General features: G+C 36.2%; 6 protein-coding genes and 1 pseudogene across 15 annotated transcripts; 4 read left to right on the top strand and 3 right to left on the bottom strand.

Annotated features, from left to right (window-relative positions):
* The first annotated feature begins 2450 nt into the window (after positions 1-2450).
* Positions 2451-8079, top strand: LOC104102577 (agamous-like MADS-box protein MADS2). Of its 4 annotated transcripts, none has more exons than XM_070195713.1 (8): positions 2451-2918; positions 5620-5698; positions 6237-6301; positions 6376-6475; positions 6639-6680; positions 6777-6803; positions 7019-7155; positions 7707-8079. In XM_070195713.1, exons 1-8 carry the CDS (start codon positions 2734-2736, stop codon positions 7792-7794), a joined length of 723 nt encoding a protein of 240 aa, XP_070051814.1. In that variant the 5' UTR covers positions 2451-2733; the 3' UTR covers positions 7795-8079. The 4 variants fall into 4 exon arrangements, with proteins under 4 accessions (XP_070051814.1, XP_009608617.1, XP_009608616.1 ...); XM_009610322.4 differs by having other exon boundaries at positions 7704-8079; XM_009610321.4 differs by having other exon boundaries at positions 6777-6818.
* A 21678-nt stretch (positions 8080-29757) lies between these two features.
* On the top strand, positions 29758-34746 carry LOC104102576 (agamous-like MADS-box protein FUL-L). 2 transcript variants are annotated; one of them, XM_009610319.4, is made up of 8 exons: positions 29758-30334; positions 32390-32468; positions 32930-32994; positions 33204-33303; positions 33629-33670; positions 33835-33876; positions 33985-34109; positions 34380-34746. In XM_009610319.4, exons 1-8 carry the CDS (start codon positions 30150-30152, stop codon positions 34489-34491), a joined length of 750 nt encoding a protein of 249 aa, XP_009608614.1. In that variant the 5' UTR covers positions 29758-30149; the 3' UTR covers positions 34492-34746. The 2 variants fall into 2 exon arrangements, with proteins under 2 accessions (XP_009608614.1, XP_009608611.1); XM_009610316.4 differs by having other exon boundaries at positions 29987-30334; positions 33835-33885.
* A 2352-nt stretch (positions 34747-37098) lies between these two features.
* LOC104102572 (ultraviolet-B receptor UVR8) lies at positions 37099-42663 on the bottom strand. The gene is made up of 8 exons (XM_009610310.4): positions 42090-42663; positions 40792-40985; positions 40597-40644; positions 40038-40110; positions 39651-39822; positions 37916-38347; positions 37636-37827; positions 37099-37365 (listed from the first exon to the last, which is right to left on the bottom strand). Exons 1-8 carry the CDS (start codon positions 42343-42345, stop codon positions 37329-37331), a joined length of 1404 nt encoding a protein of 467 aa, XP_009608605.1. The 5' UTR covers positions 42346-42663; the 3' UTR covers positions 37099-37328.
* A 977-nt stretch (positions 42664-43640) lies between these two features.
* Positions 43641-47295, top strand: LOC104102573 (uncharacterized). Of its 3 annotated transcripts, none has more exons than XM_009610312.4 (8): positions 43641-43781; positions 44925-45072; positions 45150-45269; positions 45370-45413; positions 45509-45634; positions 46279-46363; positions 46735-46791; positions 46882-47295. In XM_009610312.4, exons 2-8 carry the CDS (start codon positions 44941-44943, stop codon positions 46966-46968), a joined length of 651 nt encoding a protein of 216 aa, XP_009608607.1. In that variant the 5' UTR covers positions 43641-43781; positions 44925-44940; the 3' UTR covers positions 46969-47295. The 3 variants fall into 3 exon arrangements, with proteins under 3 accessions (XP_009608607.1, XP_009608606.1, XP_033513682.1); XM_009610311.4 differs by having other exon boundaries at positions 43685-43839; XM_033657791.2 differs by lacking the exon at positions 43641-43781 and adding an exon at positions 44361-44800.
* On the bottom strand, positions 46881-50668 carry LOC104102575 (uncharacterized). The gene is made up of 4 exons (XM_009610314.4): positions 50111-50668; positions 49592-49648; positions 48746-48939; positions 46881-48483 (listed from the first exon to the last, which is right to left on the bottom strand). The coding sequence occupies exons 1-4, from the start codon at positions 50346-50348 to the stop codon at positions 48340-48342; spliced, it is 633 nt and encodes a 210-aa protein (XP_009608609.1). The 5' UTR covers positions 50349-50668; the 3' UTR covers positions 46881-48339.
* Positions 50669-55583: 4915 nt separating this feature from the next.
* LOC104102571 (uncharacterized) lies at positions 55584-64575 on the top strand. Of its 4 annotated transcripts, none has more exons than XM_070195710.1 (5): positions 55584-55835; positions 56787-57594; positions 57667-57718; positions 60060-61981; positions 62061-64575. In XM_070195710.1, the coding sequence occupies exon 5, from the start codon at positions 62135-62137 to the stop codon at positions 63278-63280; it is 1146 nt and encodes a 381-aa protein (XP_070051811.1). In that variant the 5' UTR covers positions 55584-55835; positions 56787-57594; positions 57667-57718; positions 60060-61981; positions 62061-62134; the 3' UTR covers positions 63281-64575. The 4 variants fall into 3 exon arrangements, with proteins under 4 accessions (XP_070051811.1, XP_070051813.1, XP_070051812.1 ...); XM_070195711.1 differs by having other exon boundaries at positions 60060-64575; XM_009610309.4 differs by lacking the exon at positions 62061-64575 and having other exon boundaries at positions 60060-60516.
* A 534-nt stretch (positions 64576-65109) lies between these two features.
* On the bottom strand, positions 65110-65887 carry LOC104102578 (granule-bound starch synthase 2, chloroplastic/amyloplastic-like; annotated as a pseudogene).
* Between the last annotated feature and the right edge of the window lie 5007 nt (positions 65888-70894).

Below are 70894 nucleotides of genomic sequence, written 5' to 3'. Positions count from 1 at the left end.
ACTCTCCTCAACTCACCTTCTCCAAAATCCTCATGCTTCATGTACTCCCACCCCACCCCCACCCCCACCCCTCGAGGACTCTATTTTCTTCAAGAATTTAATTATTCTTTTCAAAATTCACACAAACCCAAAGGAACTAACGTGCTAATTTACTTTTTCATACAAGAACAATATTGAAATTTGAGTTCGATAACTAAAAAGAAAATATTTTTTTTTGTTGAAAAATAAATTATCATATCTACAGCATGAAAAGAAATTACTCATTTTGTTGACTGAAAGAAAATAATTTTTATACATCATGAAAAAAAAATATTTGTTATACATCATAAAAACAAAATACTCAGTTTGTTGAAATGAAAGAAAGTATTTTTTTTCTACATCAAGAAAAGAAAGTACTCGTTTTGTTGAAATGAAAAAAATTATTTTTTCTACATCATGAAAAGAAAGTACTCATTTTGTTGGAAAAAGTACTTTTTCTATTTTAGGAAAAGAAAATACTTAGTTTGTTGAAATGAAAGAAAATACTTTTTCTACATCATGAAAAGAAAATACTCGTTTTGTTGAAATAAAAGAAAATACTTTTTCTACATCATGAAAAAAATATACTTCTTTTATTGAAGTAAAAAAAGTATTATATTTACAACATGAAAAGAAAATACTCTTAATAATATTTCTATTTAAGTTAGGTGGTGGGCGAGGTAGGGGTGGATGGGGTGTGGGGGAGGTAGGGGATTGGGTGGTTGGGGGTGTGATGGATGGGGTGGGTGGGGTTGGTGGGAATGGGGAATAGGAGGGTGGAGAATGTTGAAAAAGAGTTTTGAAAAATATTTTAACTTCTTTTGACAGGAAAAATATTTTTCACCAATGGGAGAAAAATGAGTTCATGAAAAAAATATTTTTCAAAACATTTAAGCCAACCAAATTAAACATGGGAAAATTAAAAAATATTTTTCAAAAAATAATTTTCTTCATACCAAACACACCCCTAGTCTCATTATATTTTTACTTCCTTTTTTCCAAGTGTTCTGAGGTGTTGTTATTTTACTAAAAGTGATTACGTTTAATTATGTTAATTAAAAGTGCCACGTAACAGAAAATTTCAGCATAAACGAGTTTCTCTTTTTTTTCTTTTCCAGTTTACAAAAAGCAGAGATGTCATGTCTTTTGTTCAAAAGGTGCCACGATAATATAATTATGCCACTAAAATAAACATAATTATAAGAATCCAATTGGTCCACTTTTAACTTCTCATATTCTTGTTGTGATTGAAAATAAAGCGTCATGCAAAAGCTAATAATTGCAAATCTTGGACGGCGATAAATCAGATACAAAGAAAATTTACTAAAATATGCATAAAAATATTGTTTGGCCAATTTGCCTACATATAAAAAAAACATAAGATCCTATTGAGAGAAAATTTTCCCCTAAACAAAATTCTCTAAACGACTATACTGTGGATGCTACTGTATGTGTTTTTCTGTGAAGGAGAGATCCTCAATTTATAGAGGTCACAGCCAAGAAAGGAATCTGTCGAATATGAAAGAGATCTATATTTTTCTTTTAGGAAAAGTAAAAGTAATTATGGTAATACTTTGACTTTCCTTTAAAAGAAAAGTAAAACTCAAATATGATAAGAAAATTAGGGCAAAAATAATTTTTTCTCTCATTATCCAAAAAACAAAAAGGAGGAAGAAATACTCTTTCTGTTGCAAAATCAGTAATCTTTCATCCCTTTCTAATAGGCAAAGAAAATATATCTTTGACTAAATTATGTCGTCACATTTTTCATTTAGTAAAATTCTAAGATTTATTCGCAAAAGGTAAATTGAATTACATCCAAATCAATATTAAGGATATCAACAAAATTCGCTTTTGACAAATGAGTGCAGATTAAGTTATTGGATGAAAATGTTAAGCTAAATATATCAAATAATATAGCAATTCACCTTTATCACATAGTAATTATTCGCTTATCTCTGATTTAAAGTGTCACCAACAAACTCAATAGTGCATCCTGAAAATCAATATTTCATGGGTTTTTATATTAGTAACTTTTTATTTTTAAACAATCAAGAAGTACGAAATTTAATTTAAAAGCGAAGAAGAGTTTATCTATCCGAAAATTGTGGGGCAGAATTGAGAATTGGTGTGCATGATTTCTATGTAACAACCACTAGTCAATCGACGCGTGTTCAACTAATTAATACACTTCTTTGTTTTTTTCTCTGATGGACCACACAATTGAGAAACCAAAGCAGTAACACTTAACTAGACGCGTGTCGCTTAAACTGCGAATATCCATCCGGCGTGGTCACCACGCTTTAAAACTCGCGTGCGAGACATCCCTTTAATGCATTGGCTAAATTCATGAAACTTCAAAGGGGAAACAAGACCAACCCTAAGGCTCTGAGGTATCTAAATTTGGAGTGCATAAGCAAATCCTAAGGTTAAAACAAAGAATCCTAAAACAAGAAGAAGATAAAGTGAAGAACAACAACCCATGTTCACTTTTTCTTTTGTTTCTCTCTCTACATTGAACATATAGACTTAAGAAAGAAAGGCTCTCTCTTAAAAATCCTTTTCTTTTTCTCTCTAGCTAGGGTTTGCAGTTCCTTTTGTTCACTTCTTTCACAATTTTGGTTGAGGCAGTAGGACTGAAAAGAGGATCAATTGTTACCCAAGAGAAGAAAGTGGAAAATAAAGCAAAATTAAAAAAATATATATAATAAGGGGATGGGTAGAGGAAGAGTGGAGCTGAAGAGGATAGAGAACAAGATAAATAGGCAGGTTACTTTTGCAAAGAGGAGAAATGGATTGCTCAAGAAAGCTTATGAACTCTCTGTGCTTTGTGAAGCTGAGGTTGCTCTTATTGTTTTCTCTAATCGTGGCAAGCTTTATGAATTCTGCAGCTCCAACAAGTACATATTTTTTCCATCTCTTTCTCTTATTTGTAAAATCTATCTTTGCTTTTGTTTTGGCTATCATTTTCTTCTTGTTTCACCTTTATTTTGATTTTTATAGCTCTATATTAGTCTGTGTTTTTCTTGGATCTTGTCCAATGCAAAATTAGGTTTTTAGTTGTACATCTAATATAGTTCCCACCAATTTGACCCCAAAAAAAGTGAGTGAGTAGGAGATCATTTGATAATATGTTATGCAAGATCTGTTTCCTTTGATGGATTATCAGCGATCAGTACTACTTGAAGAGGAATTTTCTTTCATTCCTTTTTAGGTTTAAATTAAAATAACATGAAAATCCTAGTAATATTTAAATAATGATAAATTAAATATGGATCATATATATATATATATATATATATATATATATATATATATACCAACAATCTCTTGTTTGAAGTTAAGAGAAAAGGGTAATATGGCTGAGTAGCCGTACCGGCAGATCTGGAGGTGTTTTATTAGTATGTAATTACAACGATGTGTACCTTTTAAAATACCTTGGAGTAACTAGATAAAACACTGTCCGTTCCTGCATTGTTGGATTACATGATAAAAAGTCTTTGATCTTTTTAATGATGCATGGCAAAACTCTACCAAAGGCTTCACCTTTTAGCAAATTAGTCTACAAGATCCATCTTTTTATCACTTTTTTCTGTGTGATCGTACGCATTTGTAATATAGGTCATGCAATTGCCCATCGTATATTGCTCTTCAATTAAAAGAGAAAAGGATTTAAGATGTTTATTGGGTAATTGGCTGTAGCATATGTAACTAGCGTTTAGTCATAGATTCCTAAATTTGTTTTAAAAATTTTGATTTAGGTGAAGTTTGATTTGAGGATGAAAATCTGTTTGGACATAAATTTTCAAAACATAGGTCACTTTATTTTTAAAAAAACATGAAATGTGACTTATACGCATAAGTTCTAAAAACTATTAAAAATACTCAACAATACCAAACAAACAAACTTGTTAATCTTATACATGCAGAACCTTCATCGATGCCATTCATTATCATTATCATAAATCATAGTCCTGAAAATAGATAAGTTTGGTACAAAATTATTATTTGTATAATTAACTACATAATACACTATCCTAAAATCATAACGTGATATTTTGATATCAACTGCTAATAACACAATTACTAGCTACTATAATTCATCAAATTACAATAATATTATAAGATTCATCATTCCAAAAGAAAATGATAGTAGTAATTAGCTGGTGGTTAGTTAGGTTATAATAGATGGTGGCTTTTTTTAAAAAATATAAAAGTTTGGGGTAATTTTTGAAATTGTTAAAAATCCAACAGTGATATTTTGGGTCTAGAGCTGGTTTTGGGATTTTGAAATTTTGTTTTTAAAATTTGCCAAAACATGGATAAAATCTATAAACAAACATATTTTGCCAAAATAATTTTGAAAAAGACTTGGCAAAATCTACGGTCAAACGGGGCGTAGTACCACGATGTAGCTGATTTAACTTGGCTCGGGAGCTAATTAAAGAAGTCCACTTGTAGTTTACATTTTGTAATTGAGGCGTCAATTGTCCTCACTTAGACTTTCAGAAGCTGGAACAAGGGATCCTGGGATATGCTCACCTTAAAATTTGGCAACCCCTTAACCAAACCTCTATAAGCTTATTTGGGGCCAGTGTATAGAATAGTTATTCTCAGGAATGTTATTTAGAGATTAGGCAGTATTTATTTTGTCTTGAACTTTTAAATTAAAAATTTTAACTTTAGGACAATTCAGGACATTTTTGTCCTGAAAAATTAAAATTCAGGAGGCACTGACTAATTCCTAAGTAGCAACCATTTAGAATGGTTGTCTGATGTCATTTCTATGCTTAATTGGCATGTCTAGTGCTACACTGCTACTTCTTAAAAAGTTGTGTCTAGTCCAACTTGTACGGATCTCGATTATTTCATCAAATATATGTTACCTTTCATATGCACAATTAGTGTCGGTAATTCTACCCAAAGCATGTCTATTGCTACCTTGATGACTTCCATGTTCTTGGCATGCATGTATTTTGGCACCTCATAATCATAAGTGGAACAAATCTCCATTTAGGTGTCATTTGAAATGCTAAGTCAAGTGAAGAGAAGTAGTGGCTCCTTTAATGAAGGCAAATACATCGATTAGTGACGGCAAACATAACATTAGAGTAAAAACTTTAGTGTTTTAGTATAATTATCTAAAATCATGAAAATGATTTGAGTGAAATTATGTTCCTAGTCGAATCTTATGACACATATATATTCCATCCACTAAATGCTTGTATTGCAATTCCCAAAAATTGGGTTCATAGAAGCACTTTTTATTATCTATTATTGCAAGCTAAGGGGGAAAGCTGACATCATTGTTCTTGATTAATTAAAGTATGATGTCTGTGACAAATTAAAACAAAACAGTCCTTAAGTGAGGCATTGAAATGCAAATTTTGGGTAGAATGTATGTGCCAAAAGAAATAACAGAGACTATCTTTCATATCTACCAATTTTTCCAGATTTCCAGTAATAATAACCTATGATAGATGGGACATATTAAGGATGATTATTACATAAACATTCGCTAAGGTTTGGACTCGTAACACATACATCTCTTGTGGTACACTAACAATTAACTTTTCCTCTTATTTTTCCTATGCATATCAGTATGCTCAAAACCCTTGATAGGTACCAAAAGTGCAGCTATGGTACATTGGAAGTCAACCGATCAATCAAAGACAATGAGGTAACTAAAGCTACTTGACTTCATTCCGCCATCCCTTAGAACAAAGGAATGAAAAATGTACTATTTTGCCACGGTATATAACTAGTGTAATTTGATTGCTTTCTAACATGAATGCTGCTAATTTGATCAGAATTTTTCCTTGTAGTTTTTTCGCAAAAAAGCAAGAAAGATTTAACTTTTTGAGGAGTTGAAAACCCACACTTTATGTGTAAGAAATAAATAAATAGTGAGCTCGATCAGAGGCGTATGTAGTGTTATAGTATCGGGTTCATCTGAACTAAGTACTTTCGACACGGAGTTAAATTTAGTGTAAAAATTTCACTAAAATTGCAACATATAGTGGGTCTGAACCCATAACTTTAAAAATATAATAGGTTCAATACTAAGAACCATAAAGGCCGAACCCATAGAATTAAAGTCATGGATCCGTCTCTGAGCTCGATGCTTGCACAATAAAACCTTTTGGTATTACAAAATACGATTCATCTGTTGAATTGACCTCTTTCAAGTTTTTGATATATCATCTCGTCCATTGCAGCAAAACAGCTATAGGGAATACTTAAAACTCAAAGCCAAATATGAGTCACTGCAGCGATATCAAAGGTAAACCTGCATCTAGCTAATCTTAACCATGTTACCTAAATTATGTGACTTATACTTGACATTTTCTTTGACAGACACCTTCTTGGAGAAGACTTGGGGCCTCTGAATATAGATGATCTTGATCATCTTGAAGTTCAGTTAGATAATTCCCTCAAACACATTAGGTCCACCAGGGTAAGCTTAGTGATATAAACATATACAAATTCACCATTATAAAAAAATTGCGACGGCTGATCGGCCAGAATTTTAAAATATTTTTTCATTTTTCGATGGCTGGCCATACTAACATTTACAAATCTCATCTTATTTCTTATTGTATCTTCTGGCTGCTTTGTAGACACAACTGATGCTTGACCAGCTTACTGATCTTCAATCTAAGGTAATTCACATTAATTGGTTGGGAAATGTTCTTAGATCAATATAATATCTCATGTATTCAACAGTAATTCACATAAGCTTCTCATTAAATGTACAGGAGAAATTGTGGCTTGAGGCTAATAAGGTACTTGAAAGAAAGGTAGGGTGGGTAGCCAATACATGTGATTGTAACTCTCTTATATATTGATTCTTGTTTGGTGTTGTTAGAAATATATCATTCCTGATTTTATCGATCATCAATTTTATTCACCTATGTGAATATGTGCCTTAATTATCAGTGGAAACTTATTATTTGTCTTATGGATGTTCCAAATTGTGTTAAATTTGCCTATGTTTTAGCTGGAAGAAATATATGCTGAAAACAACCTGCAGCAACCATGGGGAGGTGGTGAGCAAAGTATCACTTATGGTCAGCAACATGCTCAATCTCAGGGTTTCTTCCAACCTCTAGACTGCAACTCTATTTTGCAAATTGGGTAAAGTCGACCTACTTCTAAATTGTCATTATGTTACTTTTATTTGCATTTGCAACTGATGGTTAAATGACGAGTAAGGCTTGCTCTAGTGTGAAACACCTCAACAAACAACCCAGAGGCGTATCTAGGATAACTCGTGGGTTCAACATTTAACGTTCTTAATATTGAACTCATTATATTCTTAAAGTTATGGGTTCTATCTGCTAGTTATTGCGATTTCAATGAATTTTTGTACATAAATTTATGCTTCGCGCCCAAAGTTATGGGCCCAATTAAACCAGTTGCTACGGAGCTATATCCGCCTCTGGTACGAAACTTATGGGAGTAAGTGCTAGCAAAAACTATTTATCCCAGTGTGATGAGGGTGATTAAAATCAAGAAATTTATCACTTATAATCTAGTAGTATTGATGGGAATCTTTCACACAATTGGTGTGGTGCAAATATTTCTCACTGTCCCTTTTCCTTCCCCTTCTCTAATTCCCGTATGTAACGGAAAAAATTAAAAAGTGATAGCCTAAAACTAAATTTCTTTATTTTTATTTATAGCAGGTACGATCCAATAACTACTTCAAGCCAAATAACAGCAGTAACAAATGCCCAAAACGTCAATGGCATGGTGCCTGGTTGGATGCTGTGAATGTCCCCTAAAAAAGTCCAACTTTGACTTATCTTCAGCATTGCATAAAAGCATAGTATATTACTATAATAAAGGAAAACTGCAGTTATCTATTCGAGGACTGTAAATTCATACTTTTTCAGTTTTTCTTTCTTCTAATATTTGAGAAGTATTTCATACTTTGAAATACTAAGGTGAATGTTGTAAACCCATTTTGAGAGATACTCGAAGTCTCGAACTATGTTGCTTTGAAATGTTTTACTGATATCATAAGGTGGATGTTGCTGAATACATTTCATTTATTCACATTATTTTTGTTATGACAGTTTTAAGATTATCTTTTGTGTGAATTCAGTTTCTTTTGATTCATAAAGTATGGTCAAAGTCATCCAAAGTAATTATCCAAATCTCTGCTAGAGTAATTGATTATATATGACAACTTTCAAATTTCATACAACTGCAGTCCTAAGCAACATAAACAGAAAAGAAGCAAATAGACATTGACGATTTATATTACTTATTATTTTTATCAATCCGCACGATTTCTTTCTGTAATTTAAATAAATTCTTTTGAGTTCTGGTCGAAATGACCTATTCATATAAAATGTTGAAATGATTTAGCCAAGAATTTTCTGGCTTTTAGCTTTCCTACACAAAAACAATTTATCTCAGTTTACAAAAGTCCAAACTGTCAACTCTTACCCAAGATCGAAGACAAACACTAGTAACACATTAACACAAATACACATTCCGATTAGCTGCAGTTAGGGCTTTTCTGGAGAAACTCTCTTACATTAGTCTTCTTACAGTGGTCTAGGAAAGAATACTCTTGGGCCAGTTTCCTCCTAGTTTGAGTCAGTTCATTATATTCTTGAAAGGGCTTTGTCATGCTTATATTGGGATTAAATTTGGATAGGGAGATTTGAGATTTGGGATTTTCATTTTTGTGTGGTCGAGATGACCTTTTCATATATAGCGGTTGAAATAATTTATCCTAGAATTTCCTTGCTTTTTAAAAGCTTATCCTACCAAAAGAAAAAAAAGGAAGAGAAAATTTAGTTAAATAGCCACCTAACCAACTGTTTAAATTAAAAATAGCAGGTGGATGTATAATATGTATATAATTTATATATGATATGTGCATAATCATGTATAATCTATATATACCAAGTAGGAAATGTAAATAATTAATTTAACCGGCTATTTGTGTAAAGATTTCACAAAAAAAAGAAGGAAATATTACATAGATGTCGCTAAAAATGAAAACCCCAAAAAATAAGGTCCTTTCTCTCCAAGAATCACACGCAAAGATCTCCTTTCATATTTTAAAGCCTGATTAGCAACATTAGATGCAAGACGAAGAGGAAATTTCATGGATGAGGTAGCAAATAAGGTGATGAAATACAACAAAATATATATACAAGATTCCAAAAATTTAAGCAAAAAGGAACAAATATGCATAAGATTCCTGTTTACCCTCAAAATTGGATAACAATTGAATTTGTAAGTGGTTTTAAGGATACATGGATTAACTTGATACAAAGTGATAAATTAAGTTGCAATTGAAATAAACAATGATAAAGTAAATTCAAACCACACGAATTGGACAATTTCAATCTCGGAAGGTCAGCCATCCTCGAGCCAGATGCACTTTGATCGGTATCACGATACAGAAGAACAAGAGGTTAAAGAGAAAAATAATAATGTATTGCTTTGAAATGCGTATTACAATGTGTTAAATGAATCACCAGACCCCCTTTTATATAGTAGAGGAGTTCTACTTTAGGTACAATTCTATAAAAGGTAAAAAAATCTCTTGACTTGCCGATCGCCAGTTCCTCATTGATACGTGTCGAGATTCTCGCCGAAATATCCGACCCGTCACGGATATTTCGATCTTCTGTTATGCTAACAATATTTTTTCGAGCTCGTTCGGGGCTAGGATCGATTGCGGAATCACGACCTCGATATTCTCGAAGGCGGGCGTTCCAACCCTGGGTTCTAGCACGGTGGGACTTGGGGTCGATCTTCCATCCTTTATTGCCATATTTCGAACCTAACCTACCATGTCGTGGGCGAGCTCGATTTCGATCGTATAGAGTTCCTATGTTCGCACTCTAAGATGTATATCCCTTATAGGATAGTTTTGCTCCCCTCATATATATATATATATATATATATATATATATATATATATATATATATATATATATATGCAACTCACAACTGTAGTAGGACCTTTTTGGGATCTTACAAGCTATAAAGAATTGAACTCGTACAATTCTAACATAGATTTTTGGGAGGTAAGATATTATGTTCCTCTCCTTCATGTTTTTCATTTTTGGTTATTAATATACAGGTTGGGGTGAAACCTCAATACCCGCACCATAAGGGTGTAGTATTAATTTATTTTTTAAATAAGAAGCAAAAAGAAATATTTTTCAATGGGTATGGTTAAAATTAATTGAAAACATATAGATGAGTCAATATACAAAATTTGAGGAAGATTGGAGATGATTTGAACTGATTTGGTATCAAAATTCGTAGTTAAAATCGAGTTTAAAAAATTCTTCTGCGACACATGTATCAAACATGTATCACGCGTGTATCTCACACACATGTATACATGGATATACATGTGATACACATTTGATACAAATAGGATACATATGTGATACACATATCATTTTTTCATGTTCATCTTGTCCTTCAAATTTTCAATTCAAACCACCCCAAAACTCTACCAAATCATCTCAAAATTGAGATTCAAGCTCCTTAAGATATACCCAATCTATTCTACTAACACCCACTCAAAAGAAAATAAAAATTTGACCATTTGTTTTTGCTACAAATAGCTAATTGGCTAATATTGATAATGTTTGGCTAATATTAGTAATATTTTATGACTTGGCTAATTTTTATAATAAGCTACTTATAAGTGGACATAGCTGGTAGTTTCCAAAAAAAAAAGATCTTTACACAAATAGCCGGTCATATTCATTGTTTACTTTTATTAGCCATATACATAGATTATACACAACTATACACATATAATACATAAATTATGTATATATTATACCTCCGCCGACTATTTTTAGTTTAAGTGGTTAGATGGACGGCTATTTGGGTTAATTGTTCATAAAAAATTCTCAATTAAAAAGAAGCCCAACTGATTGGATAATATGGCCACGAAACCACACCCATTTGTACAGACAGCCCACCGGAATTTCCAGAAAGGCTTTCTGATGCATCATTTTCTTCTCCAAACATTAACAACGACAAATGGAGAAATTGATCTACTCTACCTGTTTCTGAATTCAAATCTGAGGAGTATATTTTACTTCTCCATTATTTTTTCAATAGCAGGAATTTTGGTTGAGGGAAATTTTAAAGTCCCATTTTACATAATTAAAAATCTCAGTTCGGATTTACATTGTTATTTGAAGAATAGTTGTAAACATAATTTGTTTTTTTTTTGTCTGCTGGGAGAACTTGGGTTATATGTTGACCATTTTCTAGGAGAATAGAATAGGTAAAATAGTATTGAAAGTAAAAGCGAGACTCATAATAAATTTTGTTGGATTATTATATTAAATTTTTTATACTTTTCAAACATCAAAATTTATTTTTAACTAACCCAGAACAAGAGAAGAATAAATATGATGAGAGGGAGAAGGATACAAGTTATAAAGTTTCATAGAGGAGAGTAGTTTAGGTATCCACGAGACCTTCTGGTAAAGAAGAAATATAGAATAATAAATATAATTAAATATCCCTATTATTCTTTTTTATTTCATTATTTAATTTAAATTATTCTTCTGGGCTTTTAGTGTCACCACTTACAAAAAAGAAAAAAGATACTGCTCGATCTGCAAAGTATACACTCTTTAGTGATACTATAAATTAACCAACTGAAGTTATATTTTTTCCATTTGTAGTACAGAATATTATTCTCCGCCAACTAATACTCCAAGATTTAGTTCTGATTGGCGATTGCCCAAGAAAGGGATCTGGGGTTCATTTTTTCTCTTAATTTTTAATGTCAGCCGCCATGGCCACTCACATTTTTAATTATAGAATCAGAAGACAGTTGTTAGGAATATATGGTTCTTTCTACAAAAAATCATACTTTCTTTTGTTGTTAACAAAAATAGTTATGTGTTTTTGTGGCGCATCGAAAGCATCAGATAGCTTCATATGATTAGGGTATGTAACAATTGTTAATTTGCATCTTTTTCAATTTTCTATCCAATAAAATGTATGGTCTGGCAAACCTCCATGTTACCCTTTTTTTAACCTAACAACAATGATATGATTAAAAAGAAGAAGAGAATTTCACTACGAGCTCCGATTATGCATCTATCATTGTTAACTATTAGTACTTATTTTAATCAAGTGGCTACAAAATTCATATAGAATTGAGCATAATTGTTATCTTGTTCGTCGGACTCCTTTTATTTTCTGGTAATAAATAAATGAATGCGTACATGAATGTCAAATGTGCTTAGAGAATGCAAAGAATTTTCCAAACTTGGTAGTTGTTCATTTTTTTTTCTTTTATTTTTCTTTTTGGCTAAAGGAAGCCAAATAGCCAATTATTCATTCTATTATTATCGTACAATGGATAAGAAAAGACACGAAAAGAGGAAAACAGAGACTAAGGGAACACTGACTTTCATTAGAAATAAGAAACATGAGGAAACTTGTCATCATTGATGCTTGTTTACCCAAAAAAATGGAGAGTTAAATTTATACGTAGTTCTAAGAATACGTGGTATAAATTAGTATAAATTGGGAAAGATAAATAAACGTGTATTGAAATTAGTTATAAAAGAAATGAGTGCAAATCAGATGAACTAATTAGCCTAAACCTTCAAGTTTAATCACCTCCAAATCGAGTGAAGAACGATTGATAGAAGAAACAATTTGACTAAAATACCAAAAGCCACCCCAAAAATAGTATTAGCTCTGTTTTCTGTATATATTGGAATGAATTTGTGTATGAATCAATGTCCTCTTACAAGTTACAAATAATAACCACTCTTGATATAGTTGGGGGTCCCACTTTGGGTATAATTTAAAAATACATAATGTAGATCCCATTATAGATTAATTAATTAACTTTTCTTTGATTTTCGCCGAGATTCTCTCCCCAAATGCGGCTATAACGGATCTTTTGTCCCTTGGCTCGATCTTGATCTTGACCGGTCTCGGTATGGGTCGGTCCCTGGATCTCGAGCTCGATATTGACTAGAGCTCGATATTATAATGACGAACTTCGGTTCATCATGCTCCAATCTTGATTAATCACACAAAGGGCAAACTCGGTTTTGACCGTATACAGATAGTCCCCTCGTTTCTCGGAAAGAAGGTGGCGAGAAACGATATGATTTTTCAACCTCCGACTAGACGAATACTGACGTCTGCGACGAGCCCGATTGTGACGTATGTGACAAACGTCCCGTCGGTCTAGTTACCAAGGCATTAAATGCGCGTCAGTCGATGGTCGGCCACTGCCAATTTTGAACTGTCGCTGTGAAATCAATAAATAGCCTTTTTCTTCATTATTTCAAACTTTTACCTTTAAATCTTTTTCATTCCAATCTTCACAGTCCTTCGCCTTTTCCAAAGCTTCCTATTTTCAGGTTTTGGAAATTCTTTGCGTGTTCTTCTCAGAACACCTAATACTTTAATCTCCCTTCTTCTTTGTTCACAGAAATTTAGATGGCCAACACATCTAAAATCGTTCCGCAAAAAGAGGTTGCTTCTTCATCACGACCCGCCGATGGTGAGGATGCGGCGGAGCCTTGCCCTGAGGAATTCGTTCCGGTAGGATGTTCAACTGTCAGTGATTTTAAAGTTGAAAAACCTTCTTCGGTACTGGGTCGATGTGAGCCGATGTCGAGGTACTAGTGTACAATCACCGAGAAAATTCTCGAAAAAGTCAAACAAGAATGCAACTGGGACGATAAGCACGTGGTAGTCCCATCGCATGATGAATCAATTACTACCCACGTGGAAGGGTTCCTAAGTGTTTATACTTATCCTTTCACATTGGGTCTTTTAGACCATGTCATCGTTGCCTTTTGCAAGAGATCACGACGTGACCCTTGGCCAGATCCATCCTTCTTTTTGGAGAATAGTGATTCTTCTCCAATTTTTCTCGAGCAAAATCGAGGGGTGTCTTTTCACCCTCGACCACCTTATGCGCCTTTATAGTCCCCGACTTTATCAAGCTTGCTCGCTAAGCCACCAAAGCACCGTTCTCGAGCATAGACAAGACTCGTGATCGAGGTTGGATGGGCCAATTTGTTCGAGTCAAAACCCCAGTCCTAATCCCTACCGATGACATACCATTTCCTGAGAAATGAAATATGAATCGTGAGCACTTATTTCCCTTCGTTCGTTTTAATTTTGTAACTGCCTTTCATTTTCTTGATCCATTTTTTCTTTCTTGTCACAGTTGTGGCTCAGATGCCTGAGCCGATTCTGGATCTTAAGCAATGGGTTGAAGGTCTGGTGCTGCAGAGACCGTACTCCGAGCGCGCTTGGGTGGAATTATTAAATGGTCGATGGGAGACTCGTAGTCATGGTAAGTCTCTTTCTTAATTTGTTTGTCATTTGCTCTTTTTTACTTACTTAACCCCATTTTTCCTTTTGTAGGACTTGGGAAGGACGTTGCCATGAGGCCCCCATCTGGTGATGAGGAGGTTCCTGTCCTGAAGCAGGTTAAAGAAAAGAAGAGAAAAGATGTACCGAGTTCCCCGATCTTCGAAAAGAAAAAACCGGCGAAGAAATCTCGCAAGCCAAAGGGGGCCCCCGGTGTTATGCTTTTCGAATCAATCTGCCGATTAAGGGACGAGTCCGAAGAAGGAGAATAGGAATTAGCCAGTGTACGGGCTAATATTGTGATACAATAATCTTACGAATCGGCGAAAGTGAATAAGGGAACCCTGGCCATAATCTCGGAACAAGAAAAAACCGAGACTATTCCGTCTTGAGCTGAGATGGTTGAAGGGGAGACCGAGGGTAGGACTTCTCGGGCAGCAGAAGATATCTCGAGGGATGAGCTCGGGGTAGTTGATATTGGCGTATACCCTCAGATTTCGGATGTTATAATCCGTGAGGCCAGCGTGTTGGAAGGTCGATCCTACGAGGGAATTCAGGAGCCGACCGATATCCACGATTTTTTGGATGGGCTCAAGTTAGCTGCCTCGAGGGAGGTTATCAGGTTCGGTGGATTACTGATACCAAAGAAACATCATGGTCGGGCTCTACCAGGTATTCATCAGTTCCAAAACTGGTGGACCGATTCCCGGCCCCGAGTATTGATCTTGATCGTAGGCGGAAGGTAGTGCTCTCTGTCCTGGAGAATACCCGAATTTTCTCTCCTTTCGTGGGTATTGCTTTACCTTCGGTACCTAGTGACTGAAGAGGATCAAACAGTGATGAATGCGATAGGACCCGCCTGCCTTTTCAACGAGGCCCAGCTTGCTCTGAATCGGGTAACTTCGATGGCATCTATGTTATTTCTTTTATACTTGTTGTAGATAATTCTAACATTTTTCCCATGTTTGTAAGCTTCGGTATTGCATCACGAGGCTTTCCTTCGAATCCGAGAGGAGCATGAGGCCGAGGTTCGGGACCTCTCTGAGAAGAGTGATTCTTATAAACTTCTTAGCGAGAAACTCCGAGCAGATTTGGCAGCGGCTCGGGATGAGCACGAGGAGATGGCCGAGCAGGTATTCCGAATTCTTCACGATAGTGAAGATGAATTGGAGATAACCACTAACAATACAATTCTGCAGGTTCGGCAGAGGCTTGAACAGATCGGACGACTTAATTTGCAGGTGGATGAGCTAATAGCTGAAGGGGAAAAATTCAAAGAAAATATGGATATCCTCGCCTCCAAAAAGGAGGTCGTTCAAGCGCAATTGGATTCGGCTGAGGCCCAGCTTTAGGCTGCAAAAGAAAATGCCTCGGTGCAGATCGAGAGGGTTAAAGAGCTTCAGAGTCGGTTAGATTTTGCCACTTCCGATAAGGCAAGCTTGGCTAATGAACTAGAAGTGGTAAGATCTGAGGTGACTGAGGCTAATAAAAGAGGTGATGCTAAAGTGGCCCAGTTCATGACCGATGTTGAGGTTAACCAGGCCAAGGCCAAGAGCATGGTCGAACATGCTAAATGGCAGGCTCGGAGAGAAGCTCTCGAGAAGGTCAGTACTCAGGGCTTCGATGTTGAGGCCGTAATTGAAAATGCCAAGGCGGAGTAAAACAGGGCTCGAAGGCTGGCCTTTCTTAAGGAACACTCTGATAGCTCGAGTGAATCTGAAGGTGGGGAAGATTCTGAGGACGCGGCCTCCGATGAAGACCAAGCCATTTAGTAGTTTTTGTTATTTCTATCGAGGCTGCTTCGGCCTTTGTAAATAACTTCCTTCGGGCCGTGTTGCCTTTGTAAAATATTTTGTTGTATATATAAGACTTTTCCCTTCTATGGCTTCTGAATCATTTGCCTTTTTTTTTAACTTATACAAAGGTCAAAAAGTGCCTTAGCATGGATTAGTTATTCGAATGTCCAAGATTGAGATAGTAAGAACCGAAAGCAAGTACTGCACTCGACATTTTCTTATAGGTAGTCCCCGAGTGAATGTTTGAACTCGAACCGAGGTGGCTTTTAGGCTTAATAAATAGATGTCAAGTGAAATGATTTTCTCGAACTCGAAGCAAAGTAGACCTTAGGCTTTACAGTCGAGTGAGAATGATTTCTCGAACTCGAATTAAGGTAGCCCTTGGGCTTTGTAGTCGAGTGAGAATGATTTCTCGAACTCGAATTAAGGTAGCCCTTGGGCTTTACAGTCGAGTGAGAATGATTTCTTAAACTCGAATTACGGTAGCCCTTAGGCTTTGTAGTCGAGTGAGAATGATTTCTCGAACTCGAATTAAGGTAGCCCATAGTCTTTGTAGTTGAGTGAGAATGATTTCTCGAACTCGAATTAAGGTAGCCCTTTGGCTTTGTAGTCGAGTGAGAATGATTTCTCGAACTCAAATTAAGGTAGCCCTTAGGCTTTATATAATTCGATCTCGTTTATTTTTCGGATGGCAGTCCCCGATTTATGGGGTAATCATTCGAAATCCGGTTATGGTCGACCCTTAAGCTTGTGTAGTCGAGTGAGAATGATTTCTCAAACTCGAATTAAGGTAGCCCTTGGGCTTTACAGTCGAGTGAGAATGATTTCTTGAACTCGAATTAAGGTATAGCCCTTAGGCTATATAGTTGAGTGAGAATGATTTCTCGAACTCGAATTAAGGTAGCCCTTAGGCTTTGTAGTCGAATGAGAATGATTTCTCGAACTTGAATTAAGGTAGCTATTAGGCTTTATAGTCGAGTGAGAATGATTTCTCGAACTCGAATTAAGGTAGCCCTTGGGCTTTACAGTCGAGTGAGAATGATTTCTCGAACTCGAATTAAGGTAGCCCTTAGGCTTTTGTAGTCGAGTGAGAATGATTTCTCGAACTCGAATTAAGGTAGCCCATAGTCTTTGTAGTTGAGTGAGAATGATTTCTCGAACTCGAATTAAGGTAGCCCTTAGGCTTTGTAGTCGAGTGAGAATAATTTTTCGAACTCAAATTAAGGTAGCCCTTAGGCTTTATATAATTCGTTCTCGTTTATTTTTTGGATGGCAGTCCCCGATTTATGGGGTAATCATTCGAACTCCGGTTATGGTCAACCCTTAAGCCTGTGTAGTCGAGTGAGAATGATTTCTCGAACTCGAATTAAGGTAGCCCTTGGGCTTTACAGTCGAGTGAGAATGATTTCTCGAACTCGAATTAAGGTAGTCCTTAGGCTTTGTAGTTGAGTGAGAATAATTTCTCGAACTCGAATTAAGGTAGCCTTTAGGCTTTGTAGTCGAGTGAGAATGATTTCTCAAACTCGAATTAAGGTAGCCCTTGGGCTTTACAGTCGAGTGAGAATGATTTCCCGAACTCGAATTAAGGTAGCCCTTAGGCTTTTGTAGTCGAGTGAGAATTCGATCGAACTTGAAGAAACGTAGCCCTTAGGCTTTATATAATTCGATCTTGTTGATTTTTCGGATGGCAGTCCTCGATTTATGGGGTAATCATTCGAACTCCGATTATGGTCGGCCCATAAGCCTGTTTGCATAATAGATCGAGAATATGGAGTAGAAGAACCTTTCCGAGGTATGAGATATCGGTAAAGAAGAAATTTCTTTTTTATAGGTCATTATACATGCATACATGTTTTGTGCCACGGCTCGAGGAAACTATGCGGGCATGGTCCGTTTAGCCATTTGGCCCTAACAAATTTTTCCTATCGAGACCCTGTTGCCATGAAGTAACAATCTTTCCCTTACTTTGATATTCGAGGGCAATGCCCCCCAGTATTCGAGGTTGATTGTAAAGAGGCCTCGGATACTGTTGAATTATTCTGAGTTAGCACGATCAATGGTACCTCATTAAAAACCTCACCGGAAAAACCCATTTGGGACAAAACCGGTCTAAGGGACCAATTTGGGACAATGCGTGCTTTCAGACCTAAAGGCTTCATGTTGAAGAATCCATCCTTGGTTCTGCTCGAACACCTACAAAGGTTAGTTTTGAAATACAAATGAACATGGGAGGGTCATACCTTAGCAATAGTATCATTTTAGGTGTGATACGTTCCAATTGCTCGGTAGTTATTTGCCGTTTATCATACCGAGCTTGTAGGATCCTTTTCCGATAATTTTGAGAACTTGATACGGTCCTTCCCAGTTCAGACCCAGTATCCCTTCATTCGGATTTCGAGGATTGATGGTGACTTTTCTTAGCACCAAGTCCCCAATGTTAAAATGTTGAATATTGGTTCTTCGATTGTAGTACCTTTCGATTCGCTGTTTTTGGGAGGCCAATCGGATGAGAACGGCTTCTCGTCTTTCATCCAACAATTCTAGGCTCGTATTCATGGTCTCGTTATTTGACTCCTCTGTTGCATATCGAAACCTGGTGCTAGGCTTTCCGACCTCGACATGGATAAGAGCTTCAGCGCCATAAACTAACAAGAATGGTGTTGCTCAGGTACTAGATTTTGATGTTATGCGGTATGCCCATAGGACCTCGGGTAGTATTTCTCTCCACTTTCCTTTGGCGTTGGTCAATCTCTTTTTCAGATTTTGGATGATGGTTTTGTTGGTTGATTCAGCTTATCTGTTCCCGCTGGGATGATAAGGTGTTAATAGGATCCTTTTGATTCTGTGATCCTCGAGAAATTTAGTTACTTTGTTGCCGATGAATTATTTTCCATTATCACATACAATCTCGGATGGCATCCCGAATCGACATTTGATGTGGTGCCAAATGAAGTCTATAACTTCTTTTTTCCCTAACTTTCTCAAAAGCCTGTGATTCAACCCATTTAGAGAAATAATCAGTCATCAACAAAATAAATTGAGCTTTACCTAGGGCCGATGGGAGGGGGCCAACGATGTCCATTCCATATTTCATGAAAGGCCATAGAGATAGGACCGAGTAGAGTAGTTCCCCGGGTTGATGAATCATGGGCGCATGCCTTTGGCATTCGTCGCATTTTCGAACGAACTCCCTTGCATCCTTGCCCATATCGGTCCAATAATACCCAGCTATGATTACTTTGTGGACCAGCGAATCGGCACCAGAATGATTTCCACAAGTGCCCTCGTGAATTTCCCGTAGGATGTAATCGGTATCTCCCGGTCCCAAATATATTGCCAATGGTCCATCTAACGTCCTTCTAAACAGTGTTCCGTCTTCGGACATGGTGAACCGTGTTGCCTTTGTACGCACAACTCTCGATTCCTTTGGATCCGATGAAAGCTTCCCATTCTTAAAGTACTCTATGTATTTATTTCTCCAATCCCAGGTTAAACTTGTGGAGTTTATCTCGGCATGACCTTCTTCGATTATCGATCTCATGAGTTGTATGACAGTCCCCGAGTTGAGTTCATCATCTTCGACCGATGAACCTAAGTTTGCGAGAGCGTCAGCCTCGCAGTTCTGTTATCGAGGTACATGTAGCAATGTTCATTCCTTAAATCGATATAGAGTCACCTGTAGTTTATCCAAGTACCCCTGCATTCAATCTTCTCAGACTTCAAAAGTCCCATTAACTTGATTTACCATGAGGAGGGAATCGCACTTAGCCTCCATGACTTCCTCTCCCAAGCTTCTAGCTAGTTCGAGACCTGCAATCATGGCTTCATACTCGGCCTCATTGTTAGTCAATTTTGTAGTTCTGATAGACTGTCTAACTACATTACCTGTGGGTGATTTTAGTACAATGCCTAGTCCAGACCCCTTCGCGTTCGAGGCACCATCCGTAAAGAGGGTCCAGACTCCCGAAGAGGTACCCGATTATATTAGTAGTTCTTTTTCAATCTCGGGTACGAAGGCCGATGCAAAGTCAGCCACAAAGTCCGCCAAGATTTGAGATTTGATGGCGGTTTGAGGTAGATGCTCAATATCATACCCACTGATTTCTATGGCCCATTTGGCCAATCGACCCGAAAGCTCGGGTTTGTGCAAAATATTTCGAAGAGGATAAGTTGTTACAACATATATCGGATGACACTGGAAATATAGTTTTAGTTTCCTAGAGGTTCTTATTAAAGCAAGCGCTAATTTTTCTAAGTGTGGATATCTAGTTTCGGCCTCGCCTAAGGTCCGACTGACACAATAAATAGGGAATTGCGTACCTTGTTCTTCTAGAACCAGGACTCCACTTACCGCTATCTCCGAGACAACCAAGTACAGGTAAAGTTGTTCGTCCATTTTTGGGGTATGAAGCAGCAGCGGGCTCGATAAATACCGCTTTAGTTCCTCCAAAGCCTGCTAGCATTTCGAAGTCCATGCAAAGTTGCTCTTCTTCTTAAGTAGTGAGAAAAATCGGTGGCTTCTATCTAAGGATCTCGAAATGAATCGTCCTAGGGCGACTATTCGTCCCATTAGCCTCTGCACGGCCTTCACATTATCCACTATCATGATATCCTCGATAGCTTTGATTTTATCAGGGTTGATCTCGATTCCCCGATTGGACACCATGAAACCAAGAAACTTGCCCGAGCCAACTCCGAATGCATATTTTTTGGGGTTGAGCTTCATATTGTACTCCCTTAGTATATCGAAAGTTTCCTGCAAATGCTTTAAATGGTCCTCTGCTCGCAAGGTCTTAACTAACATGTCATCAGTATAAACTTCCATTGATTTTCCTATTTGTTTTTCAAACATTCGGTTTACTAGGCGTTGATAAGTTGCACCAGTATTGTTTAGACCGAATGGCATTACGTTATTACACTAAGTACTGTACCTAGTGATAAACGAGGTCTTTTCCTGATCCTCCGGGTTCATATGTATCTGGTTATACTCGAAGTAGGCATAGAGAAAATTGAGAGTCTCGTGGCCGGCCGTGGCATCGATCATACGATCGATATTAGGCAAAGTAAAAGAATCATTGGGGCATGCTCTATTCAGGTCTTTATAATCTATACACATTCTAAGTTTGTTTCCCTTCTTAGGGACTACCACTACGTTTGCTAGCCATTCGGGGTATTTTACTTCTCGAATGAATCCTATTTTAAGAAGTTTGGTTACCTCGTCCTTGATGAAGGCATGTTTGACCGTGGACTAGGTCCTTCTTCTTTGCTTCACTGGATGGAATTTCTGATCCAAACTTAATCTATGAGTGGTTATTTTCGATGGGATCCCAGTCATGTCAAGATGGGACCAATCGAAACAATTCATGTCAGCTATAAGAAATTGAATAAACTTTTTTCTGACCTCGGGATTTAATCATGTGCCCGGGTATACCTTTCGCATGGGCAGATGTTCGATTAGCGTGATTTGCTCCAGTTCTTTGACCGTTGATTTGGTAGCGTCAGAATCATCGGGGACCATGAAGGATCGAGGGATCCCATAATCATCATCTTCGTCAGTCCTTTGATTCTCTAATTGGGTCGAGGCTGACGTTTGTGATTACTATTTGGTGTCCCGTTTCTCCTTCGAATCTGATCCCTTTGTCGATGATAATGATGATATCGGAATCACTTCATCAACGACAAACATTTCTTTTGAAGCTGGTTGCTCCCCGTAGACTGTTTTGATTCCCTCTGGTGTTGGGAATTTTAGAACCTGGTGAAGGGTCGAGGGTACTGCTGTCATGTTGTGGATCCACGGCCTCCCGAACATTGCGTTATATCTCATGTCATGCTCGATCACCTGGAACTTCGTTTCTTGGATAGTACCCGCCATGTTTACTGGAAAAATGATCTCGCCCTTAGCAGATTCACATGCCATATTGAATCCATTTAGTGCCAGGGTTGCGGGCACGATCTGGTCCTGTAGACCGAGTTGTTCTACGACTCTTGATCGAATGATGTTGGACGAACTACCTGGATTAATTAACACACGCTTAACTTGAGTTTTATTCATAAGCACAGATATTATCAGTGCATTGTTATGGGGCTGCATGATTCATTTTGCGTCTTCGTCACTAAAGGACAAGGTTCCTTTAGGTATGTAATCCCGAGTTCGAGATCGCTTCTCTCTTATGATCGACATCTTAGTGCATTTAAGCACCGGCCCCGGGGGGGCATCGATCCCTCCTATGATCGTGTGGATGATGTGTTGTGGCTCTTCTTGTTCGTTTTGTCTATTGAACTCTCTGTTTTTGAAATGGTTCTTGGCCGGTCACTTAAAAACTCTCGAAGGTGCCCTTCATTGAATAACTAGGCTACCTCTTCTCTCAACTGCCTGCAATCTTCCGTTCTGTGGCCACGAGTGCCATGATACTTGCACATTTGATTGGGATTTCTTTGGGCTGGATCGGACTACAAAGGTCGAGGCCATTTAGTATCTTTGATGCGTCTGATAGCCGATACGATGGCGGATGCATCAATGTTGAAGTTATATTCTAATAACCGCAGTGCTTCCTTAGGTTCGGTATGCCTGTCGAATCCACTCTTGTTCATCAGCCCTCGAGACCCTTGGCCTCGATCACTTCTCCTTTCACCCCGTACGGGGTTATGTCCCAGTTCGCTACCCCTACGATCCTCACTATACGGCCGATATCGGTCCCTATTCGACCTTGGTTCTTGGTCGGTGTCCCTTTTAACCCAACTGGTCGTCTTCGACTCTAATCTTCAATTGATATTGATTGTGTACATCGGCCCAGGTAACAGATGGGTACTCGATCAAGTTTTGCTTTAACCGTCGTGAAGCCATCGAGCTTCGTTCGTTTAGTCCTTGGGTGTAAGCTTGAACGGCCCAATCGTCCATGACCTGTGATAGATCCATTCGTTCCATTTGAAAAATAGAAACAAACTCTCTTAGTATCTCGTTATCTTTTTGCCTTACCTTGAAAAGGTTCGACTTCCTGGTTTTGACCTTTATGGCTCAGGCATGTGCTTTTACGAAAGAATCTGCAAGCATAGCAAAAGAATCGATAGAGTTAGGCGGTAAATTATGATACCATATCATCGCTCCCTTTTGACAGAGTTTCACCAAACTTCTTTAATAATACGGATTCGATTTTGTCATCTTCCAGATCGTTCCCTTTGATGGCACATGTGTAAGAGGTGATATGTTCGTTAGAGTCGGTCGTTCCATTATATTTAGGATTTTCGGGCATGCGGAACTTCTTGGGAATCGGATTTAGAGCCGCGCTCGGGGGGAAAGAATTTTGTATGAATTTTTTGGAATCCAAGCCCTTCAATATTGGTGGTGCCCCCGGGATTTAATCAACCCCGGAGTTATAAGTTTCCATTTTTTTGTCGTTTGCTTCAATCCCCCTTTCTCCTGACTCTATTTGTTTTGTCAGTTCCTCGAGAATCTTAATAATTTTGGGATTAGTCCCCGACTCTTATTCGTTTGACCTTACTACAGCTGACCCCATTTTATGGGTGACTTCTTTGGGTGGACCGGGCTCGAGCCTGCTCGATGCCTGGGTTTGGCTTTGCAACTGAGCTATTGCTACCTATTGAGCTTGCAACATTTCGAAAATCATACGCAGGCTGATTCCGTCTTCTCCAGCATTTTGGGTATTTCGAACTGTAGATCGAGTTCCATCATGAATGCTGTTTTTGGAGTCGGAACGTTGGTTCGCCTCAATGGCCACATGTGAATTAACGTCAATTGGATCTATGACTCGAGTTCCAACGGGGTCGACGAGTGGCCTTTCATCCCCGGACGTCAGGTTGTTATTCTCATCTTAAAGGCCAGCTTCGTTATCGATAGGTAGGGCCATTAATTGAGAGTTTATCGTTTTTAACTTGAAATCAAAGACATTTCCAAGAGCAAGTGTAAAATAGTGTGTTTCATAGAGATTCGTATCAAATAATAACTGTTATCCTTAGCCCCATGGTGGGCGCCAAACTGTTTACCCGAAAATGGATAGAGTTGAATTTATACGTAGTTTTAAGGATACGTGGTATAAATTGGTACAAATCGGGAAAGGTAAATAAATGTGTATTGAAATTAGTTATAAAAGAAATGAATGCTAACCAGATGAACTAATTAGCCTAAGCCTTCAAGTTTAATCACCTCCAAATCGGGTGAAGAACGATTGATAAAAGAAATAATTTGACTAAAATACCAAAAAACACCCCAAAAATAGTATTGGAATGAATGTGCGTATGAATCAATGTCCTCCTACAAATGATAACCACTCTTGATAGAGTAGGGGATCCCATTTTAGGTATAATTTAAAAATACATAGTAGGGATCCCATGATAGATTAATTAATTAACTTTTCCTTGATTTCCGTCGGGATTCTCTCCCCAAATCCGGCTATAACGACTCTTTTGTCCCTTGGCTCGATCTCGATCTTGTCCGGTCTCGGTATGGTTTGATCCCTGGATCTCGAGCTCGATATTGATCGATATTTGGGTCTCGAGCTCGATATTATAATAACGAACCTCGGTTCATCATACTCCAATCTTGATTAATTACACGAAGGGCAAACTCATTTTTGACCGTATACAATACTCTTATTTATCAATAAATTCCAGAAGCCATTTTGGGGAAGAAAATTGAATGGAAAATAGAAAATTATGGAAGAGATAATGTATATGGACAATCTATCATCTTTTTTTTTTTTTTTTTTTTTCGAAAAAATAGTGCGGTTGAGGTCATAAAGAAAGAGAAAGTGGTTTCCATAATTAGAAGAGCTATGAGATACTCATGTTTTGCCTGATTTAACCAATCAATACAATATAGGGGAAATGCTAATAATACATGCACATGAGGTTTTCATTTTCTAAAGCAGCTTTGTATAATTGGTTAAATAAGTTATATGTACAATATTAGAAAATAATTATATTATCAGAATGGTTTAATCGAATATGACAAATACTTTACTACGATCTTTGTTAAAGTTATTATTTAGACTTACTATAAACCTGAATTATGAAGGTTTATCTGAAGTGATTAATTACCCTGATAAAAAGTTTTGGTGTTTATAAATAATGTTAAGTACTATTTTAAAAAAAAAACTAATTGCACTTTTAACTCATACCAATGGGATTCGAGTGATCTCTAGATCACCAAATTGTCCTTGCAGGAGTTAACAAGGCCAAATATACTAATACGATATTTTTACTCGCCCTTTTCTAAAGAAAAAAGTTACTAATAATTAATTCACCACTAATTAAAAATAAGAAAAAAGTACATTGATTTAGATTGTCTTCTCATCTTAAGAACAAGGGATACAATGTCTTCTATCAAAGCAACAGAGTAAAGTAGGGATCTGAGATTTGAATGTATTACAGAATTAACGGAATAATGTCTCTTCTAAATCAGTATACAGACACTATTATAAAACAAAAAAACTCTATCACTCCTAATGCTTCGTCGTCCTTTCGCATATAATTTATTTATTTTATATTACTTTTTTATAATTTAAATAGCTCTTTTTGGTTTTATGTCATGGTCCCCCCACTTAAACGAAAATTTGGAGGATTTGGAAAACTAGTTGTTACTGTACTATATAAGTATTTTAACAAATGTGTCTGTTTGCATATCATGGTCCCCAATGATTCTAAATTTATTTTTGTAACCAGGGGCGGATGTAGCATATAATCGACGGATTCAATTGAACTCATAACTTTCGACATGAAGTAAAAATTTATTAAAATTACAGAAATAATAGAGATTAACCCATAACTTTAAAAATATAATTGATTCAATACTAAATTTTTTAAAAGTTGAACTCATAAAATTTAAATTCTGAATTCGCCTATGTTTGTAACGCGTGGAGTATCTTAGTAGGAAACAATTTGTTCCTAGGACTCGAAGAAACTTAATTAGTACATATTTTTACAGCTAATTAATTAAATCCAAAGAAAATTTTATCTCGGTTACAGGAATACAAAAAGTGACCCATGTTAGCCTTATTTCCTACAGAAAATATGGACCACCAAAGCTTATAAGCACTTCCCTCTTCTTTTTTGATGAGCAGGCGTGCCAACTGTTCTCTTTTTTCGTCGTTATATTTTGTACTTGACTGATGATTACAAGCAAAAAAACAAAACAAATTGCTGACTTATTTAATATTACATAATTGCTTATTGCTAATAATATACACTATATACTGTGAGTCTGTGATATCTCCTTTGCTTCAACTATTGATATGTTTATTTGTTTCGCTATATTCTTGTTAGTGATGGACTCATAATTTTTAAATTATTGAAGTTCATTTGCTTCTAATATAGAGCTTCAATTAATTATAAAAGGGCACTCAGTAAATCTATTGTTCATAATCAGGGGTGATTCAGACCCCGAGTCACTAAATCCCAGTGTTGGTTAAATAAAAATCAAGGCCTCAAAAATTACTATCAATGACAAATACAACCAGTATGTCAGTATCTATCAGCCTCCGAATAATTATTAATAAATTTATATGTCTCTCCCTTTCTCTCAATAACTAGTACAATCAATTTACTTTTCACTCTTAGCTAGATATTTTAGGCTCCTTAATTTCTTGCTAAGGATTCGTTTTTCATTTCCTTAATTTCATGTTTTCTGATATTAGACCAAATTTTGGATCTTTGTTGCCTGTTTGATTGTACATCAAAAGAAAGGTTATGAGTTTGCAATTCCTCTGATCTTCGTTGTCCTGTTTGGTTAAGATTAAATTAAAATTGAAATGTTGTAATTTGTGAAATTTATCATTTTCTGTTAGTATCTTAAGCTATCTTTAAGCTTCTTATTAAAGTTTGACTTCAAAATTCAAATCATGTCCATAAAATATCATTTTGACCCACTTCAAAGGAAATGCTGCAAAATACCTCCAAGTGGAGAGATTTCTGAACAAGGTTTGGAGCATTGAGAAAGCTTACGAGTTAGAAAATTTTAGAATTTTAAGGAATTTATTTTGAAATTTTTTCCTTAATTAATTCCATATATACCATAAAATCCATTAATTAGAATACTAATTTCTAGCGAGAACTTGAGACACCTTCCTTCAAGTTTAGTTTATAACATTAACGTCCCTTGTAATTTAAGATATTATACTTACTTCCTTTATTTTGATTTTCATGTAACAATTGTTTTTCATAATTATTAGTAATGCAAAAATTGTAGCAAACTGACCAACCTTTTATCATTCTTTATTATACAGCACTCCTTATTTAAGTAATTGATTTAATAAATACTCCTTTTCTTTACTATAATGAACACATTCGTCTTTAACGTGCTTGCTGAAGTAATTATACCATTTTGTTTTACAATTCTTCCTCGGACCATTCCACTTACCATATTCTTTTTTATAACAGAAAACGAAAACTCGATTATATCTCCCTCCAGCATTTTGCCCATTGAAGTTGAAATGAAACTAAAATGAACTGGAAAGAACTCCCTTTTCTGCCCCATTAAGAAAATTTACCAACAATGTATTAACAAACTATAATTATATAAGTTATTCTGACTGAAGTTGTGATAATTTTTCCTGATTCCATGTTACATTTTTCTCCCTGTAAAATAAAGTGTTGCTTAAGTGTTTTTCTTTGATATGGAAGATCCTGTAGTTTTTCTTTTCATACAATGATCTAATTGTTTAACATTTATTTATTATCAGAATTCAGCCTTCCGAATAATACTTGTACTACTTTTCCCTCCAAAGGAAATAACCGCTAGATCAGTCAACAACACATAACACTAGAATTCACTAAATCCAATCTTTTACTATCTAACAAGATAATGCCATCCTATGTTATTTATTTCTGATTGCATAAATAGTTTCTAATTATGCAAAGAAGTTTTGGCACAATTAGCTTATCTTAAAATCATTCTAAGTCGATTTTTAATTTTTTGCACTGACAATGTATATAAGATACAGTCAGATCACTTACTTATAAGTATTAATTGGTTACATAGTAAAAATGTTATGCCATCACAGGTCAAAATTCACTGTAAGTGTAAAAGCTTCCATATTGTTAATGTATTTAACCTAAATTCTTATAAGTCATGCATGGAAAAATGAGTTTAAATTATACACATTGATGTAGAAAACGTTTAAACTGCCAATACAGTTTAATTGGGTATATAACATATATATTTTTTAAATTATCATATCAAAATTGTTACCAAGAGTTATCTGTTACCATAAGTTAAGTTAACTTACTAACGTTAGAAAATTCTTAAGAAAACTTGCAGTTGCTACCCTTTGGGTGCGCACTGAATAACCTGCTCACTGTGTAAAAGCTCACAAACTGCACATGAGATATAAACCGCATTAATTAGGCAAACATAATGCGACAAGCTCTTGACTGAGGAGACTGCTGGTAAGGAAATCAATCCCAAGTTGTTGGTAAGGAGAATCAATCTCAGATCACTCAACCAACACTACTAGAAATCCGGTAAAAACCGACCAATATTGGTCGGTAATGGCCAAAAACCGACCAAAACGCGACCATTTACGTGTGGACAGTATTTTTGTGGTCGGAAAGACATGCCGACCAAAGTTGGTCGGTCAATTAAATTCAAAAAAAAAAATATTGCAAAAAAAACCCGACCAAAGTTGGTCGGTATTTTAATTATGTAATAAAAAGATTTACCATCTTGGAATCGAACCGGGGTCTGTACTGTGGCAAGATACTATTCTACCACTAGACCATTGGTGCATTTTGTTTTAAGACTGTCTTTTATTTGATTTATACTCTTTAATTGTATTTTCGCACGAAAATAACCGACCAAAGTTGGTCGATTTTAGTAAAAAGTAAAATTACCGACCAAAGTTGGTCGGTTTTTTTAAATGACCGGCCGAATTAACCGACCAATTTTGATCGATTTTTTTAATATTAATTTTTATTTATTTTAATTGAAAAACCGACCAAAGTTGGTCGGTTTCTTGAAAAATAAATTTTGCGGGACTCAAAAATAATCGGTTTTTTGGTCGATTTTTTGACCGACCAAACTTTGATCGATTTTTGCCGAATTTCTAGTAGTGCAACCCTGCGGGCAATGTGAAAGACTTGTGGCAAAACTCGAAACCTACTTAGATTTGTGGATCAAAGAAAAAAGAGAGGGAAGAATGGCCACGATATAATGTACAGGTCATAAGTATGTGAGACTTGGATCCCGTATTTTAGTACATAGGGAAAAGAGTAAAAGCTGTGTATGCTATGACCTGGGACCTTAACGGAGAACGATACATACTAAATGTGAGAAGGACGAAAAAGCGCCCGTCAACGCAAGTATACAAAAAACTGCACATAGAAGTAGTCAGTGACTAAGAATGGCCCCAATTCTTACTGTACATATATAGAGGAAGTACTAAGAAATGACCCCCCCAATTACTGTATTTGTCTTGTGGTTTGTACCAAAAACCTGTGGCCCTAAACGAGACATTAACTACCAGGCACTGCACTGTATCCTATCCAATCACTACTCGACAACACAACAACCCCCAAACCACTCTTGTTTTCACTTTATCTTTTGTTGCCCTTTCATTTCATTCAATTCAGACACCCCCCAACCCCTACACCTTTGTCCTCGTGTTTCTTCTCCATATACTTCCTAATTTAATTTCACTAATCCAAACACAACTCTTTTCATCATTTACATGGTAAGGGACAACCTTAATTGGTCCTCTCTTTTTCCAACCTTAGTATCCGCCAAATTCTTTAAATGCACCAAGATGGCAGCCGACATGATTCAATAATACTTAGGAATACAATTAGTTATAACCTTTGAATAATTATCAATCACCCATAACCTTGATTCTCTACCACTTTCTTTCTTGAGGAATAAACTCCTTTTTGATTTAGGGTTTTTCTTCTTCACTTTTGTTGCTTCCAAATAAATATAATTTTTTGTTTGTTTGTTTTGACCATCACCATATTTGAAATTCTTCCATGGGAAGAGGTAGGGTTCAGCTGAAGCGGATCGAGAACAAGATCAGCAGGCAAGTCACCTTCTCAAAGAGGCGTTCTGGATTGTTGAAGAAAGCAAATGAGATCTCCGTTTTGTGTGATGCTGATGTTGCCTTGATTGTTTTCTCCACCAAAGGCAAGCTCTTTGAGTACTCATCTGAGTCCAGGTATTCCTTAACTTTTATCTTGTACCGAATATTAAATCAAACTCAAAGATACCAAAGAGAAACGGGAGATTAAAGAAAATAATCTAATTCTGGTTATACACTAAAAATTGGTAGTATGATATATATTTCCTAAACTAATTACCGACTCGAACCGTTGATGCAGTCATGCACTAATTTCAAAAGTTTTCTCTATGTTCAGTTAAACTCATTATTTTCTTTCTCATATAATCATTATACCCTTTTATCATTATGTGCGATTTATACCAATTTCACTAGAGTACTAAAGTTTAAGTGATTGATGACTTCGTTTTGAGCGATCGCCATGTATCTTATACGTAATAATGAAAAGTGACGGAGTTCTTAATCTACAAAGCATTGAAGCTTATTTATGTCAGACGAACCAACTAGAAAGGTAAAACAAAAAGACAGTATGATGTTACCTTAATTCCTAACCACATAAATATGTTACTTCTTCTATGCTTCAAACTTTTTGCAGGTTGTCATGTTGGTACTTTCGTTCTTAGACAATTTTTGACATTATTACGTTGCACTTATAAATCACATGCACCAAGAAAAGAGATTTAGAAGTACAACTATATATTGTCAGATGTAATTAACCATCAATGTTCCTGTGTTATACACTGATATTCAACCCCAGTACTGTTTACTCTTTAGTCTGTTTGTCTCTGAAAGAACTGAGAAGTTGTAGCTTGTTGGGGAGCTTTTGATTATTTGGAAATTCAAATCGGAATAAAGGGAGAAAAAAGTCAGACTAAAGAAAAAGTTGACGAAGAGCGTTTCACCTTTAATGTTAAGAGAGTGTTGAATTTAGGCGAGACCAAGACAATCTCTGTCTGAAATGGAGATCCTAGAGCCTTGTGCCTCTTTGTCAGTTCATTCATTATTAATACGAGGAACTCTCTCAGTGACGCGTGGGATCATATATAATCTTATGTGCAGTTTAAGTTCAACACATAGTATAAAAAATTACATTATTAAATTACCTGAAAAATAAAATCATATGTAAATATTACTCCTAATAACAAATGAGATTAGTAATTTCAAAAAAAAGGTAGATAATTTGCAATAATTTGTTAAAATACAATGATAGTGTAAGAGTTTTTGTACTATTATCATATATATAAGTTTAATCTTAACCTAGTTAAAACTAACTGTGACAGGAGATCGTTTCTATACATATTGTTTTGTATTGCACGAAGCAAAATATAAAAACCTCTTCATTTGTCATCGCTAAACCATGTCGTATCACTTTGCGAGTACCAAGTATCTTTGTGACAAAGATAGGAAAGTCTTTTTTCCTTGCCTTCAATGGTACCTAGCAACAACATAAGGAGAATCAAATTTCCTTTAAGAAAATTAAACGAATTACCCAAACATGTTTAGAGCTCTCCTCAACCTACCAGAACTAGAAGATTCTATCTGATTGCCTCTCGAAAGCAAGGAGTCATTCGATAACATTGCTTCCCATTTCAACAACAACAATAATAAAAAATCCAATTTAATCCCACAAGTGGATTCTAAGAAGGATATATAGTGTATACGCAGACCTTAACCTACGTTGAGAAGGTAGAGAAGATGCTTCCGATAGATAATCGACTCAAGGAAAGATGAAAAAACAAGTAGTAGCAACCGGTAGTAAATATCAACAATGTAGCAAGAAATCCGAAGCGAAAGAAACATAAGGTAGTAATAAAAATCTAAATATAAGAACATACAATTCTAATACTAATACTAATACTACTGGTATGGATAAGAAAAATGCACAACTACACACTAACCTTTTATCCTAATTCTCGTCCTCCACTCCTTTCTATTTTGTCTCAGTGATATCTCAAGGCAACTATCTACAGTTAAATTCAATCTTATGTAGAAAAAAAGAAAAGATTTTAAGATTGAGAATGTGTAGGGAAGGGCATTCCTTTTGATAGTTTCTCCTCCAGTGGCCTGGTTTATTCTAAACTTTAATTTTTGTACTCCATCTTTTTTTCTACTTTCTTATGTTCTTTGTTGATCTTCAAAGTGTTTTCTGTGTAGCATGGAAAATATTCTGGAAAGATATGAAAGCTACTCATATGCAGAGAGAAAGTTGAATGCAAATGACTCTGATCCCATGGTAATCCGCAAATACTTCATAATTTTGCTTAACTTTTTTCTTTTTCTTGATTTGTCCGTTGAGTTTTGTCATTGTTGGCAATAAAAAAAGTGGTACCATGAGCTAGCCCTGATTCTGAAACCCTCATTTGGAAGTTAGAGAAAGAGTACTTGTAAATACTAATTGGCACATTTTAAACTTCATGAAATATATATTAGTTTATTTAAAGTTATATTTCAAGTGAAATACTGTTTTGCAATCACAAACTTTCAACTTTCACAAACTTTCTTCCCAGCAAAGTTCGTCATGTTTAGAACACAGTATCAACTTCCACAATATAATTTTTTCTACTACAGCTTCAAATACTCTTCTTTTAAGTTCTATTGAGATATTGTCTAAACGCCTACTGAGATCCGCTCTCTTTATTTATTTTCTAGTCTTGGTTTTCCTTATATATTGACTCTATTGATGCATTATTGTAGGAAAATTGGACTCTGGAGTACCCGAAGCTCATGTCAAGGATTGAACTTATACAAAGAAACATAAGGTACTACTTCTTTTAAGATCAAGCACAAGTATTCATATATAGTGTTACACGACCAGATTCTACTGAATTTATAATTATGAGTTTGGTATACAAAACCAAGAATAACATAGTTTAAAACTTCACATGAGTAGCAAGTTTAAAACTTCACATGAGTAACATTAATTCTTGCTGTAGTCATATAAAATCTGTGTTTACTTCAAAATTTGTAGGCATTATACGGGCCAGGATCTGGACCCTCTTAGTTTGAGAGAGCTACAGAGTTTAGAGCAACAGATTGATACAGCATTGAAGCGAATACGAAGCAGGAAGGTGAGCATTATACACCAACAATAGCATAGTTTAAAACTTCAAATGAGTAGCATTAGTTCCGGCTGCTTATTAATTACGTACTAGGATTAAACTTATATACTGACACTGAATTTATTTTTTACATTTTCCGTATATATAACATGTTTTAGCACACGTCTTATTTTCCAGATTATTAATTTTAGTTTTTAATAACGATTACATGTTTCTTTTAAAGTAACATGACAGTGTAAATATTCTACACTGTCAACGAATGGAAATAAATTTTTTTATTGTTATAATATTGGCATAAGCTAGTTCTCAACAAGTATGTCGCTTGAATATGCAGAACCAACTGATGCACGAGTCCATTTCTGAGCTGCAGAAAAAGGTAATGATACTCCGTCTAGTTATACTTATTATAATTCTGCTACCATAGAATATTTTTAAAAAAATAACATTTGTACTGTCACTTTTGTATCTGCTATATCTATAATGCAAATAAATCTTCCACTATGAGCTGAGGGTTTTGACTAGTTTTGCACATTATGGCAGGAGAAAGCACTGCAAGAACAAAACAATTCGATGACTAAGAAGGTACACCACGTACGACCTGTTTCCTAACATCTTAAGATTGATGTTACATGTCGAAATTCAACTCGGTAGTATCCTTGTGTGCTCATTAAACATTTGAACTGAAAACAGCTGAAAGACAAAGAGAAGATGCAAAGTGGGCAAACACAACCCAATTCAGGCCAAAACTCAGCAACCTTTATGCTACCTCAGCAGCCTCCACCACAATCTCACCAACTTCCTAACCTAACAATTGGGTACTCTCTCTCTCTCTCTCTCACACACACACACATGTGACAATGTTCATCGACAATATATGGTATTATTAGTAACTTGAAAAATAATGCTACAATTTATTAACTAACACTTATAGTTGTGAAGTTGGTTATAAGATATTAGAATATATAAATAAAATCCTACAGTTTTGTGTTAAAACATGTACTACTACATAAAGTTTGGTGAAACCATTGTGAAATTCTTTAAATATCAAAAACTGATAAATAATCAAAGTTTATAAATAATGTCAGTGGACCATTTGAAGCAACAAGGGTAAGGAACACAGATGGAGGTCAAGCTCGCTATGGTTCTAATTCCCTGGTGCCGCCATGGATGATCCGCCATGTCAACACAGAAGGGTGAAAACAAGATGTAATATTGGCTGTGTTGTAGATGTACTCGATCGCTCACACGACAGTACGTAGGCATTGCTTCTGCAACAGCTAGATTAATATAGTTGTCCATGTCTATCTGTATATGTTCCAAACAATGAATTCATTTTCCAGCTTGTATGGTATGGATCATTATCGCCATGAATGATAAATGTAGCCTTATCTCAGCCGCTTTTTTAGAGCATATGATATACGTAATAAAACTCTCATCCTTCATTTTTTTCCCTTTCTTGAGTTTCCTTATTTGTCAATTAAGAAGGTTAAACTGGCAGTGTATCTGAAATATATTCCTTTAGCACAGAAAGATTAAGAAATTAAGGTTAGACCATAAGGTAATAAGCTTTTAGTTATACTCAGTAAATATTTATTTACATTCTTTTGTTGATCACCTTACTGTCTTGTTGTTTTTATATGTCTTTTTTGTACTGTCTCTTTTTGTCTATAGTGCTTATGCTTTTCTGAGCCGAGGGTCTATTGGAAACAGCCTCTCTATTCTCACAAGGTAGGGGTAAGGTCTGCGTACACACTACTCTTCTAGATGTAGAATAATACTAGCTATGTTGTTGTTGCAAATGATTTCTAAGTTTGTATAATTTTGGCAATTGTTTTTACATCTCTGTCGGGTAAATATTAACCTCAATAGGTCCTCAAGTAATTAAAATAGGGACCTAGTCCGAGGAACAAAAGAAGTATCGATTGAGAAACCAGCATACTTTCATTTTTCTCATCTCCTTAGACGATCCAATTTTCAGCTCCTTTTTGCCATGTTGAAAAGATGGGCTGAGCTTAATTTGACCTAGATATACTATAATAGAAACCTATTTATCAGCTTTATTTAGATTCTTTATTAGTTACTTTATATATTTATATTTACAAGTTATATACAAAATCATAAAAAAGAAGAAAATTCAAGATCTCTTAAATTTAGCCTATCAGTTACATGACACTCACCCTCATTTCCAATAATCCCTACATTTAAGATTATGTTCTTTTTCCAAAGAATTTTAAAAATATTTTCTCTATTAATAATCACCCAAAATCTCTCTTAATTTCTTATACCCATTGTTACCCCCAAAATTATAGATTTTTTTCCTTTTCCCTTTTCCAAAGCTTTTCAAACCCAATTTTCCTTTTTCTTACTAATCACCCAAAATTTCTCTCTTTTATTGATACAATGCAAACGAAATTCAGAATACTGCTCTAGAATCAAGTTGTGGGTAAATTTTGAATCTTGTTTTCTTTCTTTCTAAAATCTTTATTGTATGTGACTTGTATATGATACATCAATACCCAAAACAATACTTGATATAATACTAATACAATTATAGTACGATTATATTAGATTTTAGTGTAGAGTTGTGATTGAAACTTGAAGAAGATGAAGATCATAATTGTATCACAATTTTTCAGAAATGTATCACGATTGTATTATAATTGTATATGTATCATAATTGTTGATGGAATTGTATTATAAATGTATGATAATTGTATATTCATTGTATATTGTTACGAGCAGTTGTGAGTTCGTGACGAATTTCACAATTTGTATCACAAATATATGATAATTATATATTAATTTATTAGTATTGTATCGGGTATTATTTTGGGTATTAATGTACCATATATATAGATACAATTGTGATACAAATATGATACAATTGTGTTTTATGCATTGATGTATCTGATACAATTCAAATACAATTATGATATAGTTATCATACAATTCCTGAATATTTCTTTATTTTCAGTGTTGTCCAATCTCCCAGCAAAAGAACGATACAATTGATGATTTTTTAATAATATAAAGTTGTCGGGAATGATGGGAAGAGAGAAGATGAAAATTCTGGGAGTAAATTAAGGGATTTTGATGTAAAAAAAAAAGGAGGAGAGAGAAGAGGAGAGGGAAAAAGAAAAAAAGAAAATGATGTAATTGAATCTCTTAATTGAAGGTACTAATAATGGAGTGTGAGCCTTTTAAGGAGCAATCTACATAATTGGTAAGAAAAACCTATATACTTATTAAAAACTACAAAACATAGAGAAGATAGGTAATTAAGTTTCTAATATAGTATAATTAGCTAAAAATCCCAAATTGAAGTCGTCATAACAGTGACAAAAGGCGTTACAGAGTGAGCAGGAATTATTAATGTTAGTATAATTAGCTAAAAATCCCAAATTGAAGTCGTCATAACAGTGACAAAAGGCGTTACAGAGCGAGCAGAAATTATTAATGTTATTAGTATATATATATATATATATATATATATATATATATATATATATATATAAAACCCGTAATTGAACAAAAATATAGCAAGTAAAACATTCAGGTTGAACACTAATTTTGCTAATGAGATATTGTTTGCTAGCTTCCAAAGTGCCAAAAGTATTAACACCAACAAATGATTTCCATTCAAAAGTACTCCAGTTATCTGAGAAAGAACAAACATGAAACTTTTATAATCCAAAAAGATAATTCCAAATAGAACAAATTGATTCAAATTAACATATTCACGAGATGGAAACTCGAGCATCACATCGCACTAACGTAAAAAAAGGGGGCGAACTGAAGACGGAATTTTCTCAAAAATATTAACTAATTTAGAGTTGGGTTAAATGTACACGTTTATTACCGTATACAATTTATTTCCAATTAAAACCTGCCAATCTAATAATGAAGCACCACACTACGACGAGATAATACATGTGATGAAGAAATAATGGGCGTTCTCACTATTGAATTACACGAATTCAAGATTCAACCCCAACTGGGGAGTACGTGATATTACTTTGACACTATCAATGGCTTCACGTACCATACTCGTCATCATTGTAGTAATGCTCCCTGTAAATGCAAACAAAGAGATGAAAAAAGTTACGACAATGAGAATTCAGATAGCCGACCCCCACTTTCTTGGGGTTGACCCAGTAATTGTTGTAAAAAGAGCTGAGACAATGATGCAGCATAAACAAGGAGAAAAAGAAGATGCCCGACAAAGAGGACGAGGAAGGCAAGGAAGCTTTATAATAAGACGAGGTTTTAAACCTTGAAAGAACCAGCAACTGTTTTAAATAGAATGATTCAACAGCATATATGCTTCACTAGTATTTCTACCTCAATCTTTCACAAAGTCGTGCTAAAGCATCAGCTCCTGTTCTCGAGGCAATATCTTCAACCTCCAAAGCATTGGATACATTCACAGTTTCTGCAAGCTGAAACTCGCACAACTCCTTCAGCGAACATGCATCTGTCAACACTGCTGAATGTCCACCACCAGCAGCCATTTTGCGGACCTCCCCAACACACCTGAAAAAGCCAGTGCTTGAATTAGAAATGACATTGTATCAAACAAATTTCAAGACCTAGTTAAGCAATAGGCTCTCATGAAACATACCAATCAACTGGTGACGGATACCAGGCATATGTCGACTTCTCATTAGCCGCTTGACCGTAGCAATTGTAACCCCATCCATGTATTCGTCCATCTTTAGCAGAAATAAGTGTGTGTGAATGCCCACAAGCAACAAGTTGCACACCATCAGGAACAACCAAAACTGGTATATTCCGGAGCATCATCTCAGATTCATTGAGTTTGCATGAAAAGAATCCATTTAGGGGACCAACTCCCAATTGTCCAGCCTGACCACCACCCCAAGCATAAAGAGCCCCTTTTGCAGTCACAGCACAGCTATGAACACCACCACAGGCAACATCTTTTATAATTATGCCATCAAGGGCAACTACACGCCTAGGTAAAAGTTCCTTGTCACCTGACTGAAGGGAACAATGCCCAAGTTGTCCCATGCTTCCCAGTCCCCATGTATAGCTGTAGATAGTCAAAATGACTTTAAGATAAGTCTGCGAGCATCAAAATCATACGAAATGGACGGGGAAGCAGAAAAGAAATCACATGATCTATAGCAGCTGTTGATGAGTAAAACACAACCATCACTAAGTGGTATGATACTTCAAGGAATAAAAGAAAGAGCAGAAAAAAGTGAAAGCGAAGAGTCAAATGGTCAATCCAAGAAGCAGACCAGGTAATGCAGTTTTCAATTTGGAGAACAGAAATTCATTACATCAACGTCATTCCTTGACACAGCTTTTAATTCTTCACTATAAAAAAGGCACTAAATGAAAGCAAAGATTCCAATGAAATATAAGAAATCAAACAAAAAAAAAAGCCTTGGAACAAATTTATCAGCTTTAGTCCACTAGCCCTGTGGGTCGTTAAGTCCAAAAAGGTTAATGAGCGGTACAACAGAGAGATGGCAGATCATCATGAAGATACATGTAGTGATGCTTCTTATTCATTTGATGAGGGGTCAATGACTAACTCAGACCCACAATGACTCAGAAACTTTAATTTTTACCTGACAAGCAAGGTTGCAGTAGTGGCAAGAGCATTTACCAAGTGGTTGGGAGTTTTCTTGACCACCGGAAAGGGTCATCATTGGATTCTAGTTAAGAACGTTCGTGGGAGCGGGGTTGGGGGTTTTCACCATAACACGAAAAAAGTTCAATTTTTACCATAAATTCCTATCAACATAGGAAAGAACAAGCAAGGACGAGAACTTAGCTTTTACTATGGCATACGCAAATGATAGTATGCTATTATAAGGGGTCCTTTGGAAGGAAATTTCTTATCTCAAAGAGCTTTGTGATAAAGATTCCTTCTTAAATTGGAAACTGAAATAACTAAACTCTAATCTTCTACAGCTTTTCTTTTTTGATAAGTATCTTCTACAGCTTTTTAACGTGTAGTTGTTCTACTGTGGGCGAGGTCCCTCTGCTCTAAGCCTCTATCTCTCTTCTTTTAATGTGCGTGTGTGTGTGTGTTTATGGATGTGGTAGTTTCTAGGAATACTGTCTAACAAAATCCTGTAATTGAAACCAGAAGTCATGCTCGCAAATGTAATATTTTAGCAAGGACCAGGCTTTCGATGATTCAAAAGAAAATAAGAGAAGTTTCACAAATGGGCAAAACAAATCCTGCAAATCAAGTAGTGTGTATCTTTATGGTTCATTTTCCCTGACATCCACCTCCACTTGTGCCATGCGGATAACCACAATTCTCATGCTTAGCATCAAAACTTATCTCCATCAAGAAAGGTCCAATGAACACTTACACATCGCCTTTCTCTGATATAGCTGCAGTATGGTATTCCCCGCATGACACTTGGGTAATCTTCACAAGTTCAGGGGCTTCATCGAGAAATTTAGCATATCCATTAATTACACGAGGGCCTTGAAGGCCTTCAGATGTAACACCTCTCCCAAGCTGACCATATTCATTATAGCCTGCTTTACCAGAGCAGTGACAAAATTTTCATTAACACATGACACAATATGTTTTTATCTCTATCGCTGTGTAAGCTGATAGAGAATGTACACATGAAAAATAGAAATAAAAAACACGGATCCATACACTTATTCAACGACTTCATCAAAATTACCGGGAGGATATATTAAGCATAGAATGGTATATACAGGTGAATCAAGAAAGTGCAAATTACCCCAAGCTTGCAGTAAGCCTTCTTCTGATAAAGCCACAACATGAACAGCACCACAAGAAACTTGGCGGATAACCTGAACAAAATGGAAGAGCATATAAATACCAGAAAACTTGTTGCACAATGCGATGCCAAGTCGCTTCTTGTATAAGGAGACCCCGAATTAAATCATTTGCACGTAATAACCAAAGTATATAAGTTATACATGCATATGGTGTATTCATGATAAATATTTTGCACGTAATAACCAATAAATCTGTTTGCAAAATATCAAATGTAAATATGCTTGCACACAACACAAAAAATGATTATTTAAAACTTGATCAAACCTAAGCCTCAACCCAATAAAAACCGTGCTTTTAGATGGCTAGCAACTTCATACAAAAAAGAAAAAGCTTGTAGGCGTAGATCAGATAGACTTCAGGAAAAAGTAAGACTGCTACCATAACATAAATGCAACTAGATAAATGGTTAAGCCCAGCTGGTACCACACAGAAGTGATACATTTGCACGAGAACAGAGAAATATCCTCCAAAGCAAATTCTCAAGACACAGTTCATACCGTAGAAGGAGCAAAGGCACCCCAAAAGAGTCGTGGATAGTTGGATCCCTGCATTAAATAATATGGGCAAAAGAATTGTGACCTCAAATAAACAAGCAACAACAACAACAACAACCCAGTATAATCCCACTAGTGGGGTCTGGGCCCTCAAATAAACAAGGTAACTGTTAAATCTGAAGGTTTTGTGAGACTGACCTGGTTCTGTCCCCACACCCAAAGTCTCCGAATTGACATGGTACCATCATTTTCACGTGGTTCTGAAATAGCAGCAGTGCAATGTGCCCCACATGAAATGCTAATAACAAATTCAGATTGTAATTGCTTCACTTTCTTGGGGTGCTTCCTAGCACTTTCAGTTCCATCACCCAGCTGACCAAATTCGTTAGCCCCTGTTTGAAAGTATAAAAATTAGGAGCGTTCTATAAATTATTTCATGTCGCAATGAGAAGTTAATACCACTCTCCTACAGGAAAAGCAACTTCCTCCCGAACAAAAGCAGGACCAAGCTTCTGAAATCACTTGTCTAATAACTAAAAGTCTAGGTACTTCCCAAAGAGGTAAACTTTACAAGTAAAATGAACTGTTCGATATCAACTTAAATCGCATAAAGTGGCAACGTCTTCTTTGCAGCATATCTCTTTGATTAAAGGAACATAAAACAACTAACAGGTAATTTATTTGAGTAGAAAATACACAAAAACATAGTAAGATCAAGCAAGAAACGCAGTAAATGACCACCAGGAGAGTCCTTTATAATCAGTAAGAATAGTGTAATAGCTTTCAAAGACACCAGTTATAGCAAATGGCTAACCAGCCGAAGGGAATTAAACCATGTTCAGGAAAAAATAAACGATAACGGGGTTTACATGAGAATTCATCATTTGTTTTGAAGAAGACAATAGAGGATTTGTTATCATCATGATCTGTCCTCCCAACTTCTTAATTTCTTTCAACCCACACCTGGATATTTTGCAATGGGATATCGAGGTAATCCACACAATGACACAAGTACCACCAACAAAACACTCTTTGCTCCTGCCTTCCCAAAAACGCTAGTCCGTGGGATGAAATAAAGAGCACAAAAGAAACAGAAGAGAAAAACAATAAAAGTTGGTTTTACATTCATGTATTTAGCACATTCATGGGGTATAGCATCTTCGAAAACTCTTTCTCAAACAAATTTTGATCGATAGATTTATTTGTATGTTGCCTGATGCAATGTCACCAGACCAATGATAGCCTGATCAAGCTAAAGACTATGTTTTTCTTTCTTGATTCCACCCAATTCATGTCAAGAAAAAACACAAAATATGCAGACATTTGAAGTTGTAACTCACAAAAAAAAAAAAAAAAAAAAAAAAAAGTACTTGGCGAAAAAAAGACCAAAAATTGGGCAAATTTTGTTAATGATCAATCAAGAAAAGCAACCCCAAACAAACAAAATAAAAGATGGATATTGAAAATGAAGGATGTAAAGGCCAAAAATGTCAAACCCCATGTAAAAAGGGAGCCATCAGAGGCGACAGCAGCAGTGTGTTCACGACCACAAGCAATATCCAACCAACGAGAATTCCCACCAGCTGGGCATCCAAATAGCTCTGGAGGCAGCTGCTTTGGTATCCTCAAGCTCCTCTCTTTGTCCCTCCGACCCGTTTGCCCAGAATGGTTGTAACCCCAAACGTAAATTGCACTCTTATTTGGTAGACTCACGGGCCGCCGCGACTCCCCAAATATTTCATTAATATCCATTTAATTTAACTTATCAAGAAGAAAAGTTGACCTGATGAATCACACAATACTAAAGAAATGATCTTTTGCTGCTATTTTTGCAAATGAAATTAATCCAAGTCCCTAACTTTGACCAGAAAATATAAGCTCGAAGAAGTTGACAATGAAATGGATAAGGATATATAAGGGGGTTGAAATTATTCCGGGAAATTTGAAGAATTTAAGGTTGCAGTTTCAGCTCCAAAGAAAATGGCAGTTGACAGATGAAGGGAGGGGCAGGCACCAGTGCTGATTCCTGCCCGACCGTTTTGCCCCAACCGATTTTTCTAGACCTTTTACTTTAACTGCAAATCAACTTTAATATATACCCTCTATATTTCATTTTATTTGATCAAAATTTTGATATAAGTCTTTTATTTCATTTTATGTGATATTGTACTTTTTAATAATAATAATAATATAACCAGTGTAATCTCATATAATGGGGTCCAGGGAGTATAGTGTGTTGCATACCTTACCCCTATCTTATGTCGGTATTAAGGACAATCGCGTGCACAAGGTATCTTGCATTCACGCAGGGTCCGGTGAAGAGTTGCACCATGAGGGGTATGATGCAGAGAGCATACCCTAATGCAAGCATTAGTGGCTGCTTTCACGATTCGAAAGTTATGGGTTCAATTGAACCCGCCGAGTATATGCTACATCCGCCACTGGGTTCGAATTTGTGGAAGACAACTTTATCGTTGATCCTCCCCTTAAAAGAAACATATGTTATACTTCATCTATTCCAGTTTATGTGAACTTATTTACTTTTTTGGCCATTTCGAAAAGAATGACTCATTTCTAAATTTGATAACAATTTAGCTTAAACTTACAATTCTACCTTTAATGAGAAGCCTTTATAACCACACAAATACGATTGGCTCCTTTTTGACTTGTTTAAGACCATAAATTCCAAAAGTCTTCATTTTTTCTTAAACTTCGTGTCCAATCAAACAGGTTCACATAATATGGAAAAGATGAAGCATTTAAAAAATCTAATACCGTTTCGTTGCTTTTGACTTTGAATCACATGATGAATAAGGAAAGAGAGATGTGTAAAACTTTTGTAAAATTTATTTGTTTGGTTTAAAACCAAGGGAATTAATAGCAGTCAATGGAAATTACCTTTTTATTTAAGCATATTTATTACTATGATATTAGTTTAAATTACTTTAAAAAAACTGATGATCATTGAACGTGGTTCACACTTCACATAAGTCCGGAATCCGTCTACGTACATAGCGTAGACTTTGAATTTCTTATAATCATTTTCACATCACATCTAGACTGTAGTATTTTTTAATACAATTGACCAATAACGAACCATTTTTCAAAAAAAAAAAAAAAAAAAACATCTAAAGAATATTAACAATTTAACATAAGGAGAAGACGTGATTTTAGTTTCGGACCAAAAGGTGAGTACGTAATTTATATGCTTTCGTCAAGTTGTCCGAAATTCCCAATTTCCACGAGGTAAGCTTTCTGATTAACTGTTAGTTAATGGGTTGAATTGAAATTTGACAATTTCCCATTTGTTTCTTTCCATATACGTGTTAGAATTTAGAAACACTTTGCTTCGCCGGATTTCTGAAATTTGCCTCTCTTTATTTTCCAGCTTATCAAATTTTGATTTAGTTATGCTTTGGTTCAAGAAGTGAAATACTCATGAAACTGAAGCTTTGAGTATATGTTCTAGCAGTTTCTTTTTCTGGATATATGTTAACTTTTAGGTGGATTAGTTTATTAATCTTGGAACTTCAGATTTTTTGAAGAAGGTACCAATTCCTTGGGATATATGAATTGGGGTTCTTGAAATATTCACATTTATTTTTTCTCCTTCCTGTAAAATTTTCCAATGTCGTCTCACTTCATATTATAGACCAAATAATTGAAGATTAAAGAACATTGAGATAGAATGATTTAAAATTTAATAGGTAGGAGGTAACAGGTACCCATGGAATAAATCGAGGCAAACTGACTCGGACACCACGATTATAAAAAGAATCATTTAAAGTTCAGCATAGGGATAAAGCCATTCTAATTTTCTGCTTTTGGACGTGTAAAACCATTATTAGCAGTCAAGTTCATGCTTTATACCATAGACATCCGATAATTTGAAATGGAGGCAGCGAAATTTAGAGTTATTGAAATCAGAACGCAGACGGTCTATCACATATATCAATTTTTTTTAACTCATGCGCGTATGTAGAATTGTCGAGGTCCGAACCAAAATAAATGGGTGCAGTGCGCTCACCAGAAGGCTAGAATGACCCACTCTATTAGAAAGTGATCAACTTTTTCATGGTTCCCTACATAAATGATAAATCTAAAGAAGATTAATATCTGGGGATGTGATTTCATTTCCTGAACTTGACAATGGATCATCATGTGATCATGAGCTGCACTGTCTTCCAAATTCTTTTTGTCATATAAGGTAGGACAGATCTGCACTTTATTCTAAACACATCTGCACTTTATTCTAAAATGATTTATTCCATATAATAGAAGAACGATATGAGGTTAGTTAAAATGACCTGTTTCTGAATGTATGAAATCAGGTTCCTGCATCGATCAATGGCCACCAACAGCGCGAAGAAGTTTATTCGAATTGATATCAGTTCAGATACTGTCTGTCCGTGGTGCTTTGTAGGCAAAAGAAACCTTGATAAAGCTATAGCATTAGTCAATGATCAGTATGATTTTGAGGTGCCGTTTGATTCTGTTATCTGTGCTTCCATTTCAACCGGTTCCTTTATTTTTACTGGAAAAATTCTGTTTTGCAGATTAGATGGCATCCCTATCTTCTCAACCCTTCTGCGCCTAAAGAAGGGGTTAACAAGAAAGATCACTACAGAAATAAATTTGGGCCTCGCTCTGAACAGATGACTTCAAGAATGACAGAGGTTCATATTTTCTTCTTTTCTCTTGTTGCCCACACAATGTGTCTTGAAAAGTTGTCTGTGGTGTGAATCGCCTTATTGCAATCTTTTCAATATCATGCAGGTTTTTAAAGGCCTTGGGCTGGAATATAACATGTCAGGACTTACGTAAGTCTGATTAGTCTGTGTCTTGTTTACTCAATGCTGTGAAGTGCAAAAGACTTTTGTGTTATAAAGAATGGTTGGTTTTTTTGGGTATGCAGAGGAAGTAGTTTGGACAGCCACAAACTTCTATATTTCGCAGGACAACAGGGGCTTGACAAGCAAAATAATCTTGCTGAGGAGCTTTTTCTTGGCTATTTCACACAGGGAAGGTATATAGGTGACAGGTTAGTGCCTTTCTTCCCGACAGCGTAAGGTTTGCTGCATTAGCATACTTCTGTTATCCAGTAACAAAATTCAACTTTTTTAACTTTTTCCTTCCTATAGGATTTTCGTCCTGCCTGTTGTTAGTGACTCAGGAGTAGCGATTTTTAAGTTTCTTCCTTTTATAATCCCCTTGGCTCAATGACCAACACTGATATTTTGCTAAGCATGAAGCTTACAAGCGAATAAAAGTCACTGATGAGCTTTTTCAAGTGATCACCAGCTCATGCAATTTTCCTAATCAACAGAATCGATTTCTTTGATTTTCTCTTATTTCTCCTTCTTTTCTTTTTGGAATACCTGGGTGTTAGTGGGGAGGTTAGGTTTGAGGAGAGTAATGTTGCAATTCATTAGTCACGTGCTTTTGCTAAGGACGGCACTAAATATTGAAAACTTTACTTCAGATAGTCCGACGTCATCAGTGTCGACTACAACTATGATAATTATCAATCATTACAGTGATGCATCACTGTCGATAAACCTTTTTGCTTATTTTAATGCTCTATGAACACAATCAGATGTTATATATACTAAATATGGTGATGTATATGGTATAAAGTGTATCGTTTAGAGTTTAATGTGTTAAAATTTGATTTTCCACTTGAAGGGAATTTCTTGTAGAAGCTGCAAGAAAGGTTGGTGTTGAAGGAGCAGCTGACTTCCTTGAGGATCCAAACAATGGGCTAAAGGAGGTACGTTTCGCAATTTTATTCAATAGTCAACTCGGAGAATCTGTCCGCTGTTTTTCTTGCTCTTTCCTTTCTCTCGGAAGGTTTGTGAGCGAGAGGGACAGGTAGTTTCTGTTTCTGAAACAGCTGACGACACCTTTTATTATAATAGCACTTCTCACACAGCTAAGCTCAACGGTATCTGTACTTTGACAGTATTGGCTAGTCTTTCCTTGTTCAGCTCCATGATGGACCATGTCACTCATATCACGTGTTACCTAATTCTTAACACCTTATTTCTCTCCTACTCTCTCTCTCTGGGCTGGTTCAGCAGTAAGATAGATCAAAATTTTGTACCATCTCAAGTAAATATTGCTATTTTTTGGTATGTGTAGGTGAATGAAGAGCTTCAGCAGTATTCATCTGATATATCAGGGGTTCCACATTTTGTGGTATGTCACTCAACTTAGCACACTGTGCCATGAGCACTTTCGATATGTCAATCCATGAATAAGAAATTACTAAGCAGTTATATTCGGCAGTTAAATGGCAAGTATCAGTTGAGTGGTGGCCAACCTCCAGAGAGCTTTATCCGAGCTTTTCAAGCTGCTTCAAATATCACAGCGTAGTTCTTCTCCAACTTCATGTGAAGTCTGTCTGCCGCTGCGAAGTTGTATGCCCACTGGAAAGATACTTGTGGCGCTTTCTTAAAGTAAGAGGAAATATTGGATCAATGCTATTCCTCTAATATAAGTTAATATTGTGGATACTATGATTTGGTAATAAAATCCACCTAGATGTTTGACGGTCTGTATAAGAAATGTTAGTGATGACTTAATGTTCCTGCAGTATTTGTTTCTGTTTTGTTTTACATTGAAGGTCGAGATATTTATGCCACATAATTGGGATGATCTATATAGAGATGCCAGATGCATTTCGCATGTTTCTTAGTACAATATGTAGTTTTCTTTTCAAATTCTTATTATATTGCACTGTTTTTTTTTTTTTTTGGGTAACATTGTGAATTACCATTAATATCAATCGAACAGTTACAAACTAAAGAGCATCTCCTCGCAATAAACAGTGAGCAATGGCCTCAGCATGTCTGAACTATACAGCTATTGCCCGCAAAAAACCACTACATTTTTGTGCTTTCTTTGAGTTCCTAAACAGTTCCAGCCTATCTACTTCTTTTTTAATCTGTATAACTGTAACCTCAGTATTTACATTAATTCCTCTAACAATTTTCCAGTTCCTAGCTTTCTAGGTGTGGTAGATGACTGCTTCCAGAATAGCTGCAACTACTTCTTGAATTGCTTCCATTTATCCTTTTTGATACTCCTTAGAACCAGGGGCACATCTCCTCCGGACAATTTAATACCAGCCCATTGCATTACTGTAACTCGCACTTCTTTTGACCAACTACATTCCATAAACAGGAGCTGGGCAGTCTCATCAACCTGATCGTTACACATACAGCAGCTGGTATCATTGACTGGGATGTGTAACTGTTGTAGTCTCTCCCTTGTTAGCAACCTATTGTGATAAGCCAGCCAGGTAATAAATCTGTGTTTAGGCTGGGAAATTGCATTCCAAATAAGGTCAGCAGTTTCTAGTTTCCTGTGAGTTCCAATAATGGCCATGTAACTCTTTGTAATTGAGTACTGTCCTGAGTGGCTTAAAATGTACTGGTCTTGCTGAAACCAAGTATGCATTTCCTGCTTCAAATAGTTTAACTTCCTCCAATATCAGCTACTGTCCTAGGGGGCAGATGAGCCCAGATACTTGAATCTGTTTTTATATATAGTCCATGTACCCATTTCACCCATAAGCTGTCTTTTTTCACAATAAGCTGCCAAAGCAACTTCCCAACTGAAGCCTTATTTCACTCCTTACACCTTATAACATTCAAACCCCCACCGCTTTTTGGCAAGCAGACTTTAGCCCAAGCTACTAGGGAGATCTTCCTCTTCTCCTCTGTACCTCCCCATAGGAAATCTTTACAGATCCTGTCCACCTCTTTCACTACACTCTGTGGGAGAATGAACACAGAGCCCCAAAAACTGTGGATAGAACATATGAGAGTTTCCTGGCATAGCCAAATTTGAACATGAACAGCACCACAAGAAAACTTGGTGGATAACCTGAACGAATTGGAAGAGCATAAAATATCAGAAAACATGTTGAGCCCTACCAGTACCACACCGAAGTGATGCATTTGCTGGAGGAACAGAGATGTATCCTCCTAAACTAATTCTCAAGACAGAGTTGATACCGTAGAAGGAGCGAATGCACCCCAAAAGAGTCGTGGATAGTTGGATCCCAGCATAGAATAACATGGGCAAACAAATTGTGACCTCAAATAAACAAGGTAGCTATTGAATCTGAAGGTTTTGCGAGACTGACCTGGTTCTGTCCCCAGACCCAAAGTCTCCGAGCAGACACTGTACCATCATTTTCACGTGGCTCTGCAATGGCAGCAGTACAATGTGCTCCACATGAAACACTAATAACACAATCAGATTGCAATTGCTTCACTTTCTTGGGGTGCTTCCTAGCGCTTTCAGTTCCATCGCCCAGCTGACCAAATTCGTTAGCCCCTGTTTGGAAGTATAAAATTAGAAGCGTTCTATAAATTATTCCACGTTGCACTGAGAGATAAATACAACTCTCTTACAGGAAAAAACTACTTCCTTGCAAACAAAAGCAAGATCAGGTGTCTGAAATCACTTGTCTAACAATTAAAAGGTCTAGGTTCTTCCCAAAGAGGTAACCTTTACAAGTAAAATGAGCTTGCCAACATCAATTTAAAACGCATAAAGTGGTACGTCTTCCTTAACATAAAACAACTAACAGGCAATTTATGAGTAGAAAATAAAGGAAATCATACCAAGATCAAGAAAGAAAGGCAGTAATTGACAAGCAGGAGATTGCTTTATTTTTTGGGCGATAAAGTAAATAAGTTTCATTAATTTTTGGGCCAAAATGCTTCCGTATACAAGAAATATACCACGAAAGTAGAAAACCTTCAAAAAGGAGAGTGCTTCTTAATCAATAAGAATAGCATAATGGTTTTTAAAGACACAATTTGTAGCAAATGGCTAGCCAGCCGAGAGGGATTTAAACCATGTTCAGGAAAAATTAAAGGATACCATAGTTTACATGGGAATTCATCATTCATTTGGAAGATACCAATAGAAGATATGCTATCAACATAATCCAACCAACTTCCTAATTTCTTTCAAGCCGCACCTGGATATTTTTCCAATGTGATATCCAGGTAATCCACACAAATATCACCGCTCCTGCCTTCCAGAAAAGGTTTAGTTTGTGGATGGAGACAACAACAACAAAGAAAGATCACAAAAGAATAGAAGAAAAAAATAGAAGGTGGTTTTACATCCGTGTATTTCCTACATTCTTGTGGTACAACATCTTCGAAAACTCTTTCTCAAACCAATTTTGATCTATAGATATATTTGTCACTTGCCTGATCCAATGTCAGTAGACCAATGGTAGCCCGATCAAACTAAAGACTACATTTTTCTTTCTTCATTCCGCCCAATTTATGTTGGAAAAAAACAAAGTTATGTTGTAATCCAAGAAAAAAATAGTACCACTTGGCTAAAAGAGACCAAAATTTTGGCTAAGTTTGTAAATGATCAAGAAAGTAACCCCCAAATAAACAAAATTGAAGGCAATTGAATTTAAAAGTACAAGCAAAAACATGGATGTTTAAAATGACAGAAATAAAGGCCAAAAAAGTCAAACCCCAGGTAAAGAGCGATAAGGCGACAGCAGCAGTGTGTTCTCGACCACAAGCAATATCTAACCAACGGGAATTCCCACCAGCTGGGCATCCAAATAGCTCCGGCGGAAGCTGCTTTGGTATCCTCAAGCTCCTCTCTTTCTCCCTCCGACCCGTTTGCCCAGAATGGTTGTAAATTGCACTCTTATTTGGTAGACTCACGGGCCGCCGAGACTCCCCAAATATTTCATCAATATCCATTTAATTTAACTTATCAAGAAGAAAACTTGACCAGATGAATTACATAATACTAAAGAAATGATCTTTTGCTGCTATTTTTGCAAATGGAATTAATCCAAGTCTCAAACGTTGACCAGAAAATGTAAGCACGAAGAAGTTGAAGAACTTAAATGAAATGGATAAGGATATATAAATGGGTTGAAATGTTTTCGGGAAATTTGAAGAATTTAAGGTTGCAGTTTCAGCACCAAAGAAAGTGGGAGTTGGCGGATGAAGAGAGGGGCAGGCACCAGTGCTGATTCCTGCCCGACCGTTTTGCCCCAATCGATTTTTCTAGACCTTTTACTTACTGCAAATCAACTTTAATACTTAGTATATACCCTATGTTATGTGTAACACTATTCCCAAAATAAAGAATATGCTTCTAAATTAGAAATAATTTAATTGAAACTATATTACACTAATGATAATCTTCTATTATCATACAAACACTATTGTAAGTTTTAAATCACAAATTAAGAAAAATTCTTAAGTTTCGTGTTCGGTTAAATTATACCATATAAATTAAAAAGGATAGAGTATAAAGATGGAACACATTTATAATATTTACATAGTACTAAAAAAAGGCATGTATCAAGTTAATATAAGAAATGATCTCTTCTGGTTAATATGATTTGAAAAGAATAAATAATCATACAAAGATTTTATCGATCTCTTATATTATATTTTACCAATCTCTTATAAAAAGAGTTATATAACAAAAAAATGACATTTGTAATTGGCGCCACAATCAACTAATAGCTGGACATGAACTCACGCTTTGATGAAAATTACTCTAAGATCTCGTGATCGCAACATTTTTGTATTGACTTATTAACCATCACACCAAATTTCACCAAAAGAAATACCTACCATTTGGTTGCTTTTGACTTTGAACGTTATTTTAATGAACAATGAATGGGAGATAAAAATTTTATAGAATTTATTTATTTCTTTGAGAGGAGTTTTCGTCAGAAGAGCTGCTGGATATCATTCGAGATGGACATTTATGTGTACCATCAACATATTCTTCAAGGTCATGACCTCTAAGTACCGGAAGAAGTTGTGACTTCCAGATTATATAATTGTTCTGATCAAACTTTATCGAACTTGACTGAGCGACATTGGATGAGTAAGGGGTAGGATTCGTTGGCAGTGTTTGAGTGGTGAGGTTGGTGAGAAAAGGTAAAGCCATGGATGAAGATGGCGTGAGTCGTTGTTAGACTCTGATTGTTGCGATCAAAAATAATAAAGCATAATGCGGAAGCTAACAAAGCAAATTTTGGTGACGATAAATCAAATAAGAAAAAATATACTAAAAAGGTATATTATATTAATATGGTTTGGTCAAGTGACCGCATATACTTTACCGCATGATGAAGGCAAGCAAATTAATAGAGTATTGCAGAGAAAAATAGAGAGAGAACTCTTATTGATTAGAATGAATTACAATGGAATAGAACCCCTATATTTATAGGGAAAAAGTGACTTAGTCACCAAGTAACAAACCCTAAAATCTCTCTAAAATATAGACATTCACCTTAAATACAATTCTATTTATAACACTCCTTCTTGAATGTCTATTCAACAGATAATGTGTCTCGTTAAAACCTTAACTAAAATAAAATCCAGCGGAAAAATTCTAGTGAAGAAAAAAGAGTACACATATCTAATAATACGCCTTTTGGTTGTCTCGTTAAAAACCTTGCAAGGAAAATCAGTGGTATAAAACCTTGTAAGGGAAAAAGAGTACAACGTGTATTAACTCCTCCTGATGAGAGTATCAATTTATATCCTTGAGCCTTCGCATTCCAATCTTGTGCACCATCTTCAAAAGATCGTTGGTAGAGATTTGATAAACAAATCAGCCATAATAACTTGAATAAATATATTGCACCTTGAAATCATCATTCTTGAGAGATGTGTAATGTCTTCATAAAATACCGTGGAATGGCCTTTTCAATATCTCCATAGAGATTCCCGCTATCATGTTAGCATGTTTATAGTTATAGCAAGATGCATATGTGCACAAATTGCACTCAGGATGTGGTACTTCAAGACCAAGAATTGTATATGCTTTAAGTGATTTAAATCCTTCAGGGATTGTCATATAAGTATAGTCATATAAGCCATATGAATAGACTTTATATTCATATAAGTTTTTATGTCATGCTATACATATAAGATAGATAAAGTGATTGCACACACCATTGACTTTATACTTTCGAGTGTTTGAATTATATATCCAAAACTAGACAAGAGTGAGCTGCTCTAGTGGTGAGCACCCTCCACTTCCAACCAAGAGGTTGTGAGTTCGAGTCACCCCAAGAGCAAGGTGGGGAGTTCTTGGAGGGAGGGAGCCGAGTGTTTATCGGAAACAACCTATCTATTCTAGGGTAGGGGTAAGGTTTGCATACAAACTACCCTTCCCAGACCCCACTAGTACGATTATACTGGGTAGTTGTTGTTGTTGTATCCAAAACTACATGTCTTTCATATGAAATCAAATTCTACTTGAATTATTTTTCTAGACTTAAGATCCTCGTATATATTTAGCGTTATTATAGATGTCGTCGACAAACATTTTATATCAGTTTCAACCTCCTTATTTTTCATAAAGACATAACATAGAGATCTTTTCATTCATATATTCAGGTACCTGAATCTCTCATGAGATTTTATGAAGTGTTATGTCATGTGATCTTCTAGATCACTTGCCTCCTTTATGATTATTTTGATCATTTGCTCATTTTCTTTATCAAGAAGTTTATTTGAAACCGATTTGTCTATATGCTTTAAGCGTACCATAGACTTTGTCCTTCTAGGATTTAATAGGAGTATTTGCAATGAGAATATCGTTACTTTCTTTAGGTCAACAAATGTGTCTGGCATGCTTTGCAATATATTGCAAATGAATTATTTTTTTTTTTTTTATGAATTTCAAGTTCATATTATCTTATTCGAGGATCTTGTACAAATGATAATTCATTCCACGTAACTTTTTCTCAATTGTTTATCATGTCTCTCCCTCATGTTAGAAAAACTAACTTGTTTCCTCAACTTTGAAAACCTATCTTTGTGCGTTATGGTGTTAATCAAAATATACACCACACATCAATAATAATAATAAGATGAAATTATTTGCTTCCTGACCTCCAACCACTTGTGAGGGGAGAATGTAATATACTTTCGTATATAATGTATATCAAACTGATATGCATAACTTTGTTCTCGTAAGCAATAGTTTAGCTATTAAGCAGAGGCACTCAATAATTATTTTGCTAAACTAACTGTGATGTAAACTAATTTATCAAGATAAATTGTCTTGAATAGAAAATATGGAAATTATGCTCGAAATTAAATTACGGAGCAAGTTACCTCTCAAACACCGGGCAGGTTGCGGATTAATAATAATCGCACATGTAACCATCTCATAGATGCATCTTATGTGGTATATATGGAAGGTGAATGAGCCCATTTTCACTTTTGATATTTTCAGCATTCATGGGATTCAATCCCAATTTTAATTGGTCTATTAATTAATGAGAACAAACAACATAAGAGAATTCGTAAAGAACTTTCTAGTTCTTTAATATCTGCCCATGTGAATTTTTATTTTTATTTTTTTGCACATCATATTTAAATTAACGTGGCTAAACCAATTATGCCAACTGAATAAATTATCAATATTGATAAACTTCAGGTTTACACCACGACGTGAGCAATTATGAATAAACTCCAAGTTTATTATGATATGAGTTTTTATATCAATAAACTTCTACTTTATTATGACATTCTTTTGTTTGTGTAGTACAAATTGGAGAATAAAGCGGGTAGCTTTTCACATACATATTACTCCACTAAAAGTTATAGTAATAGAAGATATTAAATCTTTCCTTTCTTTATAGTCTCAATATAACCAATTGCTTTCGCGAATACTTTAGAAACTAAATAAGTTTCTTTGAGACTTACTACAACATAATGCCTTATTGATAATCAATTTTGTTCCTCCAAAATAGTAATAATTGGCTCTTCCAGAGCTCTCAATTAATTTTGTACTACCACATATTCATCAACATCCACATGGTGAATATCTCTTTTAAAGAGAAAGTTATACCATTATGGTTATGGTCAAAATTATATGCAAGATCTGTTTCTTGCATTACCGTTGTCTTTTAATAATCATATTGCCAAAATATTTTGGCGTACAATAAGTACGTGACCAATGACTATTTATGCCATAATAATGACATTATTTTCTTATTTTCTCTCAAACCTCATTACAAGATGAGTGTGGTATATACCACTAGCACACTCATATTCTTCCAAAAATGAATATGTATTCATAAATCACATGTTGTCACATTCACACCATAAATGGACCATAATCATTTATATGTGCTTTACAAAATCTCATGTCAAATCGATGACAAATATTACTTTCACATAGTGAAAGATTATTTTGAGAATACTTATTGTTCTCATTACCACAATGATGATGATTATAATTTCGTCTATTGCCACGTCCACATCCATTGATACATTCATGGTAATAATTTTATCTTCTTTTAGACGTATCACATACTGCTATCATATTCTCTTAAGGGAATGAGAAAAGCAAATTCAATGGGACGGGTTTTCACTTCTTGTGCTCACAATCATACATGAATTTGATCATGACAATACATAGAAATTTTACCACTTTTGGTGGTTATAATATCTTACAAACTCTATTAGAGTTATAATCAAAATTTATTGTCTTTGCTTGTATTTAAAATCAAATTATAGAATTTCAAGAATTCAAAAGAGAAAAATAAAGTAAAATACTTACTTTAAATCCAGAATTTAATCATGAAGGAAGTTTATGGAACAATTGGCAATCATTATGCTCAATCCCAAAGCTTCTACTCAATTGGTTAGAGTCTCGTGCTAATAACGTGTTATAAAACAATAAAGAAGAAGAAAAGTATTGCAGAGAAAAATAGAGAGAGAATTCTTATTGATTGGAATGAATTATAATGGAATAGAACCCCTATATTTATAGGAAAAAAATAATTTAGCCACCAAATAACAAACACTAAAATCTCTCTAAAATATAAACATTCACCTTAAATATAATTATATTTAAAACAATTGAAGTATAATGGTAGTATATCAAATAAAAAACGGGCCAACAACCACCCCTATATATAGATAAATGTCAAATTACCTTGATACGGGCTACAAGCTTGGTTGAGGGGTTCAGATTTCATCAAACGCCAAGGGTTCGTTTTCAACAGAGTGCACTTTTTGTCCTCCTCACTACAAGTATTTTCCTGTTTTAAACAAAACGACGACGTTTTGCTTGTAAGTTTCTCTTCGTTGCCTCATCTGCCACGCACTTGCGATATTGCCCTGATATGCCACTGATCTTCTCTTCGTTGCCTCGCCGTCGCCGGTCCAGTCGTCTCTTACTTCATGGATTCCCAGGTAATTTCCTTTCTCTCTCTAACCTTTTGTCCAGAATTTTATTACTGTTTTGTATTCTATGAATACTGATTCTTAATTTAGGTTAATGGCTCTTGTTTGCTGTTTCTTGATTCTGCTACTGTAAATTATTGAGCTTCTTAGTGCATTTTCTTTGATAAAATTATTGAAGATAATTGCTGATTTCTTTTTTGAGAATTGAGATACTTAGTTTTATTGAGCAGTGATGCAAGTCAAATACTTTGACCCGATCACGAAGGCTAAAAGCTTCTTTATATGTGTCAAAATTAGTACTTTTATAATTGTGTTGGAAAGGTAGGTGTTGCTTTTCAATTATACTCTTCTTTTATGTTGAGCAGAAATTCGACATGCAACTGTAGAGGTGCTCTTAGTGATGTGTCCCGTTGAAACACTAGACTAAATAAATTTTAGAAAATTGAGATGACACTAGACTAAACAAAATTTGCTGGAAATATTTCTTTGGTCAATAGTTGATTTTTCTCCGACTCTTTATTACTTCTGGTTAATGAATATACCAAATAAACTAATGATGCTATTATTAAAACATTTCAAGATATGAAACCTCGTCGAGTACAATTGTAATAATATATGTAGTTGTGTTTTTTGTTGATCTTATTGGGGTTCTTGTAACTAACACAATATTTGTTTTTTGGTTTTTCTCTTTTGAAAGTCTTGTAACTATGATCTGTTTATCTTAGCACTATCTTTGTGCTGGGAACTTCTCTTTCTATTAGTTAAATTTGTTAGCCATCTCAATTTTTTTTGTTTTGATTGGCTTCTTTGAGTTTTTGGTTTTTAAAATTTTTGAATCTTCCAAATATCCTGCCTCTCCACTGATGGTAAGAGTTTTATGTGTTGCAGTTATTCAGATTTTTTCTTGCTCTTTAGTGGCGTTAATGGATGTATTAATATAAATTTTCTTTAATGCTACAGGATTTGGAAAAACTATCCAAGGATTCCGGACTAACTGAACGTGAGTTGCAAGAGTTTACAATAGATGGAAGTCAATTATATGGGTAATTACACTTAAATATAAGGTTCGAGGGGTAGAATCTGTAACATTTGGAACTGGTTTCTCTGTTAGTAGTGACAGTCTAATATTTACTAGTGCTCATTTTTTCCCAAAGACTTCATATACAATTGATGTTAGGAGGTTAGAGGAAGTTGGTTCTCACTCTACGAGAAGCCGAAATGGGATATTACTTTATTGCAAGTTATATATGCAAATGATTGTCAGTATGCTACGCTTACTGATAATGATTCACTATCAGTGGCCCAAACTTTATTACACATAGGGAATCCTGATAATTTTGTGGGCTCGTTTTTGATGGGTAAAGTTGCATTTGGATGTGTAGACGATATCGAAATACCTATAGGCAGTGTAACTTGTAGAACTTATACATCCACTGCCATGGAGACCCCACCTAAGTTTAGAATTATGGGTGATGTTTGGAATGTACATGTACTTGGTAATTCGTCTGTTGGAAAATCTTTTGAGAAAAATCTTCACCCTTGTACCCCTATCATACAAATGTATGGCCTTATTTGTGGAGAAGGTTCTTCAGGTGGCCCCGTTTTCAATGTTAAAGGGGAAGTTGTAGGGATGGTTTCAGGGAGTGCATCTGGATATGAATACGCCATCCATGTTGCAACGTTGAGAGAAATACTAAGGTTGTTCAAAGAACAAAACCCAGGCAACGAAGATTGGAAAAGAAAAGATAGTCCAAATCCTGAAGTTCAGGTTCGATACTATCGTTATCCTAAAATATTTGTATAAGTAATTAATTGTATTTGACACATTGATCTGATGTAGGGCCGGGATTCCAAGAAATTCAAGCCACTTCCAACTGACCAAAAAGGAAAAGGTAAATTTTGTCCTTTCTTATATATCAACTCTTTTGAATCTTAAAGGAACTCATTAAATTTCTTTTAATTGATTCCAAATATGTGGGTCATAAATCTATTCGAAGTCAAATGGCATTAGAGTGTCATATATTGTCTTATTATTTATTTAATTAATTCCAAATATTTGAATAACAAAATCTCCATGATGCTTCGAATCCAAATGGTGAGCCTCATATTGGCATCATAGTTACACAATCCTGCTAATTGTCCGGAGCTTTCCTCATGTTGTGTGATAAAGCAAATGATGACGAGGCCTCGGTAAAACCTGAATGAATGCATTCTCCACTAACTTGCATGTCTCTGATAATTGTTACGAGGGAAACATCCAAGGTGAGCCCAGTTTTGTAAACCCAACCATAATAGTCCTTTGTCTCATCAACAAGCAGGCCACAACCCAGCATCGCTGGTTCACTACGATGATTTATATCCCACTAATACCACTAGAGTAATCTAAATTGGTGGACAAATCTGAATTATCAAAGTAGGTCACGTCAATAAATCAAGTTTGTCACCCTTGACCTGACATCAATCCATAATGCATAACTCAGTTGCTCTTCATTATATTTTGGATATGTCAACTGCGTGGGAGAGAAATAATTGGCATGGCTTGTTTGTTTCTTTTCTTAAATTTAGTTTATCGTGATGAAGTTTTGGACTTCCTTGCACTAAATTGGCATTTATGTTCACACTTGCATCAGTCAAGTGCCCGGTACAACATGATTTTTTACTTCAACATTAGAGTTTGGATGCAAAGTTTTGTTTTTTTGTTTCCAACGCATCTTCTCAATAACTTTTATGCTTTTTGTACCTAATAAATGATTGTATTCAAGAGTAACTTGATGTCCAAACATATTACAACTCTAATGCTTCTTACACTTGAGTAATATCAAATGACTTCCATCTTGTTATGAAATAAACCTTCCTCCTGTTTCTACTATAGTTGGCGACATCACTATTAGGTGTTATTCATATCTCAAATCCATATCCCAGTGTATAATATCTCACTTCTTCAGTGTCCATTTGACTCCATTAATACCTTGGCCAGTAATATCTTGCTCACTATCAAGATTTCTTCCGTAAGCACTCTTCTCTCAGACATGGGGCCTCTTGAAGAGAAACTTGTTGCAGTTCTATATTTGATAGTTTTGCAAATTGGCTATTGCTCTTTTTGAATTTTCCAACTTGTTAACGTAATGGCAAGTCTAAGGTTCTTAACCATTCACTACACAATAACTGTTACTTAGCTTTGACTATATTTAGCATATTTTCTATGATTTGATTATGCTAGATTACGAGTAAGTCTCTCAAGTTTCGCATTGCGATTGTAATTGAATTAAGCTCTTGACTCTTGGTTGATGTAGGACCTCTGTAATTTGTGTACGCCAAATCTAAGAGTTACTTAGGTTTCTTAACTTGAGTGCTATATCGCAATCTTAGTTCATTGTTTTTAGTTAATAGCTGAAAAGCAATCATGATAAAATTAAGGATATCTTAAATTTCATTAATTTTGAAAGAGAGAATTACTAAAACAACTTTTGAAGCTCACAGGAAAAAATGAATAAATTTGGGCTGCTTTTTATACTTTATTTGTGCATTGATTTTCATATTTTGGATCTTATAATGTTGTTTGTTGTGAAGATAAATTAACTTGATTGAATCCGGTGGAGACATCTCCCTCTATTTAGATAAAAAATGTTTTTTTAGGGTAGATAAAGCATTGCCTATTCTCTACCCAACAATTTTTACAATTCAAGACACTTAAAGATACTCTATATACTAAAACCATATATTGCTTGAGCTAGTTTGGTGCCTACTCGCCATATTGCTTTCTTTTGTTGGATCGCGTTCTCTTTACTCTTTGTTTTTGTAACATATTAATGCAGAATTCTCTCTTTGTTTATTTCCCGCTCAAGTTGCGTTATTAAATTAGTTGTCAGCTCAGACACCATTTTTGCAATTGGTGGCTGATTCATATCACTATCAGGCATACCCATGTGTTGGGCTATTTGTTACTTATGTCTCTTGACTTATAGGAAATTACACTAATGACCTTGAAAATGGATAGTCTTGATTTTTTTACCCCCGTTTGTACCATAGGTAAAACCTTTAAGGTCAAAAGTCAAAAGTGTTGCCCGCGGGGCAAGCGAGGGCCAACACTTGTGAAACTTAAAGTTATGCTCATGGGGCTAGCGGGGTCAAAAACTCAATAGTGTCAACAAAGTGTTCTATTTCTGTCAATCACCCCTTGACTTATGTGCGGTGCAGTATATCTTTTAATAGTCGTGTAATGGCCATTTGCAGGTAAAGTTGCATAAAAGATATGAAGCTTGAAGACTCACATATAGGTGTTGAGACTGCATAGATAACAATTGCTAACAAGATTTTTCTGGAAGCTGATGGATGTCTGTAGTTTAATTACATCCTGAACTGTTGATCCTGAGAGATATTAGGGATATTTGCTGTAATTGCACGTGTCGGCAGATTGTTATGCTTCAAACAAAAGGAGTTTGGCTTGATAACCATTAGTATTAGAAAGAAGACAATTACTTTCTTGTGTCAGTAGATTGTTATGCTTCAAACGAAAGGAGTTTGGCTTGATAACCATATTTACTAGAAAGAAGATAGATTACTTGCTTGCTTGCAGCTAGTTTTAATTTTTAGCTTCTTCTCATTATATGATTACAAAACCTAAGAAGTATGGGTTGTTGAAAGATTGAATTCTTACCTTTCATATATTTCATTATTATATGATTTCTTACCTTACAAATTTCTCACTGCAAATATAAATCCAATTTGTAAATGTTTGTTGTTTGTTTGGACGAAGAGAACAAGGGAAACAGCCACCTCCTATTTCTCCAAACAGACGGATTCAATGCTTATGATGCAATATGTAACGGTATTGACGTATTGTGGTTTTTAAGATAAATACTGGTCTTTAGAGATTTAGTCTCTGAGGTCTAATTAATTACAATTCTTAGGTCATTAGTTTACTTATTGTCAAATTGAGTCCTTAGTTATTTGTTGTTGAGTCTCTGAAGGTAGAAGCTTAATTAGCATACACGTGTCTAGTTTGTTAGGAAGTTGTTTCTGCTTTCTTTATAATCCTTTGTACTCGTCCATTTCTAGCTATGTTGAAATAAAAATCTGAATTTTTATCTTTCAATTTCTTTTCTCTTTCACTTAATTTCTCTTTCACATTTCAATGGCGAATCCACTGTGGGATTCGCTACAATTGGTATCAGAGCCGACGATTCTCGGCGGGCCATCAGTGTTAATGGCGGATAGACAGAAAAATATGGAGTCCATCGGAGGTTCGAATCAGTTAGAGCAACATATCCAAGCTTTCATTGACAGATCGAACAAAAAGTTGCAGCATATAGAAGAACGATATCAACATCTTTCCAGGACCTCCTATAGTTCACCAAATCAGTATGGGGTTCAAAGGTCGGAGAGTGGGCAACAAGTTGTCAGCGACCCGTGCGCATATCATCAGTATTCCGGTGCAAATACACATTCCTATCGAGAGTTCTCCGGGGTTGAGCATTACAATGAAAATCCGTATGCATACACTTACTCTCATCAGTATTACAGTCCAGCTCATCAGTATCACAGTCTAGACCTATGGCTGTGAGTATTACTGTGGTGACTCACGTTCGTACTCTTATCATGTTCCATATGCTTATCAGATTGACAATAACAACCCAGGTTTCTATTTCGTTCAATTCCATGATGGGTCGGTAGTGTCGATGACTGCAACATGGCTAGAGAGCTTGCTTAAGTCTAGTGCCAAGCATTTGGAGACTGGTCACCCTTTAGGAAGCGATGATTCACCAATGGAAGATGATGATTTAGCAAAGGAACATTCTCAAAATATCGAGTACCAACTGTTCGACAAATTGCCCCAAAAGAACGGAACTGAATCCCTGGTTAAGTTTCAGTCTACAAACGAGAAAGAGGAGATAATGGTGGATGTGGTAGGTTCTGAGGTGTTTGCTAATGGATTATCGGGTAATTGCATTGACCTTGGGCAAGAGGGTTTGGAAAAAGGAGTCAACACTTTGGATGAGCATAGGGACTTACAATCAAGGGATGCTGGGGAAATTTCTGGTCAAGCAGGTCAAGAGGATGTGGGAAAGGTACTTGAAGATACAAGATTAGCCGTCATTTTTCCACCAGGTGTTTTGCCAGTTGCTATGCCAGTATTGGGTGCTGAAATTTCGGAGGTACATTATACATCCCTTGCATTTTCCAATTGCAATAAGGACCCGAGTTTTGAAATTGATCCTGATTTTGTGAAACCAGATAATTGGAATAAGGAGGTTCTAGTTGGGATCAAAAGTGAATAAGAGGAAAATTCTGCAAATGAAGAGAGCCAAATGTTTCATAATTGTTCCCACGGAGATAAAGTTGGATTGTCGGCTACTATAGTGACGTTAACTGATCTTTTCCTTATGAAAGCTCAAAGTGAACTCAATTGCGAGAGTTTTGTATTAGCTGAACTCTGGCTATTTGAACTAAGGGGAAGGTTCTCTTGTGCTATTGATCAAGCCACACGGGATGAGTGGAACAAAACTGAAGGGCTTAATGTAATTCTTCGTATGAGCTTCAACAACAATGTGACTAGTAAGATGGTTTGTGACAAGTTAGTTCGTGATAGTATGGCAAGTCGAAAAGAAGTTGTAGCTAAGGCTCCAAATCTGGGAGAAATCTTTAAAAAAATATCTGGTGCTAACCGATACATTTGGTGCGTCCAAAATTACTTGGGCATCTATAAAGGAAATTTGTTAGAAGACAGGGCAATACTACTGGTAAACATGGACAGTAATTCACTGGACACAGGGCAAGCAATGATGATAATATGCTCAAGACAGAGCGACATGAAGCCTCGCTTTCCAATGACAGAATGTTTATTAGCTGTACAGACTAATCCATTAGATGTAAGCAGTTCGGAAGTAATCCGCGATGCTAATAAGACATTAGTGTTGTGGTTTTCTCAGTTTACATGTTCGAACAGGAAAGTAATTATGGCTAATGATACTGGAGGAAGCACCCCTCTTCAATCAAGATGTGAAGACAGTGATGGTACCTTCGAGGTGCTGCCTATTGCGAGTATTATCTATATTGATGATCATACTGCTCAAATGAAAATGGTGATGCAATATATTGTATATCGGAGTACAGCAAACATTGTGCACCTGGTTGCTTGGGTATGTGGGGGTGTGACTTTTATTGCTAGAGTTCAACAACAACTAGAAGTTTTGTACTGGTCATCAGAAACATTGAGCGAAGAATTGGCTCAGTGTGGGTATAAATATATTCTGCTGGACACTGGGCAAGGAACAACTACTCTAGTAACAAGGTTTGAAGGTTGTGAGACCTGGTGCATGAAGGAGATGTTTTATAGGACAGTAGATCTTGGAGTTGAGGCTGCAGAATTAACTGGGCAAATGATTTCTGATTATGTTAGCTTTTTAGTTACATCGGTTGCTTGTAGCGATGTTTGCTTATTAATTTATGTGTGAAAAATATTGGCATCAAGAAGCGAAGACCAAAAGGTGAAGCCTCAACAACTGCATTTTGCTTGTACAGGGAAATTGTTGAGAAATTTTGAACAGATGGAGAATGTTTTAGATGTCAGTATTAAGTTGCCAAAAATGAGACCTCTCCATTCAGGTTGCAATTTTTTTGATATCCTTGAAGTGGTAGTATCTTCTGGTGAAATTTTCGTTCTTGTAGTTTTGGGCACTTGCACATGTAATGAATTTCACACTTCTGTCATATCCCTTCTTTCATCTTCTAGTGGCATAGAGGTGGATATTCTGCGATTAAAATCAAGGGGAATTCTGGACCTACTCGGCAATCACATTGTGGTTACCCAAAAAAGGCTATATTCCTTATTGATGAGATGGTGAAAAACAAGCAGCTATCAACTGGTTCTGTTTCTCTTATAAGTCATTATGTATTAATTCAAGAAAGAAAATTTTGTTGGTTTGTTCAGAAGGGTTCAAGAGGGATCAGTGTTCTCCTAAATGCAAATGGGGATAGTAATTCAATCAAAGCTTTTGAACTTGTTAAAGCCGAAGCATTGATAGTGGAGTTTGCTGTTGTGATGGTAGATGGTTTTTACTTTATTCATTGGTAGTAGAAGCACATTGGTCTTGGTAGTTGCTGGTTACATTCATCATAAAAGTCGGTGGCGGATAGTATTACTGCAATGTGTATATAATATTGTTCAAGGTGGTCTTCTTTGTCAAGAAGTTGGTGAAGAAACCAGAAAATGTTGTCTCGTGCATATTGCTTCTTTTCTTCCTAGTACTGAAGTTATTAGTGTTTTTGACTTGAATGAATTCTTCCAATGGCTAATGGGATCCTTCTCTCAGATTTTACATGTGCAATTGATTGCCAATGATATTTTGAGTAACAAAATGCAAGGAAGTGGACATAAGAAGGTCGCTGCTGGTACAAACAAGTACACACTGAGTTTTCTCGATTTGCAAGCCAGACATGATTACAACTTTACAAGATTATTCTGTTGCAATTTGCACTATCCAAACCTTGAGGACAAGGTTTGTTTTAAAGAGGGATGGCATGTAACGGTATTGACGTATTGTGGTTTTGAAGATAAATACTGGTCTTTAGAGATTTAGTCTCTGAGGTCTAAATAATTACAATTCTTAGGTCATTAGTTTACTTATTGTCAAATTGAGTCCTTAGTTATTTGCTGTTGAGTCCCTGAAGGTAGAAGCCTAATTAGCATACACTTGTCTAATTTGTTAGGAAGTTGTTTCTGCTTTCATTATAATCCTTTATACTCGTCCATTTCTAGCTATGTTAAAATAAAAATCTGAATTTTTATCTTTCAATTTCTTTTCTCTTTCTCTTAATTTCTCTTTCACATTTCAATCAATACCAACCCAATCTGTATCTATTTGCCAAATTTCCACATGAATTGTTGAAACGCAGGAAGAAACAGGTATTGTTGAAACCCTTTCTCATAAGCAGATTTATGTCCAATTACAGCCACCGTTCATGACAAGGCAGTAGTATGATAATTAGCCGACATTTTGCATCCTTTAGTGGCAAAACCAGAAATAGGACTCTGAAGTTGAGTCACTGAGGCAAGGCTTTTGGACTTGCCTTGGGTAAGTAAAAATTGGAGCAATGCCGTCATTAGATATACCCAGCAAAACTCAATATTTGGACCCTTTAAGGAATAGCTGAAATACCTTCATTAAAACGTTGAAATACCTTCGTTAAAACTTTATACAATGGCCACATGGCCACATATAGCTGTGAACCTCAACAATCACCAGTGATACTTGGAGGCGACAAGAACTTCCTCATAGTAGCATTATCCCAACTTAAGTCTTATGTCATGCCGCGTGCCTGAAGCCCCTCCCAACTCAAGAATTTCCTCATAGTTCTGACCAGCATTATCGCAATTTAAATCTTGTGTCATAGCGCGTGTCTGAAGCCCCTCCCAACTCTTTTTGTACTCGCGATAAGTCAGTAAGCAACTCCGTAACGCATGGATCAGCTGGTTAGCTTCAGCCCTACTGAAGGTCCACCCTTGTCCTGACTCATTGAGAGGATCAACAGGCTGCACAGTATCTCTGAGCCCTCCTACTGCATGAACAACAAGAATAGTCCCATATTTCATAGCATAAAGCTGGTTCAGTCCACAAGGCTCAATTATAGAAGGCATGAGCAGAATGTCTGCACCAGCAGTTATATGATGAGCTGTCTTCACGAAGAAACCAATCCATCCTCTAATTTTATCATTGTGTTGGCACTCAAATTGCCTTAGCATCTGTTCAAGGTCAGGCCTGCACGTCCCCAACATGACCAGCTGCACGTCCTGACCCATCATCCAAGGCATGCAATGCCTCAGCTATCAGATCAACGCCTGTTTGGGGTCAAGCCTCCCAATGAAATCGATCAGTGGGACATCATCGCGATTGGCGAACTGGTAAACCAAGTTCCTTCTGCAATGCAGCTTTACATTGAGGCTTGCCAATCTGCAGTGTGTCCAGGGAATAGCTTATGTAACCATCTGACTGTAAGTAGATGTCCAACTCCGCGTTCAACTCTTTTGTAACAATCCCATTTACAATACCCGTAATTTCCAATCATTCTCATTAATTATCTCGTGCAATCCCCAACCACCTTCGGAAGTTTTTAGTTCCCATGAATATCCATGGCTAACTGTAACTACACAATCCTCTGTCTTTAGACCAGCTGCAGCTCACCTCCTATTGGTTCATACAACCTGAAAATGTCTGTAACGACCCGACCAGTCGTTTTGAGAGAGTAGCCCCGTTCTCCCATTTACTGCTCATTTTGTACTTTATACCCGTTATATTACTTGTCGGGGTAGTCAGCCCGGGTTCGGTGAGGTTTCGGAATGAATTGAGACATTTAGTCTCAAGGAGGAAAAACTTAAGTTGAAAAGGTTGATCGGATATTGACTTATGTGTAAACGACCCCGGAATAGAATTTTGATGATTCCAATAGCTCCATATGGTGATTTTGGACTTAGGAGCGTGTCCGAAAAATTATTCGGAGGTCCGTAGTTAAATTAGGCTTGAAATGGCTAAAATAAAAATTTAAGCTTGGAAGTTTGACCGGGGAGTTGACATTTTAATATCGGGACCGGAATCCGATTCTGAAAATTTGAATAAGTCCGTTATGTCATTTATGACTTGTGTGCAAAATTTGAGGTCAATCACACTTGATTTGATAGGTTTCGGCATCGAATGTAAAAGTTGGAATTTCTTAGTTTCATTAGGCTTGAATTGGGGTATGATTCATGGTTTAACGTTGTTTGATGTGATTTGAAGTTTCTACTAAGTTAGTATGAGGTTTTAGGTCTTGTTGGTGTATTTGGTTGAGGTCCCGGGAGCCTCGGGTGAGTTTCGGATGGTTAACGGATTGAATTTTGGACTTTGAACTCTACTGGAATTTTTCAGATGCACTGTCTGGTTTCCTTCTACACGATCACGTGAGAAGGTTCGCGATCGCGTAGGCTTAGCTAGCAGAGGAGAATTTTGTTCTATGCGATCGCGAGAATGGGGCTGCGATCGCGTATCTTTGGACGCCAATGCATCGCGAACGCGTGAGGCGTGTCGCGTTCGCGAAGAGCACAGGAGGAAGAAACTGGGCCACGTGTTTTGTTCTTCGCGATCGCGTGAAGGCGTTCGCGATCGCGTAGGTTTGTGGAGACTGTGCTTCGCGATCGCGTGGGATTTTTCGCGACCGCGTAGGGTTATTTTTGGGCAATGAAAAATTTATGATTCGCGATTGCATGAGTTGGTCGCCGGTCGCTTAGAAGAAATGCCTGGACAGATAGTTTAAGTTTTGATTTCCATTTTTTGACGAATTGGAGATCGGGAAGAGGTGATTTTCGGGAGATTTTCAAGGAAAACATCAGGGTAAGTGTTGTTAACTCAATTCTGATCAAATTACCCGAATCCATGGTTGTTTTAAACCTTTAATTGGTGATTTAAGTTGGAAAAATTTAGAAAACCCTCTTGGTTTAAATTTGAAGATTTGAGGGCCGAATTGTTATCGTAATTTAGTAATTTTGGTATGGTTGGACTCGTGGTTGAATGTGCGTTCATATTCTGTAACTTTTGTCGGGTTCCAAGATGTGCGATTTTTGAGTTAAATTTCGGATTTTGTTGGAAAATTAGTATTTTCATATAGAATTAATTTCTAATAAATTGTATTGATTAAATCAAATTAATTATGACTAGATACGAGGATTTGGAGGCTAATTCGCGAGGCAAAAGCATAACGAAGTAAAGAATTACCCGGTTCGAGGTAAGTGACTTGTCTAACCTTGTGTGGGGAAAATTTTCCTTAGGATTTGTATTGATATGATAATCGTAATGTGTTGAAAGTCGTGTACACGAGGTGACGAGTGTGTACACAGGCTAAATATGAAAACTCTAATTTTAAATTGTGTAGATCTCTGTTAAACATTAATTAAATTATTTTATCCGGTTATATTCATCATCATTGATCTATTTTTATATTTTAAATTTGCCTGACGTTTTTTCCTGCTAATTGCTTTACCTATTTAGTTGAAACTTTGTTCCTTTTATTCTGTGCTCATTATTTGAAAGTTGAATTTTTTAATTAAATTATTAAAAATATGAAGTATCTGACATTCAAATTTGGTATTGAGGCAAAGTGTTAAATTGTGAAATATTATTTCTGTTAAGTTATTCACTCCCGAATATTTTGTTGAGATTTTTTTGTATACATTGTGATTGAGCTGTGAGCTCCTTATTGTGGAAAATAATATTGTTGTTGATTTATTTTAGTAAGTTGAAATATTTGGGCACTTGAGGTGCAAATTGTGATATATTGTGATGTTGATATGCATGCGGTGGTATAAGGTCGGGTGTTGAAACTTGAAACGCATTCGGTGAGATAATGGTGACTTGATACGCATGGCTAGTAGGGGAACTACTAGAAGTCATGCGGTGTGATAAGGGTGGCTAAAACGCGGGATGCTATTTCGAAAAAAATAAATATTTTCTTTAAAATTAAATGTGAAGACTCCCGCGGTGATATAAGAAAATGAGATATTGTGAATTTATTTATGATTTGGGACTACGAGGCGGTACCTCGGGAGTGCCCTTGTTGATATTTCTTTATGACTGCATTTGCCTTTGTTTATTTTTTTGTGTTTTCCTTAAAGTTGTAAATTTATATTTTTCTTCCGCGAGGTATTATTTGCCCTTATTCTGTGTAGTTAAATTGTGACATACAACTTACTTGATTCATTCCCATTGTCATTATTATTATGATATTGTTAAACTTTTTGCCCTGTCTTTTATTATTTTCAGTAGGGCCCTAACTTGACCTCATCACTACTCTACCGAGGTTAGGCTTGACACTTACTATGTACCGCTGTGGTGTACTCATACTATGCTTCTACACATCTTTTTGTCCAGATCCAGGTACTTCCTACCAGACCAGGTATCAGTGAGCTAGACTGTACGCAGAGACTTCAAGGTATATCTGCCATCGTTCGCAGACTTTGAAGTCCCCCTCTATCCATATTATATTATTTTTCCTTATTCTCTTTAGACTCTGATGTATAGAGATACTTAGACTAAATTCTTAGAAGCTTTTGACTTGTTCCTATCGGGTTTTGGGAGTTTTAACTATTTGAATCGCGGTTTGATTTATTTTATATGTTGAGATTTGAGTTTCAGTTTTGTATGCCGCATAATTGACATTATTACCTAGTCTTAGAGATTAGGTGCCATCACGACATCCTACGGAGGAAAATTGGAGTCATGACAAGTTGGTATCAGAGCTCTAAGTTCATAAGTGTTATGAGTCACAAGCAGGCTTAGTAGAGTCTTGAGGATCGGTACGGAGACGTCTGTACTTATCTTCGAGAGGCTATGGAACTGTTAGGAAAATGTTCACTTCTTTGATTTCCTTATCGTGTGCATTGTTGACTTCGAAATTTTAAACCATAATCTTCCTATTCTCTCACAGATGGTCAGGACTAGGGTTGTGCATGGATCGGATCGGATTTAGCACATTTCAGATTCGAATTTCGAATTTCGGATTCTACAAAATACAATCTGAATCCGATCTGAATTAATATTAGATCGGATCGGATTTTAAAGTTTGGATCGGATTGAATTTTTGGATTTCGAATCGAATTATTATGCCTCAAAGTTGCAAACTCATATGTTTATTTTTTTTTTGTAAAAGAGGCAATACAGTAAGAAAATTCATGTTTATGCAATTATGAGAGTATTATGGTGCTAATATAGCTAAATCCAGCAATTGTGAAGGTAATAACTTGAAGGAAAATGTAAAGGGAGTACTGACTATCCGAAATTAAAGTTTAATATTTATACATACCCTAATAATTTTGGATTTCGGATTGGATCGGGTTACAATTATACCAATCTGAATCCGATCCGAATATGCGAAATTTTAATAAACAAAATCCGAAATCCGATCCAAATATTCGAAATCCGAAATTGAGCAGATCGGTTCGGATTTCGGATATCCGATCCAAATGAACAACCCTAGTCAGGACACGCACAACTAGATCCGATTATCAGACACCCGCGCCCCCTGTTGGAGCTGCAAGAGGCCAGGGCCGGGGCAGAGGCCGATCCAGAGGCCAAGGAAGACCACGTGATGCAGTCAGAGAACCTGCATGAGTTGTTGCAGAGGAGCCACCAGTAGCTCCAGTTGGAGAGCAGGCACCTGAGACGCCTGTTACTACTCCTGCACTTCAGGAGACTCTCTAGCTCAGGCAGGGTTGATTCCACTTGCTCCTGCCACATCTCAGGCTGGGAGAGGAGTACAGACTCCCGCCGCCCGTACCCCAGAGCCACGGGCCTAAGTTGATCATGCCCCAGAGGTTATACAAGTGCAACCAGTTGTCCCAGTTCGGCCCGAGGTTAGGACATCAGTTTCGGAGGGGGAGCACCTCAGGCTCGAGAGGTACAAGAAGTACCACCCTCCTACCTTCAGTGGCTTGGCGTCAGAGGATGCCCAGGGTTTTCTTGAGGAGTGCCATTGTATCTTCCGTACTATGGGTATTGCGGAGACTAGTGGTGTTTCTTTTATGGCATTCCAGCTTAGAGGAACGGCCTACCAGTGGTGGCAAGCATACGAGTTGGATAGTCCGGCTGAGGCAGCTTCACTCACTTGGACTCAGTTTTCAGATATGTTCTTGAGGGAGTATGTTCCTCAGAGTCTCAAAGATGCATGGTGCGTAGAGTTTGAGCAGTTGCGCCAAGGCTCTATGACAGTATTTGAGTATGCAGTCCGGTTCAGTGATTTATCCAGGCATGCACCTTACCTGGTTGCTACTGTCAGAGAGCGTGTCCGTCGATTTATTGAGGGGCTCCACCCTAGTATCAGATCCAGTATGGCCCGAGAGTTGGAGATGGACATCACATACCAATAGGTGGTGGCAATCGCTTGGAGATTGGAGGGTATACGGATCTGGAAGAGAGAAGAGAGGGAAGCTAAGAGACCTCGAGATTCTGGCACATATAACAATTCTCGTGCCCCAACTGCAGCCCGTCATTGTAGAGGCTATGTGGGCTGTTCTATTCATTCAGCACTTCCAGCTGCCAGCGGTA

Source organism: Nicotiana tomentosiformis, chromosome 2 (genome assembly GCF_000390325.3).
Source record: "Nicotiana tomentosiformis chromosome 2, ASM39032v3, whole genome shotgun sequence".
NCBI lineage: Eukaryota > Viridiplantae > Streptophyta > Magnoliopsida > Solanales > Solanaceae > Nicotiana > Nicotiana tomentosiformis.
Note: the sequence above shows the minus strand (reverse complement) of the source record. Positions and strands in the feature narration are given on the sequence as shown.

Coding starts and splice junctions, on each gene's coding strand:
- LOC104102577 (XM_009610320.4), top strand. CDS start 2,734: ATGGGTAGAGGAAGAGTGGAGCTGAAGAGGATAGAGAACAAGATAAAT. Junction 6,681..6,776: donor TTACTGATCTTCAATCTAAG/GTAATTCACATT, acceptor TTAAATGTACAG/GAGAAATTGTGGCTTGAGGC. Junction 7,156..7,703: donor AACTCTATTTTGCAAATTGG/GTAAAGTCGACC, acceptor TTTTATTTATAG/CAGGTACGATCCAATAACTA.
- LOC104102576 (XM_009610316.4), top strand. CDS start 30,150: ATGGGAAGAGGTAGGGTTCAGCTGAAGCGGATCGAGAACAAGATCAGC. Junction 32,469..32,929: donor CAAATGACTCTGATCCCATG/GTAATCCGCAAA, acceptor GCATTATTGTAG/GAAAATTGGACTCTGGAGTA. Junction 34,110..34,379: donor CTTCCTAACCTAACAATTGG/GTACTCTCTCTC, acceptor AAATAATGTCAG/TGGACCATTTGAAGCAACAA.
- LOC104102572 (XM_009610310.4), bottom strand. CDS start 42,345: ATGGATATTAATGAAATATTTGGGGAGTCGCGGCGGCCCGTGAGTCTA. Junction 38,348..39,650: donor ATATCAGAGAAAGGCGATGT/GTAAGTGTTCAT, acceptor GACTATCTACAG/CTATACATGGGGACTGGGAA. Junction 37,366..37,635: donor CGACTTTGTGAAAGATTGAG/GTAGAAATACTA, acceptor TTGCATTTACAG/GGAGCATTACTACAATGATG.
- LOC104102573 (XM_009610311.4), top strand. CDS start 43,799: ATGCTTTCGTCAAGTTGTCCGAAATTCCCAATTTCCACGAG. Junction 45,414..45,508: donor TATAACATGTCAGGACTTAC/GTAAGTCTGATT, acceptor TTGGGTATGCAG/AGGAAGTAGTTTGGACAGCC. Junction 45,635..46,278: donor GGAAGGTATATAGGTGACAG/GTTAGTGCCTTT, acceptor TTCCACTTGAAG/GGAATTTCTTGTAGAAGCTG.
- LOC104102575 (XM_009610314.4), bottom strand. CDS start 50,348: ATGGATATTGATGAAATATTTGGGGAGTCTCGGCGGCCCGTGAGTCTA. Junction 49,649..50,110: donor CTTATCGCTCTTTACCTGGG/GTTTGACTTTTT, acceptor CTTTTCTGGAAG/GCAGGAGCGGTGATATTTGT. Junction 48,940..49,591: donor CACATTGGAAAAATATCCAG/GTGCGGCTTGAA, acceptor ACTTCCAAACAG/GGGCTAACGAATTTGGTCAG.
- LOC104102571 (XM_070195710.1), top strand. CDS start 62,135: ATGTTTCATAATTGTTCCCACGGAGATAAAGTTGGATTGTCGGCTACT.